Source organism: Staurois parvus, unplaced genomic scaffold (genome assembly GCF_062004578.1).
Source record: "Staurois parvus isolate SC_StPar_1 unplaced genomic scaffold, SC_StPar_1.0 ptg000142l, whole genome shotgun sequence".
In the NCBI taxonomy this organism is placed as follows: domain Eukaryota; kingdom Metazoa; phylum Chordata; class Amphibia; order Anura; family Ranidae; genus Staurois; species Staurois parvus.
The window spans coordinates 2,971,297-3,043,385 of NW_028317938.1; the positions used below are offsets into that span (position 1 = coordinate 2,971,297).

Below are 72,089 nucleotides of genomic sequence, written 5' to 3' on the forward strand. Positions count from 1 at the left end.
TGTCTAGGAAGTTGACGTGTGTGTTTGAGTATTCCATTTTTAGTTTGATTGATGGATGAAAAGTGTTGATCAATGAGTAAAATTGTTTTAGGTTTTCTTCACCTTGCTGTGTATTATCTCTAGCCTCTTTTTTTTTTTTTCATCTCTTCTAACATTCTGCTAAAACTTTGTGATTTGTATAGTACTGCTTGGACCTTGAAGAAGGGGACACTCCCTGAAAGCTTGTCCTCAAAATTATATGTTAGTGCAAATAAAAAAAGTATCATGGACAGTACTCAATTGTTTCTGTCGCAAGTGCACTAATACGGCTACAATCACCTCTAGGAATAAATAGAAACCAATACCTAAAATATGTAAAAGAAATACAAGAAGTATAAATTGCAGAAGTTAACAAAGACTAGAACTAAAAAGAATTTACTGATGATGTTACACTAAATCTCAAAAAGCTTTATAAGTAAAACATAAACATATATCTAAGCCAAAAAAATGATAACACAAATCTATCAAACTACATGGCAAGTTAGGAATTGGAACGGCAAAGGACAAAGCAAAAACAGAAATCTTAGATATTGTACATATATTTAAGCTATCTTCAAAAAAAAAAAGCTGCCAATGCCAGATAATATGATGGAAGACTTTCATTTCTTTTCTTCTTTGGATAGAGTAAAGGAGGTTCTGCCAGGTGTTTTGTACGTGGTATTTTCCATTGTTTTCTATTGTTGTGACCACAGCATCTCTCCAAAGGGAACACAAAGCAATAAAAACCCTAATGAAAATTATAATTCATCTCCATGTTCCATTCAAGATCTGACTAACATGCATCTCATCCTTCAGTGTTTTGCAGTGATCTGCACTCCAACAGACAAAGCTCACCACCATGTCACCAGTGATATACGCTTCAGCGCAAGCTCATTGCCAGTGTCCATTCTACCAATCTGCTTGTTAACACATGCATGTCACTCCCCAGGATGCCTGCTATTAGTGAGGTCTTCCTCGTACTACACAAACCTAACACCCTAATATCCATGCATCCAAGAATCACCCCTTGCCTTTCTATTATATGAATTATCAATGCCTAGTAAATGTTTACTTCAAGCAGTATCTCATGCCTTTTATACACAGTGCTTCATACCTTTCCATTACAACAGTGTCTCATACCTCTATTACAGACAGTGCCTCATACAACTCTACTGTAAGTACAATAGGGCCTTATACCTCCCTATTACAATCAGTGACTACAAACTCTTTATTACAAACTGTACTGTAAAAGTGTGAGCTATGCCCATAGGATAAACTGAATTTTGGACTGTCTATGCAGTTATTATTATTATTATACAGGATTTATATAGCACCAACAGTTTGCTCAGCGCTTTACAAAATAACAGGAGACAATACAGCAACAATACAGTTCAATACAAGAGGGTTAGGAGGGCCCTGCTCCTTGAGGCTTACAATTGGAGTGTAGTCAAAAATGCATCCCACTGGTGTGGGGTAATACTACCCCATTCACATTTTATGAATTTATGTGAGCCCACACATCTTTAGATTCCTGTACAGTTCTAAACTTGGTAGACTTAGGGCCCATTCACACTAGGAACTGCATGTGAATCACACAGGAACTTCACGTGCAGTTCTGTGCATTTTGAATGGGCTAAAATTGCACCTCACCAAAAGTAGTGCATGCACTACATTTTGAAATGCATGGCAACCGGATCACATGGTACTTTTGTACCATGTGGGCAAACACACTGTGTTTGTGGCCTGCTTTTGGGTGTCAGTAAATTTACACTGACACCCACATAAGATCTCAAGGGCAGTGCTATTGGAATGCAGTGCTGGAAGCTGCAGGGGAAAGTGATTTTCCTGCCCTGCATTCTATTGTGAATAGGCCTTAAATGGTCATATTGTACCATTATTGGCTGTTTTTCTTGGACCACAATTGCTGAACCCAGACCTAGTATATCCTAATCTAACTTCAAAGTAATTTACCACCACTATTATGAATATATCCGTAAGAAATGGATGCCCTCTTTCCAGTAATAAATAATATTTATTCCCCATTGCCAGCGTTTGTCATCTGAGAAACCCGTAAAACTCCATGGTCACTAAGAGAAGCTGAACAATAGTTTACAAACAGCTGACAAAGGTTCCATTGCTGCTAAGGATTTTATGATCTTTTCCATCTTGTCTACTTGACAGTACAGGATGAACTACTGTAAATGTTATGCTGGGTACAGAAACTAGGATACCGGGCTTGGCAAAGGTACATTTCATAGAGAGATAGCATGTCTCACACGTCTCATGCTGGCACAGATATACAGAATGAAAACCCTGTGGCCTTAGCGTCAGATAGACTACAAGCATCACAGATAAATTATTAGTATATATATCACAGAATGTCACCATGCACCAGCAGAGCTTGCAACCTGTTAATAAGGTCAGGGTATAGATTACAAATGGTGTTTGAGACTGAAAAACTAGAACAAAGTTGTAACAATAATTGGTCTAAATGATGCTGTACAGTGAACAGCGATCAGGGCAGGACTTCACTCTTGTACCCTAAGGGCACTTTTAGGGACCATGCCAGTGAACTCGCCATTCAAGCCAATGGGAGCCCAAAAGTAGCTTGATGCAGCTTTGAAGAAATTTGGCTGCAGGTCATAAGGAGATCAACTGCACATAATACATAGAGTACCTGTGAAAGAACTCCAAATGATCTTAGAAGCATATCAAATGGATGCTGCCACCACTAACCACAGATGCTGCTGTCCTTAAAGTGCTGCTAAACCCAGGACCCAGCATTCACTATATCTGGTCTCCCACAGTACACAGAACATGGAATTATTTTAGTAAATATAAACTGCTAAATAACTTTTCTCATCAGCAGTTAGAACAGTCTTGTGACTTCCATCAGTGCCCAGCTGAGCACATGTTAAAGCTTGTAGGAGGTGCTTTCATTCTGCTCTAGGAGGCTGCAGGACCCCTGATATCTGTCTGGATATTGCTGATTGGCCCTGTACTGATCACATGCACTCTCCCAAGAAAAAAAAAAAACCTCTCTAGCAATACACACCAAACTGAGCATGTGCAGAGTGTCCCCTAGGCTCTGTTCTATCTGGAGATGAAATGGGGAATGTGGAAGAAGGGGGGGATCAGAGAAATTAGGATCAAATAGCGGTTTTACACAATGCAGAGGATTAACCCCTTAGATTCCACAGTGAGTATAACAAGCATGCTTTACTGCAGGTACATGCTGATTTTACTTTGTGGGTTTAGTAACACTTTAAGGTTATTCAAATACCAAATAACAATATACACTCCCTTTTTATTCTTTTGCTTGCAAAATGGATCATCATGAATATATATGTAAACTTCATCTGGATTTGTATTATGCTCTATGTCTGTCTCTATTGGGAGAAATAAAAGCTGTTGTAAGTTTTCAGAATAACTTGCAGAAAAATGACACTTCTCCAAGTCTCTTCCCCTGGAACTTTAGACACTGATCAAAAGGAACACAACCATGCACTGCAAACTCAACAGGAAAGCAGGAAGTTGCACACCAACTGCACCAATGTGGAGCATCACTATGGCCAGCACTATGGCCACTGGATGGAGCTAAGAAGCATACGTATTTCCTCAACGCCATCTAATAGCCATAATGGGCAGCATAGTGGCTAAATGGTTAGCACTTCTGCCTGGCAGTACTAGGGTCGCTCGTTCAAATCCCAACCATGGCATAACCTGCCTGGAGTTTGCATGTTCTCACTGTGCCTGTGTGGGTTTCCTCCCACACTCCAAAGACATGCCGGTAGGTGAATTTGATCTTGTCTAAATTGGTCCTAGTATATGAATGTAGGTTAGGGACTATAGATTGTACGCCCCTTGAGGATTAGGTACTCATGTGAATGTAAAATATATATGTAAAGCGCTGCGTAAATTGATAGCGCTATATAAGTACCTATAATAATACAGTTTTTTTTTCATGTGCGCTTGACTGGGATTTTAAAGGGAACACAGCTTCACTTTATTTAGTAAACTCAGCGAGCATTCACTTGGCAAAGTGAACAAACACTTTTCTAACTGAAAAGTACCAAATTAAAGTTAGGTAATCAATGGAAAACAATGACTTCCTCATGTCACATATCTTATCACAGAAGAAACTAATAATAATTAGTGATGGGCTGAACCGTTCGGTTCTCAGTCGAACATTAGTCTGCGATCTTCGAACCTGGACATTTCACTAAGCGGTATATTACCGCATCCGAATATGTGGTAAGATACCACACAGCTATTAAAATACAGCATGAGTTACATTATTAAGCCATGCGGTATTTTAGTAGTGAAAACATTCTTTAATGGTTGAGCTGTCAGCAGGGTTCCCCGCTGACAGCTGAATGTAAAAAGAATTGCTGGCAATTAAAATAAAAAAAAAAACAGTGTGGGGTCCCCCCTCCCATCTAAACCAAGCCCTTCAGGTCTGGTATGGATTTTGAAAGGAATCCCCATGCCAATTTTTTTTTTTTATTGGAATGGGGGTCCCCACAAAATCCATACCCCCTTTCTTCTGAACCAGGCCACATGCCCTCAACATGAGGGGGGGTGCTTTGGGGCAGGGGGGCTCCCCCCCAAAGCACCTTGTCCCTATGTTGATGAGGACAAGGGTCTCTTCCCACATCCATGGCTGGTGGTTGTGGGGGTCTGCAGTGGGCGGGCTTATTAGAATTCAGAAGCCCCCTTTAACAAGGGGGCCCTCAGATCCTACCCCCCCATGTGAATGAGTATGGGGTACATAGTAAAGCTACTCATTCACAAAAAAAAGTGTAGTGTACAAAATGACAGGAGACAGTCTTTGACAAGTCCTTTATTAACCCCTTGGTGCCGGTGCCACCCGACCTTTTAAGGGTTTCAGAAGCCAGGACGAGGGGCGGGGTTTTAGGGTCACGTGACCGCCGTGATTCGCCATCACGGTGGTCACATGATCAGGAAAGGTCCCAATCGAAAGAGATCGGGACCTTTCTGTGAGTACCGGACATGTGTGCTGGGAGCACGCAAGGTGCACCCTCTCAGCACACATATTTTTTCTTAATTGCACGCAAATGTGTGGCCGCTCGGCGTCTAGGCCTTGATGCCGGGAAGCCACACATTTGCGTGCGGCCAGCATGAAGAGGTTGAAAACAAAAATAAAAAAAATGTCCCCTGAAGTAGATCCAACATCAATCACGATGCCCGCAATCACCACTGACCTGAAAAAAGAAAAAAGAAACATTCCGCTCTTGACACTGGCTGCCACTGTCTGACAGCTGCGCTTAAATATCTTATATTTCTTAAATATATAAGGGGCGGGGCCACCTGGTGACGTCAGCTGCTATCATGTGCTGTGATTGGCCAAAGCCTGTGGTCAGGTGAATTGCTTTGGCCAATCACAATGCACTGTCAGGTTGCGGATGAACAGCCCACCGAAACGCCCTTACCGTTTGTGTGTTTGCCGAACACACGAAAGGCCAATGTTCGAGTCGAACTTATGTTCAACTCGAACATCAAGCCCAACTCGAATAATAATACAAAGCTCCATCTAGTTGACTAATTATGTTTGGTTACCATAATCTGTACTTGTATTAAGCAAGTAAACATGTGAAAGTCAGAGTAAAAATTACTAGACAAATACTAGAGGTAATGCTCCAATATGTGCATACTGAAAATACTTTCCTTTAAGAACCTTCACAGCAGGAGAAAGTCATCAGGCATACCCACATTAGGCACTACAGTAACTGCATAACACACTAATATGTTGGAGATGTGCTGTGAAGGTCAACAGAATCAGCTAAGCTCCCTTTTTTGCTCTTATCTTCTTAGATCTAGAGATCCGTTCAGCTCTACCATTATGAACTAAAAAAATGTTTTCTGCGGCGCTCTTCTTTAACTCTTGGCAATTTAGAGAGGTTAGAAGAATGAAACATGAGGCCGTCTGGCCGGTGTGGATTACTACATGCTGCTCTTTACTCACTAAGCCTTTTAGTAACATCATACTAGCAGTTCTGCAGACTCTGTTTTCTTAACTGGCAGCTATGCCAAGCAAATTCCACTTTAAGCTGAATCTTATTGTGGAGGTCAACAGCAACATTTTTCTACCTTCATCAGGCAAATCTGAAAAAGGTGAAACTTTTATTTCCAGTGCAGGAGGCAATATACAGTATAGCAGTGTAAATGAAATAGAATAAGGCACAAATAATGTTTGCTTTACAAAAAGATTAGGACACTGTTTAGGAGATTTCACAGCTTTAAACCTGAAATAAACAACCTTGCAAACGAGAGCTCCAAATCATATATTTATTAGTGGGAATACAGCTGTAGGAGAGCACCTATGCCCTGCCCATCGGGTGCTCTGATTAAGCTGATTACAGTTCACATTTTTATAGGGCTTTCTTAGCACATGCTATACCCCTTATCGCTTATCATTTGACAACAATCATGATGTACAGTATAGTGGACCAGTCTGCAACACCCAGTGGTGCATAGTGGATCAACACTCTGCAACACCCATTGGTGCACAGTGGATCAACACTCTGCAACACCCAATGGTGCACAGTGGATCAACACTCTGCAACACCCAATGGTGCACAGTGGATCAACACTCTGCAACACCCAATGGTGCACAGTGGATCAACACTCTGCAACACCCAATGGTGCACAGTGAATCAACACTCTGCAGCACCCAATGGTGAACAGTGGATCAACACTCTGCAACACCCAATGGTGGACAGTGGATCAACACTCTGCAACACCCAATGGTGCACAGTGGATCAACACTCTGCAACACCCAATGGTGCACAGTGGATCAACACTGCAACACCCAATGGTGCACAGTGGATCAACACTCTGCAACACCCAATGGTGCACAGTGGATCAACACTCTGCAACACCCAATGGTGCACAGTGGATCAACACTCTGCAACACCCAATGGTGCACAGTGAATCAACACTCTGCAACACCCAATGGTGCACAGTGGACCAACACATGTCAAATGTAGCTGAATATACAAAAAAAAACAACTGAACACAATATATATTATATATGTTTTAGAATAAAAGTGCATATATCTATATACACCAGTAATAATAGCCATTTCTAATGCAATAGACCTTACTCCAAAATACTCATATATACAGGTGAAACTCAAAAAATTAGAATATCGTGCAAAAGTTCATTTATTTCAGTAATGCAACTTAAAAGGTGAAACTAATATATGAGACAGACTCATTACATGCAAAGCAAGATAGTTCAAGCCGTGATTTGTCATAATTGTGATGATTATGGCTTATAGCTCATGAAAACCCCAAATCCACAATCTCAGAAAATTAGAATATTGTGAAAAGGTGCAATATTCTCAGCTCAAAGTGTCCCACTCTAATCAGCTAATTAAGCCATAACACCTGCAAAGGGTTCCTGAGCCTTTAAATGGTCTCTCAGTCTGGTTCAGTAGGAATCACAATCATGGGAAAGACTGCTGACCAGACAGTTGTGCAGAAAACCATCATTGACACCCTCCATAAGGAGGGAAAGCCTCAAAAGGTATTTGCAAAAGAAGTTGGATATTCCCAAAGCGCTGTATCAAAGCACATTAATAGAAAGTTAAGTGGAAGGGAAAAGTGTGGAAGAAAAAGGTGCACAAGCAGCAGGGATGACCGCAGCCTGGAGAGGATTGTCAGAAAAAGGCCATTCAAAAGTGTTGGGGACTTTCACAAGGAGTGGACTGAGGCTGGAGTTAGTGCATCAAGAGCCACCACACACAGACGGGACATGGGCTTCAAATGTCGTATTCCTCTTGTCAAGCCGCTCCTGAACAACAAACAACGTCAGAAGCGTCTTACCTGGGCTAAAGAAAAACAGACCTGGTCTGTTGCTCAGTGGTCCAAAGTCCTCTTTTCAGATGAGAGCAACTTTTGCATGTCATTTGGAAACCAAGGACCCAGAGTATGGAGGAAGAATAGAGAGGCACACACTGCAAGATGCTTAAAGTCCAGTGTGAAGTTTCCACAGTCTGTGTTGATTTGGGGAGCCATGTCATCTGCTGGTGTTGGTCCACTGTGCTTCATTAAGTCCAGGGTCAACGCAGCCTTCTACCAGGAGATTTTGGAGCACTACATGCTTTCTTCCACAGATGAGCTTTATGGGGATGTTGACTTCATTTTCCAGCAGGACTTGGCACCTGCCCACACTGCCAAAAGCACCAAAACCTGGTTCAATGACCGTGTGATTACTGTGCTTGATTGGCCAGCAAACTCCCTGACCTGAACCCCATAGAGAATCTATGGGGCATTGCCAAGAGAAAGATGAGAGACATGAGACTGAACAATGCAGAAGAGCTGAAGGCCACTATTGAAGCATCCTGGTCTTCCATAACACCTCAGCAGTGCCACAGGCTGATAGCTTCCATGCCACGGTGCATTGAGGCAGTAATTGCTGCAAAAGGGGCCCAAACCAAGTACTGAGTACATATGCAGGCTTATACTTTTCAGAGGTCTGATATTGTTCTATGTACAATCCTTGTTTTATTGATTGCATGTAATATTCTAATTTTCTAAGATGGTGGATTTGGGGTTTTCATGAGCTGTAAGCCATAATCATCACAATTATGACAAATCACAGCTTGAACTATCTTGCTTTGCATGTAATGAGTTTATCTCATATATTAGTTTCACCTTTTAAGTTGCATTACTGAAATAAATGAACTTTTGCACGATATTCTAATTTTTCGAGTTTCACCTGTACATTAACTTAATCGAACACTCTTATTACTGTTATTTCATTATAATATATTGTTATGATGTAAGATATTGTAAGGATCACCTTTATCCCTATTCATTGATGAATTTACATATATCCATATACTATACAGTATATGCAGTTTTCTTTCAAAAAGTATGTATTTTGTATTTACAGAATGTATGGCCATTACCCAGGCTTCGGTGTTGGCATTAATAAGAACTATATTGAGTGTGCACCCTGCTACTTCCATATTAGGATACAGAAACCGCTCTACAGATAAGCCCCATTCCTAAGATAAGCCTCCGAAAAGACAGGAGGTGTCCTAAAGGTTGTCACAGCCAGCACTGCTCACTATGTGGCCTGACCACAGGTTTTGCCATATATTATATGCAGGAGATGCTTCAAACTGGTCCAAATTATGTGCACAAAAAGGCCAAATTCTTATATTAAATGAAAGTGTGATTCACTAATATGTAACAATGCTAAATTACATGAGTATATTTAGCCACAGCTTTTAACCTTGAAATGTACATTGTAATAACATAGAAAAATACCCAATACAGAGTGACAAACTGTAATGGCATATGACAGGCTCCCATTTGCCACATCCCATAATGATTGATAAAATGAACCAAAGAAAAATGAAAAAGGCAAATTGCGGACTTTAGAGGTACTGCAACAAAGGTATCTTTAAAATCACTTTATTGTAGAAATGTAGACCATCACATAGCAAATACATACATATTATTCCGCTACGAATGTAAGACCCCCAAAAGTGGGTAGAACATTCTATGCTGATTACAAAACTCTTCAAAAATAGTTAAAATTTACACAAAAATACCGTATCCCGGTAAGGGTGTCAAAAGACATAAATCAGATGTCGAAATTGGTAATCACTTTGTAGTTACTCGACATGTTTCATGAGAGTATCTCTTCTTCAGGAGTTACTACATAAAAGAAGGGTTGAATATAAGTATAACATGATGCCACATAGTATAAAATTATTAGTTGTTGATTATATAGATCCATAAATACCTTGAGGTATCAGCTACAAAGCAGAAATGCAGTAATGCACATCTGTTCATCCATAGATCTTTCCAGCAGCAGACCAGATTGTCTGTGTAAGCATCAGGGATGGGTTTGATGTTCGAGTCGAGCGTAAGTTCGTCTCGAACATCGGCCATTCGTGCATAACCCAAACACACAAAGAGTAAGGGCATTTGGCGGGCTGTTCGGTGCATTGTGAGAGCCATGATTGGCCAAAGCAACGTACCTGACCACAGGTCAGCAAGGGAAAATGTCTCCAGCACACCGAGGATCATCAATATGGGTCCAAAAGTTTTAATGAACGAATCACATAGTTACAGCAAGGCAATGTTTCTGAGTCTTGCAGGACCCCTTCATCAGGCACAGGTCAGGTGCAGTGCTTTGGCCAATCACAGCAGAATTGGGTCAAACTAGTGGTGACTTCGCCACTAGCTCCATCCAATTTTTTTACATCTGACCAGAAAATGTCAGATTGCAGTGAGCGCTCGGCGAATGCGGAGGGGTCGGCGGGTGTCATCTTTTTTTTTTATTTCAGGCGAGTAGGCATCTTTGTGACGATGCTGGATGCTGTAATTGATGATTGATTAAAATGATGGAAACATTTTTTGTCTTTTTTTTTTATTAAGGGATTAAAGGACTGTTTTTTTTTTTTCTTGTTTTTTGTTCAGTTCAGGGATTTTTCAAAAGTCCTTATTTTTTCTAAATGTAACCCTTTAGTGAATGGGTAGGGGTCGGGGCGGACTTACCATTTGGAAACGGGGTCAGTAGGGGACCCCATGAGATGCCCCTGGTACCCTTTTCATAGGCTTTTTTGAGTTTGGGCAAGGAAACAGGGGCCCCATGATCTCTTATTGCCCGAGGGTCCCATGAGTTGTCAGTCCGCCCCTGGTAGGGGTACAAGTTCTCTTTACTCATTTGCAAGGAGGAGGGGCAGCATCAGGGTGTCCCCTTATTTAAAGGGGTACCCTGATGCTAATGAGTCCCCCGGACACAGACACCCACAACCACCGAGCCAGAGTTGTGGGGAAGAGGCCGGAGTCCCCACGTTGAGGGCACATGGCTTGGTATACCGCAGGGATGGGGGGGGCGGTTGATCGTCCCCCCTCTCCTGCCCTGCCAGGCCTGTATTCGGTTCTGGTAGGAATTTAGGGGGGACCCCATGCTTTCCCCCTCCTTTCTTGGGGGGTGGGGTTCCCTTTAAAAGCCCTAACAGGCCAAAAGGGCCATGTATGGCTTTTTAGGGGGAACCCCATGCACTTCCCCCCATTTTTGGGAGGTGGGGTTCCCCTTAAAATCCTACCATGTCTAAAGGGCCTGGTATGGCTTTTAGGGGAAACCACACACCCTTTAAAAAAAAAAAAAACTTACTGTAAGGTTTACCCCACGCTGTTTTTTTTCAATGAAAATTAAATTTTTAAAAAAAAAATGTCAGTCCTGCTGCAGAAGGTTCTATACTTTACAGGTAGTTTAAGGGGACCCCCAGGCATGATATCTAAATGGATGTTTCATTTTTTCTTTAAGCAATGAAAAATTACTGCCCCTTTTTTTATTGCCCCCACACGTATCTAGGGGGAGACTTTCCCTTACTACCTGTTGAAAAGCCCTTAATGGGAACATATGCTATGGGTTAAGAATTCTGGCATTTGTTATTGCTGCCTATGCCTGCTGTCCCAGTGACAACAGCTGTAACCAATTTACTTTTTATTATACCTTTCTTTGCAATGGGATAAAAGAGAATATGATAAACGTGCATTTTGCTGTTTTTATGTCCAGCCCTCCCTTTTTTTTACCCCTAGGTGTAATAATCCACATGCCGATTTCCCACTAAGCTTTACGTATGGGTGCAGTGAAGACATAAAGTGCATGCTTATAACAACAGACTTGGTTGTACAAAACAATGCTTTGTTTTGGGGCATTTGTAAAAAATTTTGCTGCTTCAACAGCTAGATATTAAATGCCGACACTGTAAAATGTGGATGTTTGATGCATGAGTTAATATACTGTGTGTTGACTGTTTCCTTCTCTTCTAGCAGCTTGAAAAGTGGCTGGATCCCAATGTAATTATCACACCTACTGACTACAAAGCCTAAAGATTATTTACAACATGCACTTGCAATAAATAGGCATGAACTCCAGTACATGGTTGTGTAGCCGTATGCTAACTTATCTTCATAAAACACATTGGGGAATGAATAATATGACATATACAAATTGCAGTTAAATGTTTATCAAAGCATCCTCTGTGAAAGCTGGAGCATATGGCACATCCTTATTCTGTCACTGACTTATGTCAGCTAAAACCAGAAACTCCAAAAACCAGAAACTCCTCAGATGTGTAAAAGTGTCCACACAGTGTCCCATTGCCAGTCAAATGAGGTCGTTTTGAACCCACCCTGCTGAGAACAGGCTTGTATGTAATTAGCAAACAACTCCTTCAAGCTTTGTGCTTTGATCAGGCAGAATTACTGATACCTTTAATGATAGCTAAACAATACAAACAATCCACACTGCTTGACAAAGTAAGGAACCAAATACATGAACAGAAACTCAGAATCCTGTAGGCATTCTGTCTACAACTGTGAAGCAAAAAAAAAACAGCTAAGGATCTAATTAGGGTTGACCTAAGCTCATCCCTTTGACCTGCAGATGAATGAAACATAGTAGATACAAAAGTAACAATGCTACTTTGTATCTTTCTATATCTGTGCGGTGTTTATAAACACTGGTCCATGCAGTCTATTTTTGACAACAGCAGCTTCTACAATTGCTGTATTTATACAGCATCATTTTGACAGCCATTGCTGGCAAGAGCGAAGAGGAAAACAACAGCCTGGCAGAAGGACAGGGCATACAACACATGCATTGTTTACTTCAAAGACATTTTTGGGGATTGTGTGGTATGTCTGTCATCCACAACTGGTTAACCATTTCCCTTGGGTGGATGTCATATGATATCCTGGGAGTGAAGGGGTTATCCCGGGATGATGCCTGACATCAAAATTTACAGCTGGCAATGGGCTGTCAAGCAGAAGAGATCTGAGTGGCTGAACAACCGCTTGACCAGTTCTACGGGAGTCAGAAGGGGGTCTCCCCACCGCCACCTTTCCCACACTCTCCTATGCGATCGGGTAGCCCAGGACAGTTTCAACCAATGGCAATGGCAGCACTATACAGAGAGAGAGGAATTGACATTGTTCCTCCCTATCTGTGACCCCGGAAACACAGAGGATTTCGTCACTTCCGGTTTCGGGTCTTTGTTTACCTGGCCATTAGTGGCCAGGAAAGCAGCCGATGAGACTGATCTGTCACTGCACTGCACTGGAGGCCAGAAGGGAGATCTGGGGTTTCATAGACCCCAGATCTCTCCATACAAAGGACCTGCTATCCATAAAGATGTTCCATGCTATCACAAGGGATTTGTTCATAACTTGTGATAGCAATAAAGTTGATAAAGAAAAATGACCTGGTGTTAAAGTGGTTAACCCCTTGGCGCCAGCGCCTCCCAGCCCTTTAAGGGTTTTAGAAGCCGGGAGGCGGGGTTTAAGGTCATGGTGTTCGCTGTCACGGTGGTTACATGATCAAGAAAAGTCCCGATCGCAAGAGGAGATCGGGACCTTTACGTGAGTACCGGACATGTGTTCTGGGAGCGCACAGGGCGTGTGCTCTCAGCCATATGTTTTTCTTAATTACAGGCAAATGTGCGGCCGCTCAGCATCAAGGCCCAGATGCTGGGAGGCCGAACATTTGTGTGTGGCTGGCGCCAAGAGGTTAAATTACGATAAAAAAATTTTTGAAACAAAATGCAAACGTCCCATCCGCCTAGGTTCTCTGATCCTCCCCTTCTTCCAATGTCCCCTTCTTATCTCCTGATAAGACATATCGTGAGGAGTCACTCTGCACATGCTCAGTTTGGTGTGCATTGCTAGAGAGGTTTTTTTTTTTCACTTAGGAGAGTGCATGTGATCAGCACAGGGCCAATCAGCACTGTGCAGACAGAGGTCATGGGTTCTGCATCCTCCTAGAGCAAAATGAAAACTCCTCTTACAAGATTTAACCAGTGCTCTGCTAAACACTGATAGAAGTCACAAGACTGCTCTGACTGCTGATGAGAAAAGGTATTTAGTAGTTTATATTTACTAAAATAATTGTATTTCCATGTTCTGTGTACTGTGGGAGATCAGATAGAGTGAATGCAGGGTCCTGGGTTTAGTAAAACATCAAACTGAATGATGGGAATTCAGACCTGGTTCACACTAATGTGGGTGCGGGAATCACACCTGTTCCTGCACCCGCGACGATCAGCAGCCAAAACACACTGCTCTTTAAAAACGCGCACCCCCATGCATTTAAATATGCAGCAGGTTTGCGGGTGTGGTCACCGTGGGGATCTTGCATAGTGCAAAAGGACCATGTGATTTCCCCATTGCTGCATTTTGAAAATGGTGCAGCAACCTTTTTCGTGCATGAAAAACATTTTACAGTGAAATCCAAGGCATGGATAGTCAGATAAAAGTTAGAAACAGGCAAACACTAAGGCCTAGTTCACACTATTGTGGCTCTGTGAGCCACAGTTGCGCAGGTACGGCAACCCAATGTGGCTCGTAGAGCTGCAATAGTGTGAACTAGGCCTTAGCCTTTGCTCGATAAACAGGTTTGTCTCTTTCTACCCATATGGAAGTAAAGTATATTTTTAAAATATTCTTCTCAAATATATTAACATATATTTGCAATACTACAATTTTGACCATATTCAATATATTTAAAAATACATAAAAAAAAAATATTATATATATATATATATATATATATATATACACTGTATGTTGAAATGCATTTTTATTATAAAATAGATGAAAAATATTTTTAAAAATACATTTTCAAATATACTGTGTGTCTTTAAAAATACAAATCTACATTTTTGGAATGTATTTACAAATATATGTTAAAATTACTTTTTTAAATGTTCAAAAAAATCTGAAGAATATATGAATATATTTTTCAAAATGTTTTTTTTAAATATATTCAAATGCATTTCAACATACAGTATATCCATATATATATATATATATATATATATTTTTTTTTTTTTTAAATATATTGAATATTGCCAAAATTGTAATATTTCAAATATATGTCAATATATTTGGGAAGAATATTCTTCTATGTGAGTAACTTTCATCTGACTGTCCATGCCTTGGATTTCACTGTAAAATGTTTGGACTCTGTTTACACTCATTTTCTGATCCCCAATCCTGTATTATCAAAAATTCAGAATCATCAAATCTTGAGGTTGGTGTAGTTGAGGTTAGCAGCAGGGTGAGACTTGGCACTACAGCAATATAAAGCGGACTTTGCACTAAAAATGCGAAGTCTACAACAACAGTTGTTGTTGCACTTAGCAAACAGATATAACAAAACACTTTCAATGGTGTATATAACATAACAAAAGGGAGCAGGGAGCAAATAAAGGAAGTCAATTGTTAGGATTTACATACACTTTGATACCTAAAAATACACATGATGGTAAACAGGGGACAGAGGTCATGTCACATTTACATGACATATCTTCATGAACAAACAGCACAGGGCAAAGGGCACAAGCATGCTTCACATGTATCAAGTACATTATTGCCATTAGGAGATCAACGGCAGAAGTGAGTTCAGCTACTACATTTTAAAAGCAATGTTAAGTCTTCTGAGAGGACAGTGTGGGGTCTACAATTATCAGACATTGGTACTGGAACATTTCCTATGCATACATCTTTCCAAAATGTTTTGACACATCGCCAAATCAGATTTAGGATTATAATCATAATGATAGTTAACTATTTACACACATAATTATGCATTATGTATGGAATAGTGCCAAACTGTGGCCCAAGGGCAGATGTGGCCCTTTGCTTACCTTATATCTGGCCATTGGGGCACTATTTCTTTCAATGACACCAACGATGGGGCACTATCCCCCTCAATGACATCAACAATGGGGCTCTATTCTTCCCACTGACCCCAGGACATTTTCTGCTCCCAAATGTCACATTCCGGCCCCCCTAAAGTCGGAAGGATAGTAAATTGGCCTTTTGTTCAAAGTTTGGAGAGGCATGCTTTGTACAATGAAGATGATTGTCTCAAACCCTTCCTCAATTCCCACCAATCAGTTCATGTTTTGTTTGCTGACTATAATTGTCTATATGTGAAGCTACCTGCAAAATATGCACATACCAAATGAGTACAATACTGGAATAAATGAGCAGTACTTTACATATGCTTCTACACTTCTGGGAATTGGTGAGGCCATGGAAGATATTTGATTTTCATGCTGGTGTTCAATTTCAGTATTTCATTAAAAATCCTCCAACATGCAGGCGGCATATAAAGTATTGTTTCGTTGGTATTGGGTTCCGGCTCGTTTGGCCCAGGCAAACCCTGCCTGCAGTGATCGAGATTCTTTCGGGGTTGTGGCCATCGTGGTGATGTATTGCATATCTGGTGGTCATGCCCGAGACTGATTGGTTTTTGGTCTCGTGTGTTTGGCCTCCTTTTTACCTTGTTTCATCTCTCCATACGCCGGAATGCTTGGTATGCTTTGCTTTATTGCCCCATACCGGGCCTCTTGGCTCACCAGCAGAATTTGGCTTCCTATTTGTTTTTGTTGGCCACTAGAACAATTGCTCAGGCATGGAAGCGCCCGTTTGTCTCTCTTCAGGGGATGTGGGACCGTATGACCACTATGATGCTTAATGAACAGATATCAAGTATTTGTAACGACTCCCAATAGAAATTTTTTAAAATATGGGTGGCTAAATGGTTAGCACTTCCACCTGGCAGTACTAGGGTCATTGGTTCGAATCCCAGCCACGGCACTGCCTGCCTGGAGTTTGCATGTTCTCTCTGTGCTTGCATGGGTTTCCTCCAGGTACTCAGGTTTCCTCCCACACTCCAAAGACATGCTGGTAGGTTAATTGGCTCCTGTCTAAATTGGCTCTAGTATGTGTATGTATGAATGTGAATTAGGGACTTTAGATTGTACGCCCCTTGAGGGTTAGGGACTGATGTGAATATACAATATACAGTATATATGTGTAAAGCGCTGTGTAAATTGACGGTGCTATATAAGTACCTGAAATAAATAAATACATTTGGGAGCCGTGGTTGCAATATGCCTTTCCCACACTCCCACCGGCTAGTCTGGGGTTGTGATGTTGCTCAGTACTGGCGTTCCCAAACCCCTGCTTATGGTCTTGTCATCTTTTTCCTTTTATACTTCTCCTTCCTTTTCTTTTTCTGTTTGTTTTTGGTGTTGCAGTGGATAGCTGCCTGTTGTTTGAGTTACTGTGGATGTTATACCCCTGTTTTTGTTATTGATAGCCCCTGTGTGGGCACACCTTTTGCTCTGTTGATGTTAGAGCACTGTTTTCTTTATTTTTTATGTGCAATTGATGGCCTCTGCGTGGGTGTATCTTCTTGCTCCTGTTTTTTTTAAATGTTTATAAACTAATAAAAATCATTGAAATACAAAAATTCCACAAAAAAACTTAAGCGACTCTGTTACCAAAACAATTGTGTAAAATAAAGAGTACCCGGCAAGAAGAAATGTAATATTCACCTTCTAATGTCTACGTTGCCAAACTCTGCTGTAGTGAAATAAAATTGCCTGGCTGAAAAATCTGTGATTTCTCCTGATGGCCCCTACATTACTACAGCACACAGTAATGAGGTTGGGGCACCAGATGGAACCACTGAGTGCAGCGAGGGACAAAGACCACTGCTGAAAGTATCGGATTCTGCAGACACTTTATTTTGCTCTTGATTTCATTTCACAGCAGGGATTGCAGAATAGGCCATGTTAGAGTTTAATATTAAAATGTCTTCTTTGCAGGAATCACATTATTTTTTACATTGATTTTAGCAGCCCAGTCACTTTAATGGTGGTAACAGGCATTCTGGGTAGAAAGTGCACTTAGGCTGTCTCCAACTGTAAATCTGTCTCAGTGCAGGAAACAAGATGAAATGACTCCTCAGATGATATTACTGTTCAATTACTTAAGGTTTCTGTTTTTTTTTTGCTCTGTACACCAAGGTATTGTGCATTGGCCTTGAATAAAAGCTGGATCTGAATTGTAGTCCTGCCATAAATTCTAGATCTCTAAAGTGTACAGTTTTTTATTAGACTGGGATACTGAAATGCTTACTCAATTCTGTGGTAGTTTTCAAGGCTTTTTTGTGTGAAATTAAGCAATCAGCCTGTTACATCTCTGCTGTTTATGTCATGGAGCTTCAAAATATCACAACTTTCTCAATGAAAGTTGCCCGAGTATTCTTACTTTTAAGACTGTTCCCATAGACACCTAATAATAATAATAATTCTGCATGTTTCTTGGTATTCTTCTTGGAACACACCTCTTTCAAATCTGACACATTCTGCTAATTGCCAATTACCCAATATAACTCAACAACTGTTCTCTTCTGATAGAAGCTCTGTGGCAGTTGCTAACCAACTGTGAAAATAATAGCAAAAAAAAACAAAACAAAAAAGCCACAATTGTCCACAATGTCTCTATGGGTAGATGGAAAGATAAATAAAACATTTCATTTTTTTCGTTTATGTCCTAGGGGAAGACTCCTCTGTGAGCCCGCAAGTCACATGAATTTCAGTAGCAACAAAGAGCCATTAAAGATGTTACTGTTGATTTGTTTGAAGGTGCGCCTTGCTTTTCAAAGTATACAACAGATACCATGCAAATTATCTGTCTTGGAAACTTACCCTTTGTTTAAGTTGTCTCAGCTTTCATCAACATCAATTCATATTACTCATAAGTAATTTCATATTAATAGTGCCTTCTTTTTCTGTGAAAATGCATATCACTCACATATAGTTTCATTCACATTGAAAAAAAAAAATAATTTATTCATAAATGCATATTATTCAAATGCAATTTCACTCACATTCAAAATAATGGCGAATTATACAAACAAAGAAATGTGATCCAAATGGCTAGCCCAATCCTGTATCAATGTGTGAATAAAATCTTGAAGTGCTGTATGTGTGATTGAGGTTGGCCAACCTGGATATAGCCCATTTTCTATGTAAAGTTGCAAGCTGGGACTTGGTATTGGTGTGGTTTACCAAGTCCTCCCAGGTGGATGTCATATGACATCCTGGGAGTGAATTGGTTATACCGGGATGATACCTGCAACTGCAGGCATCATCCCAGTAGCAACATTTTCTGGTGATTCCCTGTTAGGCAGAAGTGATTCAGCCACCCAATCACTTCTGCGTGTGGCAGAAGGGGTTCCCCCCCTCCCACCGCCGCCAACTCCAGTGGCATCTGCAGCACTGAACAGAGATAGAGGAACTTATGTTCCTCTCTCTCTGTGACCCCAGAAACCATAAGCAATGAGGTTTTTGTCACTTTCAATTTCAGTTATTTGTTTACCTGGCAATTAACAGCCAGGAAAGCAGCCAGCCAGACTGATCTGTATCTGATCAGCTGCATTGGAGGCCATAGAAGAGATCTGGGGTCTAATAGACCCCAGATCTCTCCATAAAGAGGACCTGTCACGGCCCATGCTATCACAAGGGATGTTGTTTAGCAAGTTAGCAAGTTGAAAAACGTTTTACAAAATGTAAGGCAACAGTGTAAAAGAGGGTTTTAATAAAATAAATAATATTTAAAAAAATGTAAAGCACCCATCCCCCAGTGCTCACGCGCAAATGCAAACACATATGTAAGTCCAACATGCATATGTAATTGGTGATCGCACCAAATATGTGAGGACCATCATGAACGTCAGAGTGAGAGCAATAATTTTAGCTCCAGACCTCCCGTGGAACTCTAAACTGATAACCTGCATAGTGTTTAAAGCGTCGCCTATGGAGATTTTTAGGTACTGTAATTTGGCACCTTTCCACACGTGTAAGAAATTTTAGAGCGTGAAATGTTAGGTATCTGTTTACATCATCTTTTATATTTTACAAAAAATTGGGTAATATAGAGTGCTTGTGTGCAATAAAATTTATTAAAATGTATTTTTTTCCAAAAAAAAAGTGTTTGAAAAACTGCTGCACAAAAACCCTGTGACATACAAAATTGCAGCATGCACCATTTTATTCTCTAGGGTTTGTACTAGAAAAAAAAAAAAAAATTTCTAGCATAAAAATGTAGATTTGTAAATATATGTGTCAGAATTGACCTGGTACTGAAGTGGGTAAAGTGGACTAAAAATAAAAGGTCAGGTTATTTACCGAAGGTCCTTTTCTCTATGCCAAATCGCTGCACTAAAACTTAACCTCTTCCCATCTGGCCCATGTCCATAAATGGCCGGAGTGCTGCCGATGCAGGTGGACGTTTCTAAACGTTCCCCCTGCATCTATTGCCTGTGCACGCTCCCTGGGAGTGCGCGGCACCGTGATCAGTACACAGATCGCTGTATGGAATCTCTGTGTGATCAGTGATCAGTAGTGATGAGTGATGAGTAGTAGTAAACAAGATGTCACTTCCTGACATCATTGCTTACTACTTATGAAATCTGTGAATGATCACAGCCTATTCACAACAGCCTTGTACCATGTGACAAGCTGTGACCAATCACAGCTCTCACCGTATTTCTCAATGGCTGCAAGAATGCAGCCAGATAGAAGGAGAAATGATTGCTTTTACAGCCTTTATGGGTGTAATAACAATCAGTGTAAAAAAAGAAAAAAAATCACCCCCCACAAGTAGTATAGTGTCACTGGTGATACTGTACTACTAGGATGACAGTATTTAAAAAAAACCCACATAAATAATAATAATAAAAAATTAAAATGTAAAAAAATGTTTTAAAAAATTGTAATTTTTGCTTAAATACTAATTTGGATTATTTTTTTTTTACTAAAAAGGTAGATGAATACATTTTGACCAAGATTTATGAAGAAAGATTATTTATTTGCAATTGTTTTGGACTTTTTCATTTATATAGCAAAAAAATAAAAATCCCAGTGGTGAATAAATACCAAGAAAATAAAGTTTTATCTGTCTTAAAAAAATGCTAAAAAATTCATATGGGTTCAGTGTTGCATGACCGCGCAATTGTCATTCAAAGTGTGATAGCACTGAAAGCTGAAAATTGGCCTGGACTGGAAGGGGGTAAAAGTGTCCGGACTTGAAGTGGTTAAAAAACAAACAAACCTTTGAGTCAAAACAGTAAAATAATATAATTACCATAATTTCCACCTTCGGCATCTAGGTGAGGGTGATGTCGTAACCCTTCTGGAAAGAGCCTGGGGAATGCTGAAAAGCCCATATTTTATGAGAAAACGATCCTTCCTGTGCTGGAGGGTTAGCTCACAGGATTTGGACTACTCAGCATTCCCTGGGATCGTTTGAAGGATGTCGATGTCACTCCTGCAGTACATAAGCCTGGGGTAAGGTACGTATATTATTTATCTTTTTTTTAACCACAGCTTTTTTTTTAACTTTAGTGTGTGGTATGGGAGATGAAGGCCCTTCGTAGATAAGTAGGCCTAGCTTGTAGTGCAAGGCCTGCGTTAAGGTAGGCTCGCAAACCCTGTTCATATTGAATATGCCTACATCACATTTAGAAACACATGAATACTTTGGCACTGGATTTGATAACATGAGCCATTACTCAGCAGCCATGGGAAGGATAAGACCCAAAAGCTAATTTGGGAAACACTTCTTTTCCAAACTGTCTGAGAGACAGACACAGACTGCAAAAAGACAACTGTATCACCCTCAAGGGACAAAGAGAAAACATTTTCATTTCGGTTAGTGGCCTGTTTTCTCTGATACAGATCAGAGTCTGCTCTAGGGTATGAAACATTACAATGTAATTTTTCCAAAATAAATAGAACAATAAACATTAGGTGCAATAATATTAGAAATCTGATCATATGTAAGCTTTTCTATTATGTTACACGTTATTCACTGTCCTAATTCCATGTTCGGAAAAAAATATGCAGCTACTGTAATATTACTTAATGAGTTTAGTTTGGCACATTTATGTCAAACAGTATGTAAACCCCAAATTTGACTTTTGTTAGTATTAAAACTCATGTTAAATTTAACTATTGTCTGTGTCGCCACTGCTAAATCAGCGCAAAATTATTTTAATAGTTTTAGATTTTTTAATATAGTCACAACAGACCTATTGTATTGAACATTTTGGGACTGAAATTTCTTATATTGGACAGCTGCCTGCAATTACACACAGAAAATGCCATGTAGTATGTCCGAAACTATTTTATATTTTTGATTTTTTTTTTGTTGTTTTATTTTATTAAAACTCTCTTATTTCCAAAGTTGAGCTCTAAGGATATAAGTAAAATTGGTGGGAGCCCTACTGTAAAGGCTAAATTCTCATTTACTATTAAAAATAATTTTTACTTGTCTCATCCATCTCTCCCATAGGCCTCCATGTGACTGGTTCTCCAATGCCTTTCCCTTCAGTGCTCCATCTGTCATTCACACTCGGACATCACCGCATACAATGCAGGTTCAGAAGCCCTCCATTGTAAGTGAGGATGCTGAGGGCAGGTGAACAACGCTGAACATCAAATCGAAGAGAGCACTGGTTCCTGGACGATCAAGTGATAAGGTAAGTAAAAGTGCTTTTTAATGGTACTCTAGGCAAAAATTTAACTCTTGCAGTGTGGGGAGAGCTCCACTGCAAGAGTAGTTTTTTGCCATCTACCTGGAGTTTAAAAATCACTTTTAGGTTTGTGTCTTTCTTCTGTGAAGGTGTAACATATTTATTTTCCAAGTCAGCAACTAAGAGAGAATTGAAGTCAAAGCTTTATCATGACAGCCAAGGAATTCACGCTCGCAAAAGGAGAGTTCAGCAATGACAGCCTCCATAACTCTTTCATGACAAAGTCATTTTCAGGAAAGCTTAATATGTTACTAAACCCAGGACCCTGCATTCACTATATCTGGTCTCCCACAGTACACACAACATGGAAGTGCACATTATTTTATTTTAGTAAATATAAACTGCTAAATACCTTTTCTCATCAGCAGTTAGAGCAGTCTTGTGGCTTCTATCAGCGTTCAGCAGAGCACAGATTAAAGCTTGTAGGAAGAGTTTTTTTTTTCTGCTCTAGGAGGATGAAAAACCCCTGACCTCTGTCTGGACAGTGCTGATTGGCCCTGTGCTGATCACATGCACTCTCCCAAGAAAAAAAAATCCTCTCTAGTAATGCACACGAAACTGAGCATGTGCAGAATGGCTATGGTTCAGTCTGTCTTATCAGGAGATAAGACGTGGACATTTGAACAAGAGGAGGAGCAGAGAAGTCAGGATCAAAGGGCCTTTTTACACTATGCAGAGGAGTAACACCTTAGGTACCACAGTGAGTATAACAAGCATGCTTTACTGCATATACAGACTGATTTTACTGTTGAGGGTTTAGTAACACTTTAAAGTGGCTGTAAAGACTCAAAAAATTTTTTACCTTCATGCATTCAATGTGTTGAATGCATTCAACCTTCTGTGTGCAGCACCCCCCCCCCACTTACCTGAACCCAAGTGGCTCTCTGTGGTCTCTCCCCCAGCTGTCAATTATAGCCAGTGAGCCAATGAGAAGAGAGCAGGGGGAAGGGCCAAACTGCTTGCTATGGCGGCACTCAATAGGAGGGAGGGGCCAGGAGCTCCGGCAGGGGACAGAAGAAGAGGAGGATCAGGGCTGCTCTGTGCAAAATCACTGCACAGAGAAGGTAAGTCTGACACGGTTGTTATGTAAAAAAAAAATCAGCCTTTAATATTGTGATGAACGTGGGATCGCTGCCACCAATATGTGACGATCCCACGATCGCTGTCACCAATATGTGACGAACGCGGCGTCAGACCCCTGACCTTCTCACCAAACTCGTGACCGAAGGACTGGCCAATCTGAAACCGCGATGTCACGTGCGTAACAATGCCACACCCAGCTGCACCCTGCACAACGATTTTCCAGCTAATTGGACGACAATCGATGTACCGGCAGCCTGAGCGATTGTTACTGGGTCAGGTTAATTACGAAATAAACCCTTCACACTGCCACCACCTCCTTTTTGTACAGAGAAAGAGGAAACTCGCCGATATCCGCAATAACACTATAATGGTTGAGGTAATTGTCTGTATAACACGGTCACCACTGGCCGGTTATACAGAGGGTTAAACAAACACAGTAGCGTTCTCTTTAGAGGCAGGAGTTCGTAAATTGCAATTAAGAGCTTTAGAAACAGTTCAACACTTTCAGCAGGAAAGATTTATTACTGAAAAGTCAAAAGGGGGTGCAATAAAATATTTACAGAATAAAGATGTAACCAATATATATATAAATATACAGAGAACAACAGCACAGCAAAGAGATAACAGGGAGAGGTTAAAGGGTTAAAGTACTTGCCAAAGTTATGGGTTAGCATATCAAGTTTCAGAGAGCAAAAGGGCACGGGTCTCCCCAGGTGGATGTTGTGTGTATTGGTGTTAAAATGGGAGAATTCTTCAACTTCCCTCTCTTAGGCCTGACAGCCCAATTTGTAGTTCCCCAGCAGGGAGAGTCTCTAAAGCCAAGGACCAATGCCTCATTTAGGGAGGGGTGGTCTGGGCGGATATCTCAACTAGAGACAAAATCTCTCATACTCATTTTTTGGCTCATAACTTTCCATATGCATAAGTGACATTCTACCCGCGGGTAGATTATTATGCAGACACGTCTGAGGATTGATTAGATATGAATTATGAAATTATACACTGAATGGTTCCCGAGATCTACTTTTCTGCTTTCCTATGTATTCGAGACAAGGAGAGTGACCCATCAAATTGTTCCTCTCCTCTTAGCCAATCTGACGATATGTCTGGTTTTTATGTAAGTCTCTCATATTCCAAGATATGAGACATAGGGGAAAAATGGATTTTGAAAAGTGTTTATCTGATTCGTGCTTCGTTGGAATGCCTTGAACTCCTGGGAAAGCTTGCCTTATCTTATACGAGGTGTTATATGGCACAACTCGCTCAGACAGGCAGGTACCTTGGTCAGAGAGGTGTTTTATAACTCTGGGCTCCCTGCTGCCCTGACCTGCCAGGGACACACCCAGCACACACACACTGGCCAAATGTCTCTGTGCCTCTCAGAGAGGGAGGGGGAGGGAGTGAGGGGAGAAAATGGAGATTCTTAACAAAATGGAGGCTGAGTCCTGCTTCTGGTGTGCACGTTCACGACAAATATCACTTTAAAAGAGAAAATGTAAGTTGGTTGTTGTTCTAATGCTATACCGCTGAGGCCAAACTAAATTTAATTATGTATTATTAGATAAATATTTATTTGCATATTAAAAGTTCTTCTTTTTTTTTGCATAAATTATAATAATAACTATTTTTTCATATCAGAAACATCTGATTTACATTTCAAACTAAACTGTGGAATTCCTAAAGAATCCCATATTATACAATCAAACCCTTGCAGACCATATCTAGCAAACCAAACATACCCACTAAACCATTGCCTATATTTCTGCTTTCCTGGCTGTGGGGAGGCTGCATGAATGCATTAAACACAGTTGAAAAATAACAGATCAAAAGGTAAAAATAAAGATATGAAAGCCTAAAAAGGAAACTAATGCAACCATTTTAATTTTGCTTTGACATTTTAGTAAAACTGCAAATTACAACGTTTTATACTAAAAAAAGTGACCATAAAACATTTCCTGAAGTATTTTGCTGTAAAATTATGTAAAGTGTAACTTGTCCACCGTAGAACAGCTGGGGCCTGGTTCATTTATTATCTTTATACAAGAGGAGTAAGAGGGCCACATGTGGCCCATAAAACACTAGTTTGGCATCGTTGGTCTAAATCTTTGAACAGTGAAAGTGTAAGGCCAGATGGAAAGACAAAAATAATAAACCAGATTTGGATGGAACTAGATATGTTTAGTCAAGTGCAAATGATTTTTGCTAATAATATTTTGTGCTGTATTTATAGATCTAAACACATGACGAGAGCACATGGGTAATTACATGTTAGCTCTTTTGTTTTCTTCCGAGCAGTCTCACATTTTTTTCCCTGTGATATAATTAGAATACGGATACCCCATTGTTTACTTTAAACTACCGAGTGAGATTGGGTGGTTGACACTGTAGAAAGGACGACTGATAAGATATTAAAGAAAACAGCTGCAAGTTATAAGGGGGGAGATTTACTAAAACTACAGCACTTAGAATCTGGTGCATCACTGTATGGTAGCCAATCACCTTGTTCACTAAAGCTTTGACGATAAGACCTGGAAGCTGATTGGTTTTTATGCAGTGCTGCACCTGATATTGCACCATGAAGTTTTAGTAAATAACCCCTCAAAGTGACAGTCATATTGGCTAACCAAATAGTTTGTAGCAAGGGTGTCCCTAGGCAGGTGCGGGGGTGCGCACCGTACTGGGTGACACCTTTTGCATGGGGTGACGCTGGACCCGATCCATCAGGGGCGGACTGACCATTTGGGCACTCGGGAACTGCCCGAAGGGCCCAGGGTCACTACAGGGCCCAATGAGAGGCTCAGTCCGTCTCTGTATGTGCCGCTGCTGAAATAAATAAGCACTGAGGAGACGGACAGTGAGGCAGGCACTTCAGACACCTCTCCTAATCGGATTTTCAGTAGACGGGCGGGTCCACATCCCTGCCATGGATGCTGAAGTCGGAGAGCTGGAGGGGCAGGCAGAGTATGCAGCAGGTCAGTGTGTAATCCCCTGACCCTGGTGGCAGCACTGCAGCTTCATGTAGTAGGTAGGGGGGCGAGAGAGGGGGGAGAAAGAAGGCAGAGAGAGAGGGGGGGAGAAAGAGAGCAGAGAGGGGGGGGAAGAGGGCAGAGAGAGAGGGGGAGAAAGAGAGCAGAGAGAGTGGGGGGGGGGAGAAAGAGGGCAGAGAGAGAGGGGGGAGAAAGAGGGCAGAGAGAGAGGGGGGAGTAAGAGAGCAGAGAGAGGAGGGGGAGAAAGAGGGCAGACAGAGAGAGGGGGGAGAAAGGGGGGAGAAAGAGGGCAGAGAGAGAGGAGGGGAGAAAGAGAGCAGAGAGAGAGGGGAGGGAGAAAGAGGGCAGAGAGAGAGGGGAGGAGAAAGAGGGCAGAGAGAGAGGGGGGAGAAAGAGGGCAGAGAGAGAGGGGGGAGAAAGAGGGCAGAGAGAGGGGGGAGAAAGAGGGCAGAGAGAGAGAGGGGGGGAAAGAGGGCAGAGAGGGGGGAGAAAGAGGGAAGAGAGAGAGAGGGGGGAGAAAGAGGGCAGAGAGAGAGGGGGGGTAGAAAGACGGCAGAGAGAGAGGGGGGAAGAAAGAGGGCAGAGAGAGGGGGGGAAAGAGGGCAGAGAGAGAGAGAGGGGGGAGAAAGAGGGCAGAGAAAGAGAGGGGAGAGGGGGAGAAAGAGGGCAGAGACAGAGGGGGAGGAGAAAGGGGGCAGAGAGAGAGGGGGGAGAAAAGGGGCAGAGAGGGGGGAGGGAGAAAGAGGGCAGAAAGAGAGGGGGAAGAAAGAGGGCAGAGAGAGAGGGGGGAGAGAGGGGGGAGAAAGAGGGCAGAGAGAGAGAGGGGGAGAGAGGGGGAGAAAGAGGGCAGAGAGAGAGAGATGGGGGAGAAAGAGGGCAGAGAGAGAGGGGGGGAGAAAGAGGGCAGAGAGAGCGGGGGGGGGGAAGAGGGCAGAGACAGGGGGGAGAAAGAGGGCAGTGAGAGAGGGGGGAGAAAGAGTGCAGAGAGAGAGGGGGAGAGTAAGAGGGCAGAGAGAGAGGGGGGGAAAGAGGGCAGAGAGAGAGGGGGGAGTAAGAGGGCAGAGAGAGAGCGGGGGAGAAAGAGGGCAGAGAGAGAGAGGGAGGGGGGGGGGAAAGTGGGCAGAGAGAGAGAGGGCAGAGAGAGGGGGGAGAAAGAGGGTAGAGAGAGAGAGGAGGGGAGAAAGAGGGTAGAGAGAGAGAGGAGGGGAGAAAGACGGTTGACTTGCTTTAAAACTTACCTTTTCGTGGAGCTCGTGGAGAGATCAGTTAACCCCGTATAGGTTGCAAACCAACGATGCCCGCAGGATGGATCGGATCTGTGGATTGGGGAGTATAATGGATCGGACTCAGATCCATTATGCTCAATCCGCAGATCCTGCGGGGATCGTCAGAGGGTGTGTCACCTAGTGTTCCGGCACTGGGTGACACCAACCCTAGGGATGCCCCTGGGTTGTAGTGCACTTCTTCACCACCTTCACCCCTGTGAAGATGGACCATGTCTCAGGTCCTATAGAATGCATTTATTTCAAATCTGGAATAAAAGCTAGTATTGCTGTCAAGGCCATATTTGGAGCCCATGCTGACCCACTTAAAGTAGAACTAAACTCTCTCAATCAAGTTGACTATTTTTAATTCTTATTCTGCTAGCATTAATTAATAGATAGGAATATTATATTATATATTATATTTACTTGTTTTAACTTTTTTTTTTACATTTCTTCAGGTGCTTCCTAGTTTCTGCTCTTGGCCAAAATGATGTCATACATCCCAGGAGTCTTTATGGGCATTTTGTTCTTGCATTTGGAGGAGGGGAGAGGGTGTTTTCTGAACTAAGCACCCTCTCCTGCCTGCTTGCCTGTGCTAAGGAAAGATGGACTCCAGGAAGTAAATGCTACATGGACCATTTGCCCTTACTCAAGATGGTCACAGCTAGAAATTCTAAGGGGTACTTTTCAAAGTGATTTCTCAACAAAATAAAGCATGGAGACATGGATAGATGGGCGAGATTACTGTGAATATTAAAAATGAATTAAACACCACTATTGCCTTCAGAGAAATCTTGTACCTAAACTGCAAAATCTTGTAGTATTTTTATACTGCACTATTTGCTGTTAAAAAAGAAAAATCCCCTGAGATCTTGTAAGATCTCGGGAGAAGGCTTTTTTTTCATTTCAACAGATGCATGTAATGTTGTACAGTGTATGCACGAGATGAGGCCCATTTTCAAAATGGCAAAATGGCTTGGGAACAAGGGCCCAGGCGTCACAGGAACATACTGAAAACTCTGAAAAATGAAGAAAAAGCTACATAGACATAGGTACGTATACTTGTTTATTACAAATAGTGAAAGCAAAATCACTACTATAAGAAGCAACAGGGGTTTATTTACTGAAGACATATACAGCCATGGCCAAAAATATTGGCACCCCTGCATTTCTGTTAGATAATGCACCTCTTCGCCCAGAAAATTGTTGCAATTACAAATGTTTAGGCATTCTCACATTTATTTCTTTTGTTTGTATTGGTATGAGAAAAACTGTGGAGAAACCAAAAGCCAAATCTGACGCATTCCATGCAAAACCCCAAAAATGGACTGGACAAAATTATTGGCACCTTCTCAAAATTGTAAGAAATAATTGCATTCCAAATTTGTGCTGCTCCTGTAATTTGTAATTACACTCACTTGTATCAATTACCAGATCTTAATGGTCCTGTGTCCACTGTGTGCAACATTGTCAAGAAGTTAACTGCCCATGGCATTGTAGCTGATCTTGGATGTGGATGAAAAAGAAAAATTGATCAAAGATTGCAACAGAGGATTATTCGAATGGTCGATAAAGAACCTTTATCAACTTCCAGATAAATTCAAGCTGACCTTCAGGCACAGGGTACAACTGTGTCAGCTCACACTATACGTCACCATCTGAATGAAAAGGGACACTATGATAGGAGACCCAGGAGGACCCTACTGCTGACACAGAAACATAAAAAAGCCAGATTGGAGTTTGCCAAAACTTACCTGAGGAAGCTAAATTGCATTATCTGATAAAAATGCAGGGGTGCCAATATTTTTTGCCATGACTGTGGGGAATTTTCCCTTAGCTTAGTGAATGTGATGAAAATTCACTTTACAAAAAGTACCCAATCTCCTGTAAGAAAATTAGTGAATTTTTCTTTGCACATGACTGATGTCAGCAGAGCTTCACTCATTCACAAAGCTAAGAAATTTCCGTGCAAAGTGAACAGCCTATTTGCATTTGATAAATCATCCCCATAGTGTCTACTTAATATTCATAACTACAATTGGGTGCAAAGAACTAGAAAATCTAAGAAATAAATACCACTATACTTTTTTTAAATAAATTTGGCTGTAGTGCTTTAATTACTGGTTGTAAAAATAGCAGATAAAACAGCTTTATGAAGATAACCATAAACCATTAACTTTTCTTATACTGCTAGCATCAATATTCAATTAACCAAAACATAGGTAGTTCAACCTTTAAGGCCCCGTTCAGACATTGCGTTGTGGGAACAAGCGCTCCTGCTTGCAATTTTCAAAGCGTGATTTCTGCATGTTGTGCATAGGACATCCTATTCACTTCAATGGGCTGCCCTATGGGCATATATCGCCCAGGAGAAGCTCCTGCTACTTTTTGTGCGACAAGCTAAAGATATTTTTAAAACAAGCATTTTGGAACCCAAATGCGAATTGTGCCACCATTTGGAATCATGGTCAAATCGTCTAATGCAAGTAGGTCTAAAGCTCAAGATAACTATTAGAGTAAACATAACAGTGAATAACTGTCCTCTTCACTGGGGAAGGGACTAAAACCACATAATATGAGCTGCTATAATATGAAAGGGGGGGGGGGACTTGACAAGTTGTACCCACTGTCTGTGCTGTTCCACAATTCTGGTCTTCTTAAATAATACATTTTATGGAGTTTCAAATGTAAATACACACACAGGAACAAAGAAAATATGTATGTGTTCGAAAGTATATAGGGACACAAGGCAAGTCCCACCCTTGATGGGTTACAACAGATACCAATCAATGGTAAATACAATGTAATGTACCAGTTATGACCAGTCATTAAATTACACAGGGTCAACAGTTCTTGATAGGGGTTGAAAGCCCATGCTTCTGCTATCACTGGTGAGTACGAAATTAAAGACCTCTTTCTTCTTTTATAGATCTTCTGAATGATACATGGAATACCATTGATCATCCATGAAGTGTCAAGCACCAGGTGAGACAGCTTTTCTTGCTATGTAAAATAAGTGAGCGCTCCGTACACAAATAGCAGCTAGAACACTAAAGGAAATCACAATAACCTCAGAAATGACAACAGATAAATAAAGTGCAGCGCTAAAGAATAATAAATAAAACAAAAAAGTTCGTCCAGTTGGCTGAATTTCATATATGACACAAATAGTAATCTTCACAACAGCAGATAACTCTAAAAAGCTTGTGACAGGAACAATGGCAGAAATGCGCACTCACCAACTGCGCATAGGAAATGCGCATATAACCACCAAATGGAGTTAAAACAGCAGGCAGATGGTGAGCTTCCCTCAGGAGAAATGGTCATCAAACTTGGGTGGAGTAGTAATCTGCTAGATCCAGAGGTCTCCTTTAAGGATATGTGGGTTTTCAGCCTGGGTACAGGCCTCCCTCCTCTGGATACTGGATGCTATTAAGGATTGCTCTGTGGGTGTAATAGCTCCTCCAGAAAGGAGCCAAAGAGAGGGAGTGCCATTAGTGTAGTAAATTATTTGATGTTTATTGAATAAATTATGGTAAAAAGGTAAATAGTAGGGTGCAGGTACAATATACGTGCCAATATGTGATAAAAGCAGAGTACTGCAGCACTGATCCTAAAGTAAGATGGCCGCCGGACCTCCTCATGGTCTCAGCGGCGATGATGTCACACGCTCTCAGCTCCTCCTGAGGCCTTTCGTGCTAAGGCACATCATCAGAGGGGAGGCTAACATTTCCTATGCGCAGTTGGTGAGTGCGCATTTCTGCCATTGTTCCTGTCACAAGCTTTTTAGAGTTATCTGCTGTTGTGAAGATTACTATTTGTGTCATATATGAAATTCAGCCAACTGGACGAGCTTTTTTGTTTTATTTATTATTCTTTAGCGCTGCACTTTATTTATCTGTTAGCTTTTCTTGCTATAATTGCCACCATAGGACGTACCACTTACTCTTCCACATTCCATAGGTGGGAGGGGCACTGCAGCTGTTTGAACTCAACCACAACCCTCAAAACCTCCCTCCTACACACACCTGTCAAACCACATCAAATAGTGAGTGTGGTCAAATTTCACTAACAGTGGGAGGTTCTTAAAAGGGCATTACATATCAGGAGTGCAATAAGTACTGACTGCTGAGTTCGGGGGGGGGGGGGGTTTACACACAGAGTCCAAAGCTCGATGGTGCGCTATGTGCAGAATTCGGGGGTGTGATGCAACATGTACATAGTGCAGAGCACAGGGGTGCGCTGCATACAGAGTGCAGGGTTCCAGGGTGTACTACACACAGAGTGCAGAGTTCAACCTTCTTGCCTTCTTCCACAGCTGCTTGCCTCTGCATCCCCCATCCACATCTCACTTTCACCCATCTTCAGCTCGCTCTGACCTCTACATACTAACCCCCCCCCCCCCCACTGTCCCATCTTCTCCCCCTCCTCCACCTTTCCCACCTGCAAGGATGCAGGGAGATCAGACACTGGGGTTGTCGGCATCCGAACTGCACCCCAGGCACCTGCATCTCCCTTGTCCCCATCCTGCATTCAGTGTGAACCACTCAGGGTCAGATCTGTTGGAGTTGTTGGGAGACAAACTGTCACTCATAAACACAGAAGCAGGACTTCTGTGTTTACATGTGATTTTGGTAAACAGGGAGCAGAGGACCTAAGCCAGAGGTGGAGGAACTGCATTCCACCATGTTCCAGCTGAAAGAAACACCATACGAACCTGACATTCCTACTTCTGCTCTAAGCTGGACAAACAGATAGCTGTGATTAGTGGGTAACAAGCAGATGATCAGAGCTAGTCAGCTAAATGTGACACACCTCCCACCCTGCTGCTGCCGTGCTGCTTCCCCTGTTCCAGCCTTGACCACCACTCCCCCTCACCTATCCAACCCGATCCCCTGCAGCCACCGGCTTCAGGTGCTGCAGGGCAGCTACAGGAGCTTTTAAAAATGCTTACATTTTCCCCTGTCAATCCGTTTCCTGCAATGCCGCCCCCGCTCACCAATTCCTCTGTCTGTCACTTGCGGCTTTACCTATCCCTCGGAATCTGTCCCTTGTTGTCCAGCTCTCCTTCCTCCCCCTCCTGCTGGCTGCAGCTTCTAATGGGGAATATGGGGGAAGCTGTTATTAGGATGGAGAGCGGGAAGGTGTTAAACATGTGTTTACCAGCCCCTTTACTTTCCTTGAATGGATATAGTGAGAGATCAGTACTGATTGGTCCAGTATCCAGTCATCACTGAAATATAGTAAACAGTGTTTACTATACTTCAGTTTTGTGAATGAATAGGAGTCTCTATACAGACTCCTATTCATTCATGTACAGAAAAAAAAGAGACATCAGGGGTCTGCTTAGACCTCTCATATCTCAACGAAGACCCCCTCCCCCCAAAAAAGTACAAAATACTAAAAAATAAAATTGTAAAAAAAAAATAAATCAAATTAAAAAAAAAATAGTAGGCCCTTTTTTACGCAGGGCATGGTTTCTTTCACAAACTCTAAAAGCTGTAAGGGAAAAATTACAAAAAAAGCAATAGAATAATTGCAAAACTGGCCTGGCCACCTGAGCTTAAAAGTGGGGCGCAGGACCTGGCAGCGATAGGGTTAAAGGTGAGTGATACTGCAAAAGGTGCATTTTTACTTGGTGTTTTATTGGGCTATTTTTTTTTTTTACTAGAGTTTTAGGTAAGTTTTCTAAGTAAGTACAGTATATCCTAAGAAAGAAGGGTTTACCTGACAGATAAGTGCATTAAAAAAAAATTTTTGCTTTAAACATGAGCATTGTTTTTTTGCATAATTATACCATTTTGCTAAAATATAAAAAAAAAAGAAAAGTGACAAGTGAAAAGTGAGTTATGCCTACTAGACAAATGCCCTCTGAACATAAATAGTACCCATATGGTTTCTATCCAATTTAAGCAGAATCAAATCCTTCCTATAAATAGTGTTTCCTCCTTTGCAGCTTTGTTGCAGCAACAGAGGCTCAGTGTCGTCACAACAAGAGAGTGGAACCTGGTCAAGAATTGGAGGAATAAATGTGGCGTCCCAGCTATGAGCCAATAACTCTAATGTACCTTGCTGAACCAGCAGCCTAGCTGTACATTTCCTCCATACATTATACAATGTCAAGGCCATATGTGCTGCTCAGTTTATTTAGAGGATGGCTATTTGGGTTGTCAGCTCTCACTGTATACGTGAAATGTACAGGCTGGACTGGCTTGCTAGCTTTTTTTTTTTTGCATACGTCCTAAAAGCATGTTTATGCCTCATGCAAAAGTAGGTTAGTAGGGCGCTGACTGTGAAAAAATATCAGGGGAGAAAAATCCAGTTCTCTTTAATAGTAATAATTCACATCACATCACTGGCTAGGGAGTTTACCTGTTATTCTTTATGTATCGCAGGGTGCGAGTCACAAGCAACGCTCATATCCAATTAAAGTCTTGCACAGCCGTACAACCTGAAAAGAGAAATTGTATAGAAGTAGACTGTTTTATAATTGAAACAGAAACATCTTTCTTATCATGTACAGTGAATTTATCAGAATAAAGATTGAAATGATTAACCTGCTTCCTGCAAGTGTTTATGTCGTTTTTTTTTTGGGGTGTGGTGGGAAGGTCTGAAAATCTAAAGAGATAGGTTGTATAGAGATGAAGCTGGTAAGTGAAAGGAATAAATAGAACACAAGGGAAAGAATGAAGATTAATGGGAGGAAAAATAGAATGAAGAAAGGATAGAAAAGAAGAATGGGGTTGAGGGTGATAGAGGAGATGAATGGCACTGCTAATGGCATGTTAATGGAAATCAGTGTTGAAAAAAAAAGACACCCCCATACCGGTTATTTGTAAAGACAACCCGTGGTGTTTTATTTTAACCCCTTCATGCCAGATCATCCCGGCGTGAAGAGGAGTTCCTGCACCGAGAGGTGGGCGGGACGGGGCGCGGCTTAGTGTCATGTGGCCGCCATGACGTCACGTCACGGCCGGTCACATGATCGGGAAAGGTACCTCACATGTGTGCTGGGAGCGCGCAAGGCGCGCGCTCTCAGCACATATGTTTTTTGTTACATGAACGCAAATGTGCGGCCACTCAGCATCTAGGCCCAGAGACCGGGAGGACGCACATTTGTGTGCGGCCGGCGTGAAGGGGTTAAGTATAGCTTTTGGAGAGAGTAGAGAGGGATTGGAACACCTGTCAGGTTTTTATTGCTAAAACAAGAACAAACAGGGCACTGGATTCCGATATTGTAAGGGTTCCTGAAACTGTCACCAGGCACATTGGCTCCAGTTCACCAGCACTGCACAAAATGGAGACTCCCCTCAGGAACAGGGAAAGGACCCAGAGTTGAGAATCCACATACATACAATCCAATGAGAACTGCTATACTGATGACACTCAAATCTATCTTTCTACCCCTCAGATCACTCCATCAGTCTCCTCACGCATCACTAATTTACTGATAGATATATTGGTCTGGATGCCGGACCACTTCCTCAAACTCAGTCTATCCAAAACCAAGCTCACAATATTTATTCCCCCACGTGCCTCTTCCTCTGTCTTCGCTGTCAAGATCAATCAGTCCATCCCAGCCAGGGTGCTAACTGTTATCCTGGACTCTGAACTCTCCCTTGGGACCCACATCCAATCCCTGTCCAAATCTTGCTGCCTCAACTGCTGCAACATCTCCAAAATATGCCCCTTCTTAACCAATGACCCCACAAAGCTTCTAATTCACTCCCTTGTTATCTCTCGCCTTGACTACTGCAATACTCTCCCCATTGGCTTACCTTTACATAGACAATCCCCTCTTAAGTCCATCATGAATGCTGCTGCCAGACTCATCCACCTTGCCAAGCGTTTGGTGTCTGCTGCCCTTTCTGCTAATCCCTCCACTTGCTTCTGTTTATCCAGTTAATAACATTCAAAATACTAATAACCAGGGCTTTTATTCTCAGAGAGTATGTGCAGGATCTCCCCCCTTCTGAGTCACCTCTTGTCTCTGCCCTTACCCACCTCCGAGCACCGTTCCTTGGTTCAGCTCCCTTACCCACCTCCCAGTATTGCCCCTTTTATAGTTATTTATATGGAATTTGGTATTGATAGAAAGAAAAGCAGTAAAATAGATCCCCTGCAGTCAGCTACAGTAGACCTTCCCACCAACAATGGACCCCCCACAACAAAATACCCTCCAACAACAATAGATCCCTCACAGCAACAATTGACCCCCCCTGGAAACATAAGACCCATCACCAGCAATAGATCCCCCACCAGCAACAATAGATTTCCCTCCCCAAAAGTAGATCTTCTTTATCAACAATAGATCCCTCAGCAACCAGCATCAACAGACTCTCCAGCATACCTCAGCACCCCTTGCCATTACATTCATCCAGTGCTGGAGGTGCTGGAACGCCAGTGCATTCCCCCCTTGTTCCCCCTGAAAAAAAGCCCTGCTAACAACTCTTACAAAGCCCCAGGCTACATCACTAACCTAGTCTCAAAATACCAACCAAATTGTTCTCTCCATTCCTCCCAAAAGCTCCTGCTCTCTAGCTCCCTTGTCATCTCCCATGCTCACCTCCAGGATTTCTCCAGAACCTCAACCATTCTCTGGAACTCCCTACCGAAATATGTCTATCTCCTACTCTGTCAACCTTTAGGTCATCCCTGAAAACCCTTCTCTTCAGAGAGGTCTATCTTGCCCCCACCTAAAAATGGTATTTTTATCGACTCTAACAGTTCATCTCCCACAATTATTACCTTTTGTATCATTTGACACCCCCCCTTCCCCTTGGATTCTAAGCTCTAACAAGCAGGGCCCTGTGATTCCTCCTGTATTGAATTGTATTGTAACTGTTCTGACTTCCCTCATGTTGTAAAGTGCTGCACAAACTTTTGGCACTACATAAATACTGTAAAATAATAATACTAATGAGAACACCACTCAAACATCTAAGAACCCAAAGTTTTTTATTATAAAATTGATTCACAGCAGATACAAAGCATTGGGGCCAAACACACTCCCACTTCATCAGGATTACAAACCAAGTACAAATGCAAAGATCATAAATATAAAAGTAAAAGGTCATGATAAAAATTATATAATATTATATATTATTATTATTATTATATTATATATATGGTAGGTGAATTGGATCCTGTCTAAATTGTCCCTTGTATATGAATCTGAGTTAGGGACCTTAGATTGTACACCGCTTGAGGGTTAGGGACTGATGTGAATGTACAAAATATATGTAAAGCGCTGCGTAAATTGACAGCGCTATATAAGTACCTGAAATAAATAAATAAATATATATATATATATATATATATATATTCATGATCATGCTCTAATTGCTTTTCAGAGGCATTTTACAGGTGGTTAGGAGGCAATACGTTTCCCCCTTGCCTCTTGTTTTAACTCTCTAAATGCAGCACCACCGACGCAAGCAGTTGTGGATTGGCTGTAGCAGGGCCTTATTCATCTGAATGGGTCATGTTCAGCGGCCAGTATTACTTGGCTAACACAATAGTATAATTGCTGCCATGGCCACAGGATGTGTAAAACTGTAGCTGCCTTTGCAGCTAAAGGGGGAGCAGTTAGAGAGAGTGGTAAAAACATATCTCAACTGGGTGGTTTTACCATCTCCCAACCTCAAGTTTGAACGAGCCCTTAGACTTGGATACCTAAAAATACTTTTAAAGTATATGTCTGTCTTAGAGCTTACAAGGCCCATACCACTCTCATACTGAGGTCAGTTTGGAAGGAAGAAAATTAACCTACCACTGTGTTTTTGCAATACAAAGAAATTGGAGTGCTTAGGGAAACCCCACACAAACATGCTTGGAAAAAAGTATACACCATGTAGATAGATCCATGGTGGGAATCCAAAGCAGGATCCAAATCTTCGAGACAGTGGGGTTGATTAACTAAAGGCAATTGGTTTCAGAATGGTAGCTACATTATTAACACTTTGGGGTGAATTTACTAAAGGCAAATTGATTGTGCACTTTGCAAGTGCAATTTCTCCAGAGCTTAGTAAATGAGGTAAAGCTTCACTTTGCAAAGAATACCCAACTACATACAAGGAAAATAAAAAAAAAACAGCAATTTGCTCACACATGCTTAGATGATGGAAGTCACAAGAGCTTTACCACATTTACTAAGCTCTGGAGCAACTGCAACAACTTGCAGAGTGCACAATCTATTTGCCTTTAGTAAATTCAATCCAAAGTGTTAATAATTTAGCTACCATTCTGAAACCAACTAGTACTAGAGGGTACTAGTGAGTATATATGTGTCTAAAGCATTTATTATGAAATGCAGATTAGAAAAAAATATCTCTGGGTAGCCACCGTTTTTCTCTTTTTGTATGGAAAGAAGGAAAAAATTTGTATATCAAATATATAAGTCTATCAAGATGGGTTCTAGTGCTCCTGCAAAGTGAAATGGGGCTATGTCACATCAATCTGCCCTTGTATAACCAGTGCAAGAGGCAAGTTTCCAGTATTTTTCAGTATCAGAGAATAATGGAAAAATAATTTTACATCTACATCATTAAAAAATAACTTCCACACTGCCAAATAGCCAGAAATCTAGAAAACATATCCTAATTTGGTGGTCATATGAGGGTTTAAGCCATATTAGCTGTATAACTATAGACGTCCCTGCTTCTGAAGAAATCTTTATTTTTTTTATTCTGCACAGGGGATAAAAGCTAAGCCTGCATTTTTGCTGAGCACCTCCTGGATACATAGTATTCTGGAATATGTTACAAATCCAACCCATTTTATATCCCTTATTATACAAAGCATCATGCTTATTTTGTTCACAATGACAATTTTATGAGGACTTGCTCTTTTTTTTCTGCCTCCTATACATGTACCTATTTATACACTGCCTGTTCTTATACAAGTCATATACTTGTATCACTACCGCCTTAGGAGTTGCGTACAGTCCTTGAGCTTGGTTTTAAGGGGTTTAATAACTTTGATGGGGTTGAGGGGTGTAGGGGATGCCCAAGGAAACGGCAAACATGAGGACAACTATGTAGGAAAAATGTGGACCAAAAATAGTCTCTCCTTTAAGAGTCTCCTAATCTCTCTCATGTACCTCCTCAAACCCCAAATTAATCCTCCTCTTCACTCAGCTGTAATGGGGATATTCCCTGGGCAAGGGGACCCAGAAGCTGCCAACTTGAAACAGTCCCAGATGAGAAGCTAGTTGGATTCTCCATCTGACTGCCCTCTTCCCTTATCTGGTACAGGGGATGTAGAATTGCTCATTCTATCTCTCCTGCAAGCTTAGTGGGTTGGTGGTTGTCTTCAGGCCTTACGCTGGGATGCCTCCTTCCCTGCTCCACAGGTGTCCTCTCTCAGGAGTTGTTGAGGCAGAGAGATCCCCCTTTCCAGCACCCTGCCAGTAGGTGGGCCCCTTCCCTTTGCCCCCTTCCTGGCTCCACACTCCAGCCTTCTTTCCATCTTCTACCCAACACTCACTCCCCTGCTGATAAGGCTCAATCATATTTAAGGGCTTTCCTGGCCCCATACCAAACCTCCTGCTTGGGGATTGGTCAAGGTCCCTCAAGTATGCAGGCCAGTTCCTCTTCACCCCCACCCACTGACTTCTAGAAACTTCTCCAGCTTCTAGAGCAGGGGGAGGTATCAGAGAACTGACCTGCAGAGCCCTCAGCCCTGAACTAACGTAACCTAACTAACACCCAGGCTCCTAACAAGTCTTTATCTAAAAGAACTAACTCCCCCTAGCCAAACTTGAAGGGCATTACATCCACTACTACAATACAGTTAATTTGTTAATATACTATATTGTCCGACTTAATTCTTAACTTTCCTATTGGCTAAGTGTGGCTCATTTCTACTATTTTGTTTTATTTTTTTATTTATTACAGGTAATTGTATAGTGCCATCAATTTATGCAGTGCTTTACATATATGTTGTATATTCACATCAGTCACTAATCCTCAAGGGGTGTACAATCTAAGGAACCTAACTTACATTCATACATACACATACTAGGGCCAATTTAGGCAGGAGCCAATTAATCTAACAGCATGTCTTTGTAGTGTGGGAGGAAACCAGAGTACCCAGAGGTAACCCAAACAGGCAGAACTCCAGGCAGGTGGTGCTGTCATTGGAATTTGAACCAGCGACCCTAGTACTGCCAGGCGGAAGTGCTAACCATTTAGCCACTGTGCTGCCCATACTACACACAAAATTACAAATTACATTATTTTAAAATGAAAACCCGGAACATCCATAAAATATTATTTGCTCACATTATCCAAGCCAACTTATGGCAATGTCTGTGTTGCCCTTATGGTGGCTATAAATGCTTTGATAAACAATCAATTTATTTTCTGGTTAATCTCTTCTGATAGGAACAATCAATTTAGAGTTGATGGCCTATTAAATCAATATGACACATATGGGAAAGTGGATTTCAATAGATAAGATATGATTGAAACTTGTGGTAGTCATAAACAGTTCATTTTTTGTATCTGATTGATATGTGATTCAATCAAAATGATCAAATCCCAAAACGATTAGCCATGACTTGCCTTCCAATTGATTTGGATTCTATTGGATTTGATCAAGCTGAGTCAATCGACCGGTGGGGGTGGGGGTGAGGGTGTGGGACGGGGTATTGGTGATCATTTTGCATCAACTGGCAGCACTGAGATACTTTATTTATGAATACAATCAGATTTTGACATTTTAGATCATGACATTTCATGGCAGAAAAAGAACTGTAATTGATAAATTACAATCGTATCTTAACTATCATTTGACATCCACTTTTCTGTGAGTGGCATATCGATTGAATAGGTTGTTTAGTAAAGATTGATTCCTATCAGAAGAAATTGATCAGAAAATAAATCAATCCTTTATTGAAGTATGTTTGGCCACCATTACAATTGTCAATTATCAACTGAATCTCTATTTCCATCATATAATCTCATAATCTGATCCACTGAAATATGGTATTGCTCATGACCAAAAATTTTGGTTGACTGACTCATTTGAATGAATTCAATTTAAATTTAGTCCAAATCAATTGCTAAGGGGGCAGAGAAGTTATAACTATTGGATTGTTTATTGATTCAATGATGAAGGAATCGCACATTTATTTACATAGTTACATAGTTAGTCTGGCTGAAAAAAGACAAAAGTTCAACAATTAAAAAAATTGGTTGATAAAACTGAAGAATGTGTGACCACCAGTAGCAGCACCCAAATTCTATAATAGGATCTTGAAGAAGATGAAATGTAATCAGTTGCTGTGCACTAGAATGATCATTTTATTTTGTATTTTTTATTTGTAATCTTCCCAACAATAGTTTTCTAGATGGCAACACAACTGTATGATGCAGTTTGTAGAGGAAAAACAGTTCCTGTTCAACAAACAACTGTTCCTCTAGATCCTGCGCCTGTCGATTTGCTTAAATTGTTTGAGTAGCTTTGCACTTTCTGTCAGTTCTGATAGGAAAAAAAGTTGCTTTACTTCTGTTTCTATAGCTGCATCTCGCAGGCAATGAGGGGATAAGTGAGTGTTAGGGAGTTAGGGATGTCCATTCCACAGAGGTCACCCTGTCACTGTCACTCCCAAGTGCCATATTTAGAACCCTGGATAAGACAGCTCTCCATACATCTCCTCTATCAGCCCACCCCCATCTCTATCAGTTTACAGCAAGCCTCCCTAGATCCCTTTCTGCTGCCTTTCTGCTGCCTGCCTCTCCCATGATACTTTCCTTTTTCTGCTTTTCTGTTCTTTAATTTATAAATCCTATATTAAAAATTAACATGTCTCAGAAACAGAACACATCTGAACCTATTGCAGCTCCAGAGGAGCCCTCTCAAAATGGTGGAAATGGCAAGGAAGAAAATGGTGAAGAAAAGAAGAAAGAACAAGAAGAACTGCCACCTTTCGAGGTGGTGGAAGGGTAAGTTACTAATGACTTTACATTGCTGTGCTACCATTGGTAATGCTAACATAAATGACACTATATATAAGTAAAAGCAATCTGTTAAACTGATAAGCATGTACTGTACCTATACATAAGTGTCCTATCACCAAGTTTTACTTGATGCTATTCATTATTATTCAAATATCTTTTTGGTGTAATTTTAGGAACTTATTACATATCTTTTACAATGGTACTTTAATATTAGCAATTCCATTTAAAGAAGGTTTGATGTTGGCAAGCTCGTTATTCTTTTAGACGTTTTCATAAGATATGTTTGAACTGCAAGTTAAGGTTCACAGAATTTACTCTGGGGCATTTTTTGCACAATCATCTGCCATCTTTTTGGTGTGATGACACTTCCCTAATATAGAAGGTACATGAAAACTGCATGTGATTTTGATAACCATTCAGTTAATGTGGTAAATGTTAAAGCACAGTTAGCTAAGCAAGTATTTTGGTGATGATGAAGATTTTTATGATGTTTTTCAATTTTAGTGATATTGTTCAACTTAAAATGGGATAATATTTCCCTGCTTGTCAACCAGATGGTAGGACAACCTTGTGTTTGTAAAGCAAAACTCATTTTATTGGTTGCTTTAGAAATACTTTACAGTGTTTTGCTCTACATTTGAATCAGACCCATAATCTTGTTAATGGGCCAAATATATATTTATCATTTATAAGGGATGTATGTATTATGTATGGCATACTGCTTACAGTGCGTACTGTATTAAGATACTAAAGATACAAATAGTTATCTATACAGTACCATTAATGTATTTTCAACTGCATGTACATAAATGGCTGTTAGAATATGGAATTTAATTTTCAGCATGCTGATTAACCGTAGAACTTTCTTAAAGCAGATCCTCATCCCCTAGATCCACTGAACCCTGAACTCTGACCCCCTTGGCAGTATAAATAACCATATTTTTATTTTTTCTGTTTGTTTTAACCTTTTTTAAAAAAAAATTTTTTTGCCCAGCCCTGCCACCATTCTCTCCTAAGTGAGAACAACGTGTCTCTGCTTTGTCAGCCTCCTGGGATACCACGTCACATATCCCAGGAGGCTGCAGGAATAGGTATTCACAGCGGCCAGTGGGTGGAGCTGGCTTGTGTCATCGGAAACTGGCTGCTTGAACTCAGAAGAGGCTGCTAGCTTCCAATGGCTGAGGAGGACAAGATGGTGGCATGAAACCTGGGCTGCTGCACCTGATCAGCAGATCTCAACAGGACAATGTTGGATTTGCTGAGCAAGTGAGTATCTAAATCAAGGAAATGCTTTTTGACAGGTAAGTGGGGATTTAAAAAAAAATTACTGGAGAGTAAAGTTCTTCTTTAAAACAAAAAGTATCTGCATTTCATATTTCCATCATAAGTCCATAAAATAAAGGGTTTAATCTTTTTATTCTGCGATAATGGGCAGAACCATGCAAATCATCCCTATATACTCCTAGGCCAACTGTGCCTCCACAGCCACTGTTTTCAGCACAGATAAAGGGGGAGATTTACTAAAATGGGTATACTCAGAATCTAGTGCAGCTGTGCACAGTAGACAATCAGCTTCTAACTTCAGCTTGTTCAAGTAAGCTTTGACACCAAAACCTGGAAGCTGATTAGTTCCTATGTAGAGCTGCCTCAGATTCTGCTCTCTCAAGGTTTGGTAAATAACCCCCACAGTCTAGTATGGCCTGTATAGTTCCATAATATTAGACGACATCTGTGCTATAAACTGATGGTTCAAGAAAAGTTTATATATATATATATATATATATATATATATATATATATATATATCTGTCTTAGTTCTCTAAAGCCTGCAAAATATGTGTTTCAATGGGAAGTTTTCAAGGTGACAGTTAGCAATTAATTTCTTCTGCAACAAACCGACCTATTTTTACTCTTCCCATAGCAGAGACAGCAATGCCCCCCTCTCCAGTTAGAATTACATCCACAGCTGGTCAGCAAACAATAAAAACTTATCCCCGTTATATGTCCATTTTTACTTCTTCATTTTCATACCCTCAGTACCCTATGTAATAGTGTGCAAAACACTATATACAGTATCTCACGGAAGTGAGTACACCCCTCACATTTTTGTAAATATTTTATCATAACTTTTCATGTGACAACAGTGAAGAAATGACACTTTGCTGCAATGTAAAGTAGTGAGTGTACAGCTTGTATAACAATGTAAATTTGCTGTCCCCTCAAAATAACTCAACACACAGCCATTAATGTCTAAACAGCTGGCAACAAAAGTGGGTACACCCCTAAGTGAAAATGCCCAAATTGGGCCCGAAGTGTCAATATTTTGTGTGGCCACCATTATTTTCAAGCACTGCCTTAACCCTCTTCGGCATGGAGTTCACCAGAGCTTCACAGGTTGCCACTGGAGTCCTCTTCCACTCCTCCATGACGACATCACGGAGCTGGTGGATGTTAGAGACCTTGCGCTCCTCCACCTTCCATTTGAGGATGTCCCAACAATGCTCAATAGGGTTTAGGTTTGGAGACATGCTTGGCCAGTCCATCACCTTTACCCTCAGCTTCTTTAGCAAGGCAGTGGTCGTCTTTGAGGTGTGTTTGGGGTCGTCATCATGTTGGAATACTGCCCTGCGGCCCAGTCTCCGAAGGGAGGGGATCACGCTCTGCTTCATTATGTCACAGTACATGTTGAAATTCATGGTTCCCTCAATGAACTGTAGCTCCCCAGTGCCGGCAGCATTCATGCAGCTCCAGACACTCCCACCACCATGCTTGACTATAGGCAAGACACACTTGTCTTTGTACTCCTCACCTGGTTGCCGCCACACACTCTTGACACCATCTGAACCAAATAAGTTTATCTTGGTCTCATCAGACCACAGGGCATGGTTCCAGTAATCCATCTCCTTAGTCTGCTTGTCTTCAGCAAACTGTTTGCGAGCTTTCTTGTGCATCATCTTTAGAAGAAGCTTCCTTCTGGGATGACAGCCATGCAGACCAATTTTATGCAGTGTGTGGCGTATGGTCTGAGCACTGACAGGCTGACTCCCCACCCCTTCAACCTCTGCAGCAATGTTGGCAGCACTCATACATCTATTTCCCAAAGACAATCTCTGGATATGACGCTGAGCACGTGCACTCAACTTCTTTGGTCTACCATGGTGAGGCCTGTTCTGAGTGGAACCTGTCCTGTTAAACCGCTGTATGGTCTTGGCCACTGTGCTGCAGTTCAGTTTCAGGGTCTTGGCAATCTTCTTACAGCCTAGGCAATATTTATATAGAACAACTATTCTTTTTTCAGATCCTCAGAGAGTTCTTTGCCATGACGTGCCATGTTGAACTTCCAGTGACCAGTATGAGAGAGTGAGAGCGATAACACCAAATTTAACACACCTGCTCCCCATTCACACCTGAGACCTTGTAACACTAATGGGCCCAATTTGGCCATTTGCACTTAGGGGTGTACTCACTTTTGTTGCCAACGGTTTAGACATTAATAGCTGTGTGTTGAGTTATTTTGAGGGGACAGCAAATTTACACTGTTATACAAGCTGTACACTCACTACTTTACATTGTAGCAAAGTGTCATTCCTTCAGTGTTGTCACATGAAAAGATATAATAAAATATTTACAAAAATGTTAGGGGTGTACTCACTTCTGTGAGATACTGTAGCTGTTAGTCAGTGCCAGCATTCACTGACAGAATAGTGACATAAATGTTTGCAAAGCGTGTTTTTTTTTTACTTATTTTTGTTATCTTATGTACAGTATATAAAAGCTAGGCAGGAACAACATTATAAGCAAACTATTATTATGAAAAATACTGAGATAAAACAAAAACAACCTACCATAGTAGGGCACTTAAACCAGTCCCATTCCTAAAATTGAACACCCCCTGTCATAATTGCTACCTGATAGTTATGCTGGATAGAAAAAGAGCAGTCCTGATAATTTTTTTTTCATATTTTTTTACATTTTCTTAGTTACATCTCTCAACCTTGCTATTTAGTGCTTGATTTGTTCACTAACATTTGTTACCTGAAATGTTACATGTAATGCTGGGGGGCAAGTATAAGCAGTACCAGAAACTCAAACTATTATTTTAGTACCAGGCCTAACATGAATAATATATTAATTCTATACTTTTACGGTTTTGGTACTGTAATGATTTTTCTTTTTTTGTTAACCAATAAAAAAGAAACCCTTTAGGATACCACTGAGGCACACCAGACATATCACAAGTATACTTGTGGCTGAAAGACTGGCAAGCACCACCATCATGTTGCTTCTAGAACATTTAGTTTACACTATCATCTAAGCTGCTACCTCACTGATGACAACCTTCTTGACACCTTGCAATATGGATTTTGCCTGCAACACTCCATATAAACTGGCCTACTAAAACACATTAACAACTTACTAACTGCTGAAGCCAATAAGCACAACTCTGCACTCTTACTATCACAAATTTCTGTTGCCTTTGATACAGTTGACCACTCATTCCTCCTCTAAATGCTCCACTCCTTTGGTTTCCAAGACTCTGCTTTTCCTGGTTTTCTACCTATCTAAGCCATCTGTTGGTGTCACCTTCAACCCTATCTCCTCTCCTCTTCCTCTTTCTGTAGGGATCTTGCAGGCTCTTTACCTGGACCCCTTCTATTATCTACAACGTAACTACATCTCTTCACTTGAACAGCTGATAAACTTCCATTGTTTCCAATGTCATCTCTATGATGAGATCAAAATCTATCTCTCTAATCCTCAGTTCACCCCTTTAGTCTCCTTGTGCATCACTAGTTTACTGACATATTAATATGGATGTCACACCACTTCCTAAAACTAAATCTATTCAAAACTGGGCTCATAATATTTCTTCTCCCCTATGTCTCCTCTCTGGCTTCAATAGAACAACTAACAGCCCCTCCCCTCATGCCAGGGTGCTAGGTGTAATCCTGGACTTTGACCTCTCCTTTCAGCCCTACATCCAATCACTATCCAAATCTTGTAGTCTTCATCCCTATCATATTTCCAAAATATGCACCTGCTTAACTAATGACACAACCCAGCTACTTATTCACTCCCTTGTTATCTCTCTCCTCAACTATTGCAAATGCTTCTTTGTTGGCCTATCTCTGCAGAGGCTGTTCCCCATTCAGTCTATCATGAATGCATCTACTATACTCATCCACCTGTAGCACCATCATAGTTTAGCTAGGGGGAGCTAGATTGTAATGGTTAGACAGGAGCTGAGTAGCAGTTCAGGTGTAATAGCCAGAGGGGTCAAATTGTGGTCAGGCCTGAGAGGCTCTATGGGTCAGCCCCTTTGGAATTTTTCCCTGCGCTGAGGTTTTCAGAGGAGGGCCTTGGAGACAATAGGTGGATCTGAGGAGTAGTTGGCTGCACTCTTGAGGGAGCTCAGCTAATCCCCAACAGAATGCTTGACAAGGGGCTGGACACCCTTAAAAGTGTTGGAGCCTGCTCAGTGGCAGTGTGGTGTGGTGGAGGGAGAGGTGTAGAGAGTTGGAGGAAGATGTGAAGCTGGAGGAGGAAAGCTGCCAGGAGGCCTAGTGGGATGGTGCCTGACTGTGAGCGTGGAGCTGGAAAGGAGGAAAACTTGGAGCTCACTGGCCCCCTCAGCAAGGACCACCTGTATGTCAGGGAAGGAGCAGCCCAGCTGATAGGCCTGGTAGCAGCAGCCAACCCACAAGCAGTACTGGAGAGGATCTGAGTTAGTACACCTACACCCCCTGGGTGGATAGGGGAAGGAGCACTCTGGTGGGACACCGGATTAGTCTCCTACTAGTGACTGTTCACCCAAGGGACAGGAGCCTGATCCCCTGCTCAGGATAACCTTCAGATTGCTGGGTGAAGAGGTGAATTTCATCTGGGGTCTGGGGTGGTACATCAAGGAGATGCTGGCTATCTCTCCAACAGAGACTGTGTTGCAGAAGAGAAGCTTGTGAATAGTACCAGGAAGTTTGTCCTCAGCTATCAGTTCCCTTGGGCATCCTATACCCCCCTTACCCTATCCCAGTTCAAATCCCCCAATAAATAGCAAATTAAAAGCTGAAGGACTGACTTTCTGACTCAGGATGCAAGCTTGTGAGGAGAATGCAAATTGCCTGGCTGTGCAGGACTATAGGGGGCCCCAATTCAAAAGCAACCCCTAAGGGGGTAGTGCTACATAATAAATCTGTTCATTGTCTGCCACTCATTCACAACTGTGCCTCAAGCTACATCACTACCCTTGTCTTGAAATTTCACCCAAACTTTTCTTTTCAATCCCCCAAGACTCATGTTCTCTAGTTCCCTCATCACCTCATTTTATGCTCACCTCCAGGACCTCTCCAGAGCATCCTCCTTCCTCTGGAACTCCCTATGCCAAACTGTCTGTCTATCTCCTACTCTGTCCGCCTTTAGGAAATTCCTGAAAACTCTTTAGGGAAGCATGTGCCGCCTCTACATAACAACTAAATGTTTACTTTCTCAACAAAATCCCCTGATAGTTATTACCTTTTGCATCACTTGCCCCTCCCTTTTAGATTTTAAGCTTCACGAGCTGGGCCTTTGTTACCTTTTTGTCTTAAATTGCTTTGCAACTGCACAGTCTCTTAAAGTATATGTAAACCCTCACCTTGTAAAACAACCCATTCAGTTTAAAACTTAAATGAAAGGCAAAACATTTGTGTACAGATATTTAAAAAAAACTATTCTAAATACTTTCCCCTCCTTTTTTATAAGTGATCATATTTCTTCTGTTCTGCATAAGAACTGGAGGAGGAGAAACAGCGGAACACTGATCTTACCAGTGAATGGCTGTGCAGGTAGGGGAAGTTGTCAGGACAAGTCTGATCATTGGAGGAGAGCAGGCTGAGTTCCCAGGATAGCTAGAAAACTGACCATGCTGTGCTCTCCTGCTCAGCATGGTCAGTTTTTAATATGAAAGGGACCGACAGGAGCGTGCTGCACCACGATCTGTGCCTACTGTGTCCGGAGGACATAGCGGAACACAGATCGCTGTACGGGACCTCTGTTTGAGGTCCCGATCATGTGATCACTGACTGGCCAATCAGTGATCACATGAATAATAGTAAACAAGATGTTACTTTCTGCCATCATTGCTTGCTACGCGTGAAATCTGTGAATGATCACAGAGGTCACGTGATACAAGGCTATTCACAACAGCTTTGTACCATGTGACAAGCTGTGACCAATCACAGCTCGCACAGTATTTCTGAAGGAGAAGGAGAAATTATTGCTTTTACAGCATTTATGGATGTAAAAGCAATCAGTGTAAAAAAAAGAAAAAATGCTAGGCAGGAACAACATTATAAGCAAACTATTATAAAAATACTGAGATAAAACAAAAACAACCTACCATAGTAGGGCACTTAAACCAGTCCCATTCCTAAAATTGAACACCCCCTGGGATATTTGCTACCTGATAGTTATGCTGTATAGAAATGTACTACTAGGGTGACAGTATGTAAAAAAAAAAAAAACATAAATAATAATAATAAAAAAAAAAAGGTAAAAAAAGTTTTGAAAAAATTAAATTTTTGGTTATAAACTAATTGGGTTATTTTTTTTTTTACTAAAAAGATGGATGAATAAATTGTGGGCAAGATTTCTGAAGAAAGATTATTTATTTACAAAATTTTATAAGAAAAACACTTTTTTTTTTAATTTTAGGACTTTTCCATTTATATAGCAAAAAATAAAAATTCTAGTGGTGAATAAATACCTTCAAAATAAAGAGTTTTATCTGTCTCAAAAAAAAAATTCTAATGGGTACAGTGTTGCATGACCACACAATTGTCATTCACCCACTCCCACATTCCGATCACCCACTCCCACTGAGATCGCCTAGGTGATCGGAAGCAGAAGTTTTGCCTACCCTCCCTCCCTCCCTGTACTCTTGTGGAACATGTGACAGGTCCCAGAAGACGACGGGACAATTCAGGAAGCGCAGCACTACTCGTCATGCACAGTGGGCACCTGGCTATGAAGCCACAAGCTGTCACAGCCGGGTGCCCACACTGAAGATGCCGGCGCCTGGAATACAGGACGGTTGGTGAAACGGGCTACGGCGGGGGCACCGCAGGATCGCGGGACAGGTGAGTGGCTGTTTTTAAAACGTTAGCAGCTACAGTTTTTGTAGCTGCTGACTTTTATTTCTTTACAGAGTGAGTGGAACTCCGCTTTAATGTTCAAATCCCCAAAAGAAACTGAAAATTGATTTGAGTTTGGACTGGAACCTGTTTCTTTGTATATTGCAATAAAGTAGGAAAGGATTGAAATCTGGCTGCTTTTTGTTCTCTGTGCACAGTTTATAGGTTTTTACTACACAATTTTCCTGTTCCTAAAGCCACCATCTCTTACTGTTGTTCCTTACTCATACATACTGAATGCAAAACTCAAATTTACATTCGAAAAAGGTTTATTACAACAGGCTACAATATATCTTTGACAGGCCTTGAGTTTGGAATGGCCATCATGCCACATTTCAAAAACGGTACAATTTTTGCAAGCGACACTCAAATTGGTCTCATTGCTTAATATTAGCAAAGCATATGAGCAGCCATACGTATTGTCTGCTGCAATCCCTACCCCCAGCCTAAACAGGAACCATGCTGAAATCTCTGACAATACATTTGGCGACTCCTGTTTCTGCAGTGAGATATTCTGGATTAATATAGCGATGACAGATGATAGGAGAAGCCTACAGCAAATCTAAAAATATCTTCAACATTTCTGTGACACAGAGAGGTTACGGTGACAGATGCTTTTTGCAGGGCATCACAATCACATAGGCAAAAGGGAATACATTTTGTTATCTCTAACATGGCAACACTTACACAGAAAAAAACTATTGCACATGGGATGCATTTATCTCTCTCCAGTATGACACAAATGCAAGCGTATTATGCATCGTGTTATCAAGTACCCAAGGTAACATATGAAAGAAAGATCTGATGGACAGTAATGCTTCTGTGGGCAATACAATACAGAAAGCTACATGACAGGGAGTACATGTATAGTCAGAATTTCTGTTGCCCTTGTGCAAGGAACTTGTCCTTTCCTCTGTATGGTGACAGTGACAGGTGGAGTAAACAATGGTGAATGTGATCCCTTTATTGGCATTTGAAGGCTTTAACGTCTTTACTATGGTATAGACATCCTCATAATTATTCAGGGTCTGAAATGTACATGACAAGGGACCATATCCAAACGTCCATCTCAAAGGTCACGCTACTAAAGAGAATTATGCCTTTCTAGAACAACAGCTAACAATGCAGCTTGCAAATTGCTTGCATACCATTTACAAAATTATTTGCCATATGCTGCAGTTGCCTAAATACATCAATATGCCTTCACACAGTACTTCTGTGTTCCCTGTGCTGCTGGGTGCCATAGCATTGACACAGCCTACTATGTCTGTAGCAACAATTTAAAACCCAACTACCACCAAAACTTTTTATTAAATTTTGGGTAGCTAGGGAGGATTAAAGATAAAATATTTAATTGCCATCTGTATATCTGTATCCCAATTAGATACAGAAACAAACTAAGTAGTCCATCTAGACTAGGGTGTCAAACTGGCGGCCCTCCAGCTGTTGCAAAACTACAAGCTCCATCATGCCTCAGCCTTTGGGAGTCATGCTTGTAACTGTCAGTCTTGCAATGCCTCATGGGACTTGTAGTTTGGCAACAGCTGAAGGGCCGCCAGTTTGGCACCCGTGATCTAGACTGTTTTATACTTTACATTTTTTTTTTTTTGGAGTATAGACCCACAATTATACCAAGAATGTTTAAATTCATTTTCTGTTGACTGACTCACTTTGTCTGCCAGAATTCTGTTCTAAGCATCCACTAATATCCACCAATCAACCTAGTGTCCACCAATATAAAAATACAATTTCTAAGGTTAGTTTTAAGCCTTCTTTTTGATACTGTCAGGTCATGCTTCTGTATTTTTAATCTTAGCTTTATACTGAAAATACTACGGTCTTGAAACCTAAGCCAGCCATAGATGGAGAGAGCCAAGAAAATCGCTCAGTTCCCCCATTGACATAGTCAGTGAGGCTCTGAGCCATTGTGTTCTCCCTGTGGGGGGAGCTATCCCCATAGGAGAACACAGTGATTACTGCTGTAGGCTATAATAGCTGCTAGCAATAATCGTATGTAAAATCCGACAGGCTGGTTGTACCCAAGTTGATCGCTCGATTAACCTGGGTACATTCAGCCTGCCCATACATGGTTCAAAACTCGGGCAGTCCCTGCTGAACCATCAGGGATTCAAGCTATGGCCGACTTTATTCAAACCCTTATTTTATTTAAATGTTTCAATCATATCTCCCCTTTCGCTTCTTTTCCCCAGGCTGTACATATTCTTCTTCTTATTATTATTATTATACAGGATTTATTTAGCGCCAACAGTTTTCTTAGCGTTTTCCAAATAAAGTGAGACATACTAAAGTGGAACTGCACTTAATCTGGGTATAACAAACCAAAAATGCTATTTAATTAATTTTTAATATTCAAAGCAAACTGAACAATCCATCCATGTCTCCATGCTTTACTTTGCTGAGAAATTATTTTGAAAAAAACCTGGCATTTCTGGCAGTGGCCATCTTAAGTAAGGGTAGGTGATTCATGTATCATTTACTTCCTGGAATCCATCTGCTCATAGCTCAGGCATAGGCTAAGCTGAGAACCCTCCCTCCCCTCCTGAAGGCTCCTGGGATGTATGACGTAATTTGCCTAGGCATGGAAACCAGGAATTAACTGAAAAAAATAAAAAAGGTTTAAAACAAGTAAATATGGTATATTTATCTATTTACCAATGCTAGCAGCATAAGGATTAAAAATAGTCCATGTAGATTGGAAGAGTGAAGTTCTGCTTTAAGTTGCTGAAGTTGCTCCTGATATGTTTTATCCCTTGGGCTTAGTGCCATTTTAGTTTCCCGCCTCTAGACTCATTCTATCTTATCAATATTTTTTGTAAGTGAGGTCTCCAGACTCGCGCACAGTATTAATACATGAACATGCAGAGAAGAATAGTAATTTCTCCTACAGGAACACAGAAAAAAACATTTTTTTTGTAGAGAGAGAAAGGGTTAGAAATGTTGATTTTTTTTTTTGCCCATGCCTTCCTGTCGCAGTAGCAACCACTCATTTCTTCTATAGGCAACACGGAGGCAAAAAAATTAGATAAAATATCTCAAAGGAGTTTATAGAAAGAAAAAGATGTAACAAAAAATGCTAAATCTTTCCCATTTTACCTAAAATTATTTTTGTAAATATTTTATAATATTTATTATATTTATATAATATTTATTTTTAATGATACATGAATTTTAGGAACCTGTAATAACTGTCTGATTTCTATCTGTAGGAGTCGCATCCCTGCCTCTTCCTTTAAGTTCCAGTTTAAGAATGTGGAATACAGTTCTGGGCGAAACAAAACTCTCCTGTGCTACACTGTGGAACGAGGAGAAGGTCAGATCTTCCGTGGGTACTTAGAGGATGAACATGTCTCTGCCCATGCAGAGGATGCATTCTTCACCAATGTCCTGCCACAATATCTCTCCTCCAATCCAGTTGCCGTAACCTGTTATGTGTCATCCAGCCCCTGTGTCGACTGTGCTGCCTGCATCGCTCGGTGCCTGCGACGGTACAAAACAGTGAAACTTCAGTTGGTTGTAGCACGGCTCTTCCAGTGGGAAGAATCAGAGATCCGTGGGGCACTGCGAGGCATAAGCTCTGCAGGCTGTAAGCTTCGGATGATGAAAAGTGCCGACTACTTGCAAGTATGGCAAAATTTTGTGGAGCCTGACATCATACTAGATGAAGAAGGGAATGCTGAGCCACAGAGCGAGCAAGGAGACTTTATACCTTGGGAGGATTTAGAGGAAAATGCCAAATATTACGAAGAAAAGCTTGCAGAAATTTTGAGATAAGCAACTGTTGCGCCAGTGAAATGCCACAGTACAAATGATTGTGGCCTGCTTTGCTACCTTCATTACAAATGTTATTTTTGGTTCTCAGACTTCCCTTGTACATCTTGCTTTAATTATTGTTTCTCCATTGGAGGAATTTACTAAATGCTACCTTTTTACTAAGATGAATTTGCTAGTTTAGTGTAGTTGCAATAAATTACGAAATATGATACATACAGATGCAAAATGTACATTGTTATTTTGAATGGTTCGTGATTTCTTGGAGATGATCACATTTATACATATAGTAAGAATGAAAACAATGTCAAAACCATTGGGGTTGATGGTTTCTGTAAACAGATTTTTTTTTAGCTCTTTAAAAATTTTAAATAATATTGGATGAAGTTAACAGCATATGCTGGTGCCTACTGTCTTATTCACTTCAGTAACAATTCAGTGATAAATTAAAAGGTTTTTAAATTTCAAATATCTTTCAAATGCAATAGTGGTAAGCCATGGTAAGGCATGTGATCATTTACCCCCTGCATGCACACACACATGCAATAAGGCTAGGTTCACATATGTGCGGGTGGTGCGGCTGTGGGACATGCACAAAAATACCTGCAGCCACAGCACCCGCACAGAGCAATGCGGGACCCCTGGGTGGGTGCCATTAATTCTAATGGCATGCCGCCCACACTGGAAATCGCAAACTGTACTGGGAATCTCAGTTCCCGTGCGGGCTTCGGTTTCCAAAGAAGTGCAGGGACTTCTTCCCTGCGTGGCTGGGGCATGGGAGTCCATTCAACTGAATGGGCTCTTGTGCCCACGCAAAACGTGGCCCGCACGGGCGCATATATGTGAACCAGGGGTCAGGCAATGGAGTTAATTTACTAAACTTGGAGAATGCAAAATATGGTTCAGCTGTGCATGGTAGTCAATCAGCTTCTAACTTCAGCTTGTTTAATTAAGCTTTGACAATAAAACCTGAAAGCTGCTTGGTTTCTATGCAGAGCTGTGCCAGATTTTGCACTTTCCAGTTTTAATAAATCAACTCCTGTGTGTTATTGTGTGTTGGTGTGTATTAAGGCTACCTAATTTATTTTTAATAAGCTGGCCTTTTTTTTACTTAAGTGTTTATAGTACTTCAAATAATGAAGTGAGTTATAGGGATAATGATTAATAATAAAGAAATTGCTCATTAAACCCAACTGGCAGTTTAAAGATAAAGCTAAGGTGAAAACTAAATGTTAAGCACTATAATACGTGAATACATGTAAAGTGGACCTTGAGCTAAAATGTAAGATCTAATCTTTACATCATGCCTCCCTTTCATTTCAAATTGCTGCATAATAGCTGTAATAAAAAACATATCTTTTGGGAAAAATAGTTAGAAAACATACTCACTGTACCCTACTGCCAGCTTTTGCACTGAAGAAGGTGAAGTCATGATCCTTATGGCAAGGTATGCTTAGTATCTCAAATCTCGTGAGAAGATTCTCTACCACCATGGTGGATATGGGATACTCAGCAACTCGGAGATCTTGCCTGAAGGACCATGATGGTCACCCACTCCAGAGCAGAAGTAAATTGTAAGGTAAGTATATTTCCTAACTTTTTCCCACAGGCATTTTAATTCTAGCTATCATGTTGTGACGTGAGATGGAGGAGGCCTGCTGTATTGTGTAGACCTTGCGTTTTGCTACAATTAAATTCAATATTCACTGTGCAACTATTATTTTTACATCTGTTTGTATTAATTCATTTTTATGTCATCTAACAAACTATTATGACTAAAGTGGCAGTGGAAATATGTGCACAAAGGCAAGCATATCAAACTTGAATGAAACATTGATCCAAACTGAGTGGTATCCATAAAGGGCCATATTATGTTAATTGAGGGCCGCACCTACCTAATTCCAGAACACAGGTTTATAGCATTTCAGTAATTAACATTACAGTAACAACTACAATGCACAACATCGTATCCCAGAGAAAAGGACTGTAATACATTTCCTAAAGTATTTTGCTGCAAAGTTACATAAGTAATACCTGAAGAGCAGTTGATGTCCTGACATCACTATGAGCCACAAGGAAGAATTTAGGGGACCATATGTGGCCTACAAAAATAGTTTTACATACTTGCATTAAAGGGTAAGTCCACCCAAAGCTGATATATTTAGGTAGAGCCTGGTGGGCTGAGACAGTCCCTGACATCTTATATGTGCTGAACCCCAAAAGGAAAATCTGCTATAACCCCTTACTTTGTTTTGGCCACTTGAGAATTTAAGGGTACCCTACTAATCTTTGGAGTGCCTTCTGCTGCATTTTTCCATATTATAAAATAAATAAAAAGGCCAAGACGGAGCATAGGATCTTCTCATAACGGCCACAGCAGGTGTACAGTCCCAAAAACTCAAACACAGAGATCTTAGCAGTTATGTCCCAGAAAGATATAAGTAAAACATCAGTGCTTTAAATGGAACATCTACAAAAATAAAACACTATTTTTGTGTACACTGATCTTCTATATCACTTCTGCGGTATTAGATTTAGTGTCATCTTCCATTTATAGTCTAAAGTCTAAAGCACTCAGTCAGCAACCAGTCTATCTATAATATTCAGTCCTGACATTACCATAAATAACTTCATAGAAAAATGTTTTAGTTTCTGAAAAACCTCAGTCCAATAAAGGTGGATCTTAGGGGCTTTCAGAATAATATATCATGCCCCCTTGTCTTCCCTTTACTTGATCGTTTCATTTTATCGCATTGTGTTGCTTCCATTTACTTATTTCCTGCATACATTTTTTTTCCTTTGCATCAATGTATATGTTTTTTGTGCTTAATATTGATTTCCAACATCCTGTTAGCACTTCTTTATGTTTCTGTTTTATCATGTTCCCCTTTCAACTGCTTAGTATGTTCATTGGTGAACCCATGTCATGCTTTTAGTCCGTAATACCTTGGTCCTGCATACATTTTTTTTCCTTTGCATCAATGTATATGTTTTTTGTGCTTAATATTGATTTCCAACATCCTGTTAGCACTTCTTTATGTTTCTGTTTTATCATGTTCCCCTTTCAACTGCTTAGTATGTTCATTGGTGAACCCATGTCATGCTTTTAGTCCGTAATACCTTGGTACTTGTAGGTTAAAGGATAACTAAACCCAAACACAATATAATTGTGTATATGTGATATGTTTTAATATGTAATATATTGCAGTGTACTACCAACCCTTAGATGTGGTGGTTGTATTAGTTTTAAATTTTTCAGGCTAAGAATATTGTTGGCAAGTACAGAAAATACCTATTAATCTCCCAGAAATACAGTGTCCTTGTTACTTCTCTTTATTCTGTAAACTACAAATCCTACCACCACCTCCATGAAACTGGGGATAACCATAATCAGTTAGTGTCCATGCACTGTATGGTACCTCCATACCATACAGTGCAGGAATGAATATAGCCACCATAGGCAAGGAAGTGTGTTGTTCATAGAATTACCAGGTGAAAAAAAAGGAACAAAATCCTGAAAAATAAGTAAACAAAAGCATCCACATCTAAGGACTGGTAAGCAGCTATATATTATATTTTTGTTTAGGGGGTGTTAGATGTGCTTTAAATGTCTGAATATTGGGATATATTAGAAAGCAAATAGTTCTGTGGAATGGATTACACAGAACTGTAGTGATAATGCTAATTGATCCCTTCTTATGTAACAACATATTTGTTTTATTGTGTTCTGGGAGATTTGGAAAAGAATGGCTGCCGTGGACATGTGTTTGTGTTCCACTGATTTGTCAAGATTAAAAGTTGGATGAATATTTCCTAAATGTATCTGCCTGTGTTCTGGTTATTGGGACTAATGAGAGACAGGTCTAGTTTTGCTGTCTTCTGCTCTGCAGCTGTCACCTACATGTTGTGTCAGACATTTGAAGTCCTCATTCAGTGCGAAGTCATGCAGGCAGTCCTTTTCATGTCTGTTGGGGTGCAGCAGCTGGAAGGACAAGTGCGGGTGTATGTCTCCTAAAGCACATTGACTGCATTCTGGGAAATGCACATGCACCCGCACCTGCATCACTTTCAAATTAGGACCAGTAGTTGTGTCCGTGCATCCTCTGCATCCAAATAGACATGGATGGGACTGCCTGTACACGAATGCATGGAACACCAGTGCATCCCAAATGGGCAAAGACGGCCCTTTGCACAGATACACCCGTGTGAATGACACCAAAAAATGATTCATGTGTTTACTGTGAATGAGGAAGGGTTAGCTTTCTAGTGCTGTCTGTGTCCCCTCTGGGGAGATTTTTCCTCCTTTCATTTCCCATTGAGAACAGTCACAGGCAGGAAGTGGTGATAAATCTTTCTATTAGGAACACATACAGCAACAGGGTTTTAACATTGTCTGTATCTCCTTTATTGTATGAACTAGTTACAGAAGTCAGAAAGTTGTGATGGTATATTCTGATCAGAACTGAAAATCCCCCCGTTCATGCAAACCACTGCAGGTGTGTATGTTAAGTTAACAACACCCCAAAATCAGTCCACAAAATGTGGTGCGATGTGCTGAATCGCATTGCATGGGTGTGAATACCCATGCGAACCAAAAAAAGGGTCCTGCACCTTTTTGGTGTGGATGTGGTGCAGAATGTATGGCTCCAATCGCACTGCACACAATTCGCATGTGATTTGCACAGGAATGCAGTGTGGATATACCGCACCGCATATGTGTGAACCCAGCCTGAGTCTTGAGATGAATACCAGGAACACAGCTTGTTTGGGGCTTCAATATTTGATTCAAGCATGGAGGTAGGCCAACCAAATCCACTCCCCTGTATTAGCAATATCAGAATCTAGCAACCCCTTTTGCTTAAAGAGGAAGCAAAGTTTTTTTTGTTCTCCCTTGAGCTTTTGCCATAATACAACGTATGCACAATGTACAGTATATGCACATTATGGTACACTTGCAGTGTAAAGTATCACCCTCCAGTGCTGAAGTTCACAGTCTACCTTGACACTCCATATTTTCCTTTTTTTCTTCTGAGTGTTGGAGTCTTCAGCAATCTTGATTGGCCATTGCAGTGGATCTCAAGAAATTTAAACAAAGGTAAACTGACTTTAACTTAAAAACAATTGAAGTTTGTTGGATAAAATTATCTGTTCACATATCAGTTTCTCCTGTTTCCTGGAACTGCTTTTTAAATCAGCCGAAGTTTCTTTTCTTGGACTTGTATTTTTATTGGTGAATGTTCGAGTACACCAAGGGCAATGGCATGGCTTGTATCCAGGGGCGGACTGACAACTCATGGGGCCCCCAGGCAATAGGGGATCATGGGGCCCCTGTGTCCTTGCCAAAACTCAAAAAAGTCTATGAAAAAGGTACCAGGGGCATCTCATGGGGCCCCCTACTGACCCCGGGCCCTCGGGCAGTGCCCGAGTTTCCAAATGGTCAGTCCGCCCCTGTTTGTATCATGATGAATCTGCTATGGATCTGCTGTGGTAAGTGAATATCCTTCAAATTTACTGAGCTGTCAAGCCTTCTTATTGGACATTCTCTGAAAATGATAGAGTTCACTAGGTCAGAGCAAGTATATGCAAACTGACGAATACTTTATCTCTGTAAGCAGCTGCAGAAAATTATAAATAGTGCAAGTGATGACCTGCCATGAACTGACAGCTGAAAAGGTACAAATGGTCACAGACTATGATCATTCCCCTTTTAAAAAAACTAGCAAAGTGTGTCCATTCCAAAATAGGGCACGTTAAACCTCTTCACCAGTATTCAGAATATTAAGTGTGGAAGAGTGTGGCAAAATTTAAAAAAAAAAGACTTAATTAATTTACTTCATAAAAATATGTAATAAGAAATAAGAAAATATTCAAGCCTAAAGTGATTGTAAAGATTTGTTTTTTTATTTTATTAACGTAACAAACAGGTTATACTTGCCTGCTCTGTGCAATGGTTTTGCATAGAGCACCCCTAATCCTCGTCTTCTTGGGTCCCCTGCCAGCTCTCCTTGCTCCACCTCCCACCCAAGCCACTTGCTCTGGGTTCACTCGTGCATTCTCGCTTCTGAGCCCTGCTCTGTGTGTCCATAAGACACACAGAGCGGGGCTTGGCCCTCTGCTCTATGAGGCCATTCTTTAACCCTTTTCGCTGTCTGGGCTATTTTCTTTTTTTACTTTTTGCTCACATGCTAAAATGCACAATTTAGGCCTGAAGACTACTTTAAACCCCCAAAACACTAGATATTTTTTGAAAATAGAGACCCCTATATGACACAATAATTGCACTACTGTTTAGCAAATCTATATTACAGTAAGAAATACATTCAAAATAATTTTAGCACACATAAACACAATAGAACACAATTTTTCTGCAAAGATTTCATAAATGAGGTAAAGTAAATAAATACCAAATATGTCAATTCACAGAATGGTGTACATCTGTGAAAAGTTACAGTACCACAAATTGTCCACAGGTGACCCTTTAAAAGCCTATACAGCTCACCAATTTAGAGTTAAGAGTGAATGATGGCCCCAGAGTGATTGAAGTCACTCCAGCATGGACAGTGACATCTAATATGTGTGGTGCAATCTTTGTTTTCGTATGCATGTTTATGTTTTCAGTTGATGTCTGTGGTTAGACTTCTGTGTTACAATATTGCACTGTATAGTTGTGCTTGCCCTGCTGAGGTGGTACTCCCTGCTGGCCAGGTTTTCCTGGGCTTTTTGGGGGATGTACTGCCCTCTACTAGGTCAAATACATAAAAAGGGAAGGAACCACATGTCAAGGGGAGTCGTAGTTAGCAAAGTTAGAAGTAGTTAGAAAGCTGGAGGTACAGTTCCAAGTCTACCCACTGAAAGGAACAGAATGCTACTAAGGATGGGATCTACTACTTTGCACTTGTGAGAGCCTATTTTAGGTTCCAGGGGTATGGACTCTTGCTTTACCAATGGAATCTATGGACTTTCTCACTTATTTAGGGTATGACTACTGCATGAAGCAATGAGGAGCACCAGTTGACTAACTAAGAGGCACTTAGAAGATTGTGTACAGGAATGTGTATTGAAGAGATCTTATTTAACTGTTAATTTTTTACATTTAACAACTTTAGTAAAGAATATTTATTATTATTAACTTGGCCTGGTCTGAGGTTACTTGAAGACAATCTTAAAGGGGTACAGTGTATGTATGGTGTATTACAAGAACAGGACTTAATAAGGGGACAAGTCAAGATAAAGAAGATGCAGTACAAATGTATAATGTGCAGTGAAGCTGTTCGGAGTTGGCTATATTGCCATTATTAATGACTACAGTACTAGTGTTGTGTGCATAACTAGATAGCCAGCTGGGAAGCAATGAGTTGACAAAGCTGACGGAGTGCCTGGTAGCGAAGGGGGTCGTGTGCTTAAGTTCCTTCCCTAGCAACCAGAACCCCACTAATGGGTCTGACATCGTGGCATGGGCATCCTAGGGACTCAGCCTGGAAGTTATAGAAAATGGAGTGAGGCTTCTGGAGATAATAAGCATAGGATATGCATAACAGTTCAGCTTCCAAGTATTCAAGTGAAACATATGAATTAATGTCACTGGGAGTGAGGAAACCAGTACAGGCTCAGCAGTACCGGCTCAGAAATGCAATACAGGGAGAAGTGTTCTGAGGTCTCTTGAGGAACAGGTATCCATAGTATACAAAGTGTAATAAGGAAGTGATGATGTAGTGAACAATGTAAAGAGTACTGAAGGAGAAAATTGTGTACTTATAGAGAAGCATCGGCTTTAAGTTGTGTGCCTTAATGCTAACCTTGCTTTAAATGGCAGCCTCAGCCCACCTTTTGGGGCACTAGTGAGCACTTTTTCTGGGTCCCCACTTGGGCGCAGTAAGCCATACCCATATGTACATACTGAACATGTGCAATTACACTTGCAAGTATGTGGGGACTTGCAGTGGAGTCCTATGAAGACGAAGATTGAGCTCTGCAGTCACTTTTGTGGCAGTTGTTTTCTTATTCCAGGTCACAATCCTGCACAATGTAATTTTGTCTCTTGTGGTCAGTTGACCATGCCATCTGCACTTATGCTTATCAGACAATGTTTTCTGGGAAACTGTACATGCTGTCAGAACTTTTGATACTGTACCTTGTGACACGTTAAATAAATTGGCAACTTCAGTAACAGAGGTACCAGCTAAGTGGGAACCAACAATTGTTCCTCTTTGAAGCTCAGTGAGCTCTGACACAACTCTGTAATAATAGCAGGGTATGCAGTGAATGATGAAAGTGAGGCTTCCCACTTGTTAGCCAGGTGTATCATCACACAGCAGAAGCAAAAGAATGTTACATCACTTCTGCTTTCAACGCAAAACATGTTGTCACTTTCACACCTGTAAATCATGTAGTGTTTTCATTTTTTTGTCTAACCCCTGTACATGCTTGTTCTCTCCCAGGGGCCCCCTCAACATAACATAACTCTACCATGACCTCCAGGCTAGGTTCCTAGGTATGCTGTGCCATGGACTTGGTACCAGTATTTTGAGATTAGGGCACTAGTGAAGGGGACAAACACAACACAGCTTCACTACCAGAGTAACCTTCACCCTACTCCAAGTCACTCATTTCCTGGCTGGTTGGGTGCCTTAAGCAATGATACATATATGATTGTTCCTAGCAACAGTAATATAGCCTAAACTACACAATAAACTACATGCTGGATTAAATGTACTGTATCTACTCTAACTTTTAGTCCATGATGTAAGCCTTTTTCTTTAGATATGCCATGCATTGCACCTCTTTTGAGAGACCAAGTGATTGAAGGAACAACAAACAGTCTTTACTGATGTAGTGCAAAACATACAGGAACAATTCTTCTAAAGCAGCTTCAAATATATTCCTGTAGAGCAGGGGTGTCAAACTGGTGGCCCTCCAGCTGTTGTGACACTACAAGTCCCATCATGCCTCTGCCTTTGGGAGTCATACTTGTAACTGGCAATCTTGCAATGCCTCATGGGACTTGTAGTTTGGCAACAGCTGGAGGGCCGCCAGTTTGACACCTGTGCTGTAGAGAGTTCTCTAAGTGCCCCATAAAGTGACTGTACCCTAGGCATGATTTGGTGACAGTCCACAATGACAACAAAGTCCATGATTGGCAGTTACAAGTCTATGAAGGTCTCCAGGCTCCAGGCCACACAGGGGAACTCAAGGGGGGTGACCACTCTGGCAGTGTAACAGCTACATTTTTGGAAGCATTTACCCAAGCACCTCTCTCAGGGCATTTCAGTGAGCCCTTTTTATGAGGATCTCAAGAACATTGGTGGGAAAATCTAGCCAATCAATTCCTCAGATCCACCACACATCTACATTGAAACAAATCAGTTGAGAAACAGTACAGTTAATCCAAATAGCTGCTGTCAGCACAGCAGAAAAACTTAAACCCCTTGTAGGCATCTGCCTACATGCAGGTACCAATTTTTTCAGATATTGGCTATGTGACTCCTGATGAAAGAAAGTAATATAGATAATTAACTGTTGTTTTTTTATTATAACACCTACAATTATTAGCATTATATGCAAGCACCATACCCTTCATGCTGGGTACACATCAAGGCCTCATGTGCACAGGGTTTCTGTTTAGCTCTTCTGAACAGCAGAAATCTTGTCAGGAGAAAAGCTGCTTAAAAAAAGTGGTAAAAGATACATATTGCACACACATTTTAGCCTGTCTAGGTGCATCAAGGGTTTGAACATTAACCACTTCAAGACCGGACACTTTTACCCCCTTCCTGACCAGGGCAATTTTCAGCTTTCAGCGCTATCACGCTTTGAATGACAATTACGCGGTCATGCAACGCTGTACCCAAATGAATATTTTACCATTTTTTTGAAACAGATAAAGCTTTATTTTGGTGGTATTTATTCACCGCTGGGATTTTTATTTTTTTTGCTATGTAAATGAAAATGTCCAAAAATTTTGAAAAAAAGTGTTTTTTTAATAAAATTTTGCAAATAAATAATATTTCATCATAAATCTTTGCCAAAATTTATTCCGTTATCTTTTTAGTAAAAAAAAAAAATCCAAATTAGTTTATAACAAAAATTATAATTTTTAAACATTTTTTTTACATTTTAATTTTATTTTTTTATATTATTATTTTTAATTTTTTTTATTTTTCTTTACATACTGTCACCCTAGCAGTACAGTGTCACCATGGTGACACTGTACTACTTGTGGGGGGTGATGAAGATTTTTTTTTTTTTTTTTTTACACATTGCTTTTACACCCATATAGGGTGTAAAAGCAATCATTTCTCTTTCTCTCTGTGTGCATTCATGCACTCATTGAGAAGTACTGACTGAGCTGTGATTGGTCACAGCTTGTCACATGGTACAAGCCTGTTGTGAATAGGCTTGTACCATGTGACCTCTGTGATCATTCACAGATTTCACATGTAGTAAGCAATGATGTCACAAGTGACATCTTGCTTACTACTTTGCATGTGATCACTGATTGGCCAGAGGTCCCGTCCGACGATCGGTGTTTCATTGTGTCCGGAGGACACAGCGGGCACCGGATCGCGGTGCTGCGCGCTCCCAGGAAGCGCGCACAAGCAGGGTGCGGGGAGGCCGTTTATAGACGGCCACCCGACCCTGCAGTGCCACCGTCCGGCCGTTTATATGCAACGGCCGGTCGGGAAGTGGTTAATGAATTCCATTGGTCAGAATACAAATTTAGTCTGGCCATTCAAATGCACTAACACTCAAACGCTAGTGTTTTGGTGTGTTTACATACAATGATCATCAATACAATGAACAAATATATTCAACGCTCACACAATGATGAATAGGATGGTAGCGGATAACTACACATAGATGAATAAATGAATAAATGAGAAATTGGAACTGACTGTACAATGGATGTTGTGACAATTGTCAAAAAGTCAATATGTCCATAGAATGGGCAGAATGAAAAGGAAGTGGACCAAGGGAACAGAGCACATGGGATGGGACCGGCAGTTCCTTGTCAAGGATGTCGGGGATGCCTCGAAGGTTTAGGCACATTCAGCTTTTTTCTGCTCTTCAGCTCCTCTCCTGAATGTGCCTTTGGTGGGGTTTTTTTTCATATTGTAAATGCTCCTCCTCTAATACTGTATGCCTGTAAAAACATGAACACAAAGGCTAACATAGAAGAGAAAAAAAAGTTGTAACATCTGTGGTTTTTAAGCTCAGTGTGCATTTATCTTTAAAAATACTGTATAATATGACCTGATATTTTATATTTTGCCATTAAGTATTGCTACAATAAATACAATGGTGACAGGGGGCATACCTGTTTCATGTAAATTAAAAATCTTAACTGGTTGGGATTCTGAACTTCAAGGTAGCTGTACATACTTAAAAATCAATTAGTAAAAGCCCCGCCACAGACATTGAGCAGCGAAGGCCAATAAATTTTATTTTAAGACTAAAGCTATTAGAGTAAATGATGTTTTAATCTTTTCAGTTACAACATAATAAATATTTTTCCAATGTTGTCTGAAGCTTGACAAAAGGGTTTAAATTTATCTTGGTCTTTATAAATCAAGGAACAAATTAAAATGATTAGCCAATATAGCAGAAAATAACAACAAAATTAAATAAGCAAACAGGCCTATAAATTTTAGTTGACAATGAGGCTTTTGGATGTTAGCACTGAACACTGAAATGCTGTGGCTATAGTATCATCAGCCAAAATATACTTATTGAAAGGTTTTTATTCAGAGAAATTAATATTTTGAAACTAGTACTGGTCAAACTGGCTCACTTAAATCTAGATTTGTGGCAAACCAGACCAATCCAAACTGAATACATATTTGCAATATATTCACTGGGCAGACCAATCTGTTTTAATGAGTTCAAATGAGTCATGAGTCCAAAGGAGTACTTTGGACTCATTATGAGTCCTTGTATATGCCATATACACCACGTACAGTTGTGCTCAAAAGTTTGCATACCCTGGCAGAAATTGTGAAATTTTGGCATTGATATTGAAAATATGACTCATCATGCCACAAAATGCTCTTTTATTGAAGGGTGATGATCATATGAAGCCATTTATTATCAAATAGTTGTTTGGCTCCTTTTTAAATCATCAACGATAACAGAAATCACCCAAATGGCCCTGATCAAAAGTTTACATACCCTGGAATGTTTGGCCTTGATACAGACACACAAGGTAACACACAAGGGTTAAAATGCCAATTAGAGATTAATGTCCCACATCTGTGGCTTTTTAAATTGCAATTAGTGTCAGCGTATAAATAGTCAATTCGTTTGTTAGCTCTTACGTGGAAGCACTGACTAGGCTAGATACTGGGGATCAGAAAAGAACTGTGAAAAGTCCTGCGTAGCAAGGTAATGGAACTTTACAAAGATGGAAAAGGACATAAAAAGATGTCCAAATTCTTGAATATGCCAATCGGTACTGTTGAATCACCTAATAAGAAGTGGAAAGTTCGGGGATCTCTTGATACCAAGCCAAGTACAGCTAGACCAAGAAAGATTGCAGCCACAACTGCCAGACTAATTGTTCGGGATACAAAGGGAAACCCATAGGTAACCACAAGAAAAATACAGGCTGCTCTGGAAAAAGACAGTGTGGTTGTTTTGAAGGAGCACAATATGATGACTCTTGAACAAAAGTGAGCTGCATAGTTGAGGTGCCAGAAAGAAGCCTTTACTGCATCAATGCCAGGGTGGCACACTGGCTAGGTTGTTTCTATCTAGAGCAGGGTGTCAACTGGCGGCTTTCCAGTTGTTGTGAAACTACAAGTCTCATCATGCCTCTGCCTTTGGGAGGTGAACTGTCAATCTTGCAATGCCTCATGGGACTTGTAGTTTGACAACAGCTGGAGAGACACCAGTTTGACACCTGTGATCTAGAGTGTCATGGTGCACTTAAAGTGGCAGCTGCCTTGTAAATCAATGGTATGATATTGAGATATTCACTATATGGAATGGGGCATTCTTGTCTCTAGTATTAGGAAAACTGTTAGACAACTGTAGGAATACAGTTCTTGGGGTCCTATATCAAAATTCTGTTGGGGGCCACAGCAACCTCTCTCAGTGGCACTTGGCAGTTTCAACTTTGACAATATGTGCCTCTGGTCTCAAAATTAACTATGCCTAAAGGCCCATTCACCCCAGTGGGTGTGCAATATGCTTTGCATAAGCACACCCACTGGTATGCATTGTGTAAGGGGCAGTTACAGCACATTCCACTGTTTACTTTTTTTTCCTATGTAGAGCTACAATAGTGGGAGCCACTTGTTAGGATGGGTCCTTTGTTCACTGCTTTGATGTTTTCAAAAACCTCAGCCTCTCTAACACACCATGTTGAGTGTACAATCATGCAATACAACAGAAAATCCCTGCAAATAACACCTAGTACCCAATATAGTGCTATATCAAAGAAGACATGCACCAAACCAAGTAGTAATCTTAATATATTGTCACCCAATATGATTAGTAACAAGGTAAGCATAAAATGGATTGAAGATGGTAATAATGTTAATTAGAATATAAAGTGATTAACAGTATTAGGCAAAGGATGACATCTGACCTCCAAATCAACATAAATAGTAGCAAGGCCACCTGAAGTGCAGCAGTGAGCAGCAGTAAAGTTGAATCTGCTATATGCTGGTCCTAGACTGACTGGGTTTGCAGTGGTCAAAAGAAAAAGGAGGATTGTAGAGTCGGGGGGGACAGAGGAACAAAGGGGACCTGCTAAATAACACAGGTCTGCGACTAAAAAGCTGTTTGATTATTTTCATCTAATTTCCATGTATTTTGGTGTGCTGAAAACAAATAAAATATTGAAAAAACTCCTAAACGTCATGATTTGCCACAAAATGCAAAATTGTCTTAAAATTTATCAAATTTTTTTAATTTTTGGTATTTTTTTATATTATGGGTTTTTAACCAAATTTAAAGTCCAAATTGCTATTAATTAATTCACATAAGTGCATTTAAGATATAAAATGCCAAAAAAGCCTTAAAGGGGTTGTCCGAGTTATGTAAAAAAATATATAGCACTGTAAACCTGATGGTCAGCAATATATACATAAGCTAAGCAAGTTTTAGGGAAAAAAAATTCTATTTCCTCATTTCCCTAGTTCTCCTCTGGCCCTTTGTTGTTATTTGCAGGTAAACAATCTCTGCCCCTCCCCCCCTGCAAAGGGGGTGAATACAAGTGCTGCTCTGAGTGACATGTCTGACTACTGGGATACTCAGCAGCATGCTGTATGTGTAAGCCTCAGTCTGTGCTTCTAATGGTAGAAAGGGTTAATCTTTCCTGAAGAATCCAGTGGGTGGGATACCAAATACCCTTGTTTTCTGTGGCTATGGGACAGTCGAGACCGACAAAATCACTGGACCAAGAAGAGTTGGCAGCCGAGGGTGCTAACAGTCGGTGAAAAAAATGTCCTCCAAGACACTTTGGTACCTTCCCATAAAGTTCTTCTACCACCTCTCCACATAAAATTGGGACTGATGAAGCAATTCGTAAAATCACTTCCAAGAGATGGAGAATGCTTCAAATACTTGGTCACCAAGTTTTCAGGCCTATTGGAGGCAAAAGTGAAGGAAGGTGTGTTTGTCGTACCAGACATTAGGAGGCTTATAGTTGATCAAGAGTTTGTCAATACCATGACGGATCCTCAAAAAGTGGATTGCATTTAACTAGTTGCCGACCGCAGATAGCCCAATGACGGCTGCACTGCGGCCGGCCAGTTCTGAGTGGACGTCATATGACGTCCTCCCAGAACGCGCTCTCCTGCGCGCCTCAGGGGGCGCGCACCCGGCGATCTCCGTGATCGCTGTGTCCTACGGACACAGCTGATCACGTGATGTGGTAAAAGGCCAATCACAGCGGCCTTTTACCACGTGATCAGCGGTGTCCAATGACACGCTGATCAGAGGGAAATGCAAGTGCCGGTTCTCGGCTGCACTTTCCTCACGCTGTCAGATCGTGAGGAAAGTACTGCCGAGAACTGGCAGTTGTCAGAGCGGGGATCAGCACCGACCTGATGATCGGTGCCCAGCAGTGCCACCCGCAAGTTCCGCCCAGCACTGCGCCCACTAGCTCCGCCCACCTGTGCCCAGCAGATCACCCACCTGTGCCCAGCAGTGCACCCACCTGTGCCCAGAAGTGTCACCTACCTGTGCCCAGAAGTGCCACCTACCTGTGCCCAGCAGTGCCACCCACCTGTGCCCACCCACCTGTGCCCACCAGTGCCACCCACCTGTGCCCACCCACCAGTGCTGCCCACCAGTGCCACCCACCAGTGCAGCCCAGCAGTGCTGCCAGTCAGTGCCACCAGTCAGTGCCCAGCGGTTGTGCCAGTCAGTCCCGCCAGTCAGTGCCCAGCAGTGATGCCAGTCAGTGCCGTCTATCAGTACCCATCATCAGTGTCACCTATCAGTGCCGCCTATCAGTGCTGCATATTAGTGCCGCCTATCCGTGACACCTCATTAGTGCTGTCTATCAGTGCCGCCTATCCGTGCCACCTCATTAGTACTGCCTATCAGTGCCCTTTAGTGCTGCCTATCAGTGCCCATCAGTGCCGCCTATCAGTGCCCATCAGTGCTGCCTCATCAACGCACATCAGTGAAGGAGAAAAATTACCTGTTTGAAAAATTTTATAATGGAAACAAAGAAACTTTTTTTTTTTTCAAATTTTTTGCAATTTTTTTATTTATAGCGCAAAAAGTAAAGCGCCCAGCAGTGATTAAATACCACCAAAATAAAGCTCTATTTGTGAGAAAAAAATTATCAAAATTTCATATGGGTACAATGTTCCATGACCGCGCAATTGTCAATCAAAGTGCGGCAGCGCTGAAAGCTGAAAATTGGCCTGGTAAATAAGGGGGTATAAGTGCCTGGTAGGCAAGTGGTTAAAGAAGTCCTACAGAAATGTTTAGGCAATAACAAAGATCCTCACTACAAAAAGATCGTCATACGAATGCTGAAAGCATTTCATGCTTTAGGTTGCCTGATGAGTTTGAAAGTGCATTTCCTCAAGTCCCACCTTGACTACTTCCTGAAAATTTGAGTGAGGAACAAGGTGAACGATTCCACCAAGACATTAAAGAGATGGAAAGTAGATACCAGGGAAAATGGAGCATTACAATGATGGCAGACTACTGTTGGATGCTTCAGAGAGACATTCCAGATGCTACTCACAAGTGTAAATGCACCAAGAGGAGCCTTACAGGGAAGAAGAATCGAGTTTAGTGTGTGTAGATGAGCTCATTTCAGTTCAAAAAAGGATTTTCATGAAAAAATTGTAATAAAACTTTAATTTTGTAAGTCTATTTCCATTTATATTGAGGTATTGCCTTATTTAACATAGTTACCTAAATTGTCAGGAAACATGATGTCCTATGACAAATTGGAGGTCATTTTTAGTGCACCAAAAAACATAAATATTACGTGGAATAACCAAAACAACTCTTGAAAAAAAATTTGCAGACCTGTGTAATTGTTATGAAAGGGGCAGTCCTTTGAGATGTTTTTCTTCCAGCTATCTTTGGGGCCCTTTGTTAAAGATTTTGTATATAGCCCTACAGAACAGACAGTGTACAGTCCACATGTGTTTATCTGCTTCACTGCAAACAGGAAACAGGACATTTTATTCAGAGAAAAGACATAGAATTTATCATAGATACAGCTACAAACTTATAAACACTGACATCTACTGGTAGATGACAGAGAATATATCTCTACTGAATACTGATATAGTTATAATACAAAATACTTGAACACTGTACTTACAACACCCTTTCTTTTGTATTAACAATTTTTATTGATTTTCACACACACATATATATATATATATATATATATACACACACAAAGAACACGTTAAAAGAGAACAAAAAAGAAAGAAGAAGCACATCGATGGTGACATCTGCATGTCAACACCCTTTAAGAGCGTTGGTGCACTTTATGACAGTTGCAGTAACTTTGTCAGGGCTCCGGGTATGACCAGAGGTGTGTGGACTGACACAGGGAAATGCAGGCTTCAGATATGGTATAAACAACATGATTTATTAAGGCTAACAATACAAAACGCAGTGCAAAACTAAATATAAACACAGTGCAAACAAACCAAACCACCTACAGATAAAAATACATACAATGCAAGAGTCGTCAGGCAGGCCGGGTCAGTAGCAAACGGGCAAACGGAGTACCAGGAACAGGCGGGAGAGTGGTCGGGGTCACAAGCTGGGTTCAGTAACTCACGGGCAGCGTGATGCAGAGGGTCAGGCAGAGAATGGTCAGAGTCACAAGCCAGGGATCAAACAGGAGAAGTCAGCAGATGTCAGGATCAGGCAGGGTCGGCAACAAGTCAGGCAGAAACAGGAACAGGAACACAGGATACAAGATACAGGGGCCCATGGAAAAACACACACCAAGGCCTTGACTGTGAGTCTGGCCATTCCTTAAATACAACCCCTGCAATCAGCTTCAGGTGTTTGGCTGACTGCAGGGGTGAGTCTCTGATTGCTGAGATCACCCGCTGGCCAGCCCTGGTACTGCAGCCCACAAGGCAGGTGAGTGCCACCATTATTAGCAAGTCCATTCCTGACAGTACCCCCCCCAAGGAGCGGCCTCAGGACGCTCCAAACAGTCCTAGCTGGGCAAAATGTTCCACCGCCTGTTAACTGGTGGGATATCAAAGACTGGCACATCGGGCTGGGCACCGGACAGAGGCACATCGGGCGGGGCACCGGAAAGAGGCACATCGGGCTGGACGCCGGACAGAGGCACATCGGGCTGGACGCCAGACAGAGGCACATCGGGCTGGACGCCGGACAGAGGCACATCAGGCTGGACACAGGATCACCAGGCGGAGCTGCGGGCACCGGGCCACCAGGCGGAGCAGCAGGCACCAGGCCACCAGGCAGGGCAGCAGGCACTGGGCCACCAGGCAGGGCAGCAGGCACCGGGCCACCAGGCATCAGGTCATCTGGCTCGACAGTGGGCACCGAGTCATCTGGCAAGGCAGTGGGCACCAAGTCACCAGGCACGACAGTGGGCTCTGAGTCAACTGGCACGACAGCGGGCATCGGGTCACCAGGTATGACAGCGGGCACTGGGTCAGACATTGGATCGTCTTGCTCGACAGCGGGCACCGGGTCGTCTAGCTCAACAGCGGGCATCGGGTCACCAGGCACGACAGCGGGCACTGGGTCATCAGGCACGACAGCGGGCATCTGGTCACCAGGCATGACAGCAGGCACTGGGTCATCAGGCATTGGATCGTCTGGCTCGACAGCGGGCATCGGGTCACCAGGTATGACAGCGGGCACTGGGTCATCAGGCATTGGATCATCTG

At 41.3% G+C, this 72,089-nt stretch overlaps 1 protein-coding gene and 1 long non-coding RNA gene across 2 annotated transcripts; both read left to right on the plus strand.

Annotated features, from left to right (window-relative positions):
• The first annotated feature begins 22,246 nt into the window (after positions 1-22,246).
• Positions 22,247-28,577, plus strand: LOC149465163 (uncharacterized). Its single transcript, XR_016312242.1, has 2 exons — positions 22,247-22,414; positions 28,262-28,577. It is a non-coding gene; the product is annotated as an uncharacterized LOC149465163 (long non-coding RNA).
• Positions 28,578-41,482: 12,905 nt separating this feature from the next.
• On the plus strand, positions 41,483-57,546 carry APOBEC2 (apolipoprotein B mRNA editing enzyme catalytic subunit 2). The gene is made up of 2 exons (XM_089673595.1): positions 41,483-41,752; positions 53,163-57,546. The coding sequence occupies exons 1-2, from the start codon at positions 41,613-41,615 to the stop codon at positions 53,725-53,727; spliced, it is 705 nt and encodes a 234-aa protein (XP_089529721.1). The 5' UTR covers positions 41,483-41,612; the 3' UTR covers positions 53,728-57,546.
• The last annotated feature ends 14,543 nt before the right edge of the window (positions 57,547-72,089 follow it).

What these genes read in the sequence shown, in the direction of transcription:
- APOBEC2 (XM_089673595.1), top strand. Translation starts at nt 41,613, where the DNA reads ATGTCTCAGAAACAGAACACATCTGAACCTATTGCAGCTCCAGAGGAG. An exon ending in CCTTTCGAGGTGGTGGAAGG is followed by an intron (nt 41,753 to 53,162) that starts GTAAGTTACTAA and finishes TTCTATCTGTAG; the next exon opens with GAGTCGCATCCCTGCCTCTT.